At 30.5% G+C, this 72,089-nt stretch overlaps 1 protein-coding gene across 1 annotated transcript; it reads right to left on the reverse strand.

Annotated features, from left to right (window-relative positions):
• Window positions 1-16,213: 16,213 nt before the first annotated feature.
• On the reverse strand, window positions 16,214-17,685 carry LOC143084245 (uncharacterized). Its single transcript, XM_076260654.1, has 2 exons — window positions 17,566-17,685; window positions 16,214-16,423 (listed from the first exon to the last, which is right to left on the reverse strand). The coding sequence occupies exons 1-2, from the start codon at window positions 17,626-17,628 to the stop codon at window positions 16,214-16,216; spliced, it is 273 nt and encodes a 90-aa protein (XP_076116769.1). The 5' UTR covers window positions 17,629-17,685.
• Between the last annotated feature and the right edge of the window lie 54,404 nt (window positions 17,686-72,089).

Below are 72,089 nucleotides of genomic sequence, written 5' to 3' on the forward strand. Positions count from 1 at the left end.
TGAAGTTTATTTTTTCACATAACAGAAATGGCAATGTCTCAACTTTGGTATATTGGGTTTTCGGAAAGCGGTCATATTGTTTGATAGTTTGATGATATTATTGATGTAAAACAATTGTTCTGCATTGTGTGTTTTAAATAAAAACATCTTAACATAATACATATTGTCTTATTAATCATGTATACAATGCCCATTTTGATGTTCAGTAAAGCTTAAATGTAAAAGTGTTGCTTTAATTCTGATCCCTTGGGGAAAAACTTAAATATTAGGACAACGGAAGTAGACGGGGTCTTCTTTTACAACTTTTAACAACTGCTGGTCTTATCGAAACAATGTACTTTATTCCATGATTAGCACATTCAAAATTGATTAGTTTACGAGCAAATGACTTCACGGCAAACAAGCAATTATTTTAATTTATTAATTCAGAACCTAATATTGAATTTGTCCCACGTGTTTTGATGTCATTTTGCATAATTTTTATTCTATCATTGCAACCCGGGAAAGAAGGATGATTATAAACTGTATTGTTTTGTTGTCATTTGCTGAAATTGTGAATTCAATTAAGGTAACTCTTTATTTATCAATCAAAACATATTTAGATATTATTATTATTATTCAATTGTTAACTTTAAAACACCATCTTTTTTCAGGAAAAAGTATTAAATAACAATTTTATGTCATTACATATCAAGGGTGAAATTGCATGGTGTGGTGTGCATGCAAAGTAGGAGACACCCTTTACTTTTCGAGTTCATGTGACCGAATCTCTCATTTTTTGTTGGTGAATTAGATAAGATTTCCTAATGGAGTGATGAGACTTTCATATCTGGGGAAAAAAATCACCAAACGAAACGAGGCTGTACAAATAGAAAAATTTTTTGATTGGTTTTATTTGTATAGTTTGTTGATCATTTGTTTTTGCGTTTTTATGAACAATAGCATCTTGCCGAGAACGTGTCACAACAGTACATGACTTAATTACTAAGTTTTTTAAGAGGGTAATTATTGCTACTACCACACAAAAACCTTATCTGTATCTTTTACATGTAAAATCAATCTAAGATAAACTTAACAGCTTTTTCTTCAATGTGAGGCTATTCCACGATAAACCAACACTAACAGTGGCGAGTTTAAAATCGGGTGCTTTTAAACTGAGGCAACACATTTTTTTGGCCAATGTAACAGACGTTATGTTTTAACTTCCGACTATGAACATATATAGATAAAAACACAACAAGTTGCCTGTTAAAATTATGATAATGATTATCATACTGTAAGATATTTGGGCAAAATGATTTTCGACGGTTTTAATAAAGACACAGTCAGGAGACAGAAGTGGTTCAAGATTGGTGTGTAAAATTAGGGGACCTTGAATTGATTACGATTTTAATTTTGTCATATGGAATTTATTGTTAAAGTATATAATAATGTATATAAGAAAGATATAGTTTTTACATCATAATAAACAAAATTAAAGCTTCAGACAAAAGCAATAACATTGTGAAAAGTGTTTCAATTAAAATACAAAATGTATCATATACAGTTGGATGCAGACCAAGCATTACATAAAGTAAACGCCCGTTAACGCCGCGTGCACATATTCCGTTAGTTCACGTTAATTTTCGCGTTTACTATTATTACGTTAACTTGGTCAAAATGGAAATTTCTAATGTCTACCCGAGTAAACGCGCGTTTACTCTGTGTCCGTTTAGTCAGTAGTAAACAGGCGTTTACTTCAGATTTCACAGGTTGATTTTTACGTGCACTTAAAAGTAAACGGGGGTTTACTACAGATTTCACAACTATATTATTACGTGCACTTGAATGTAAACACACGTTTACTTTTCGCGTTTACTGATTGTGTAAATTAAAAAAATAAAGTTCGTGTTTGTACATTTCTTTTATGAACACGACTTTTATCTTAAGATTTTACGTATATGTGTTTCGAACCAGAACAATTTAAAATCAATTTTTAATTCGAAATATTAAATTTTATTAATTACAAAAAATCAGTTCCAATATTTTTACTGAGTTGCAGACTTGCTATGTTTCCACTTTTAAAAAGTTACATATTCAAAAATCAAGGCGGATAGATGCCTCCATAGATAGGTTATCCAACACTTCGGAAAAATATTTTCATATGATGGGATATAAACATCACGGTTTTCGTTGCTTCGTTCCCTATTTTAAATAGTCTCTTCACCTTGTTTGCATTGGATTCATATGATGTACAGTTCTGTTTTGCCAAATGTTCAATCGAAAATTGTACATTGTATAAAAAAGGATACTGATATGGTTTTGTATAAGTACAAACATTTGTACCATATCTCGTCAATTAAAACTGACTTATCCGTAACGATTATCAATGATATCGGGGACGTCCGAAAAAAATACTCGTTGTGAACATGAATACAAAATTAAACAAAGAACGCTAAGCTACAAACGAAATCAATCAACCGACATAATAAATCAACAGTACACTATTTCAAGAAGAGAACTTCTAAAACTTTTCATTATAAGACAATAACAATCAAAACCAAGGAGTAAACAAAGACTCACAAAACCAAAGGACATTTACATCAACAGTTATAAATAATAATTGAGAAACAACACGAACTCCACTAAAAACCAGGAGTGAAATCAATTTGAATAATTTTGTTATACCATTCAGTCTGAGGTATGAAAACTTCTAATATTTTGTTTACGATTCAATATTTTGAATACAAAGCGGACATGCTGGCAATATAAATTGGTGCAAACCAAAACTGTAAGTCATTTTTTTCCAATATTTCTGTTATTTGTTTTCTACAACCCATCCTGATATAAAAATATAACTGATTTACTATGTGGCTTTTAAGATTCACATAATAAAGTGCAAATATGGTCAGTTTTGGTTGACCTAGACAACTAATTTTGTTATACCAGTCAGTCTGAGGTATTAAAACTTCTGATATTTGCTTACGATTCAATATTTTGAATAAAAAAAGTACAAGCTGGCTCTATTAATTGATGCGAACCAAAATTTTAGGTCATTTTTTACCAATATTGCTGTTATTTGTATTATACAACCCATCAAGATATAAAAATATAACTGATTTACTATGCGGCTATTAAGATTTATATCATAAAGTCCAAATATGGTCAGTTTTGGTTGATATGGACAATTAATTGTGTTATACCAGTCAGTCTGAGGTATGAAAACTTCTGATATTTGTAGACAGTTTAATATTTTGAATAAAATGAGGACATGCTGGGACTATAAATTGATGCAAACCACAATTTTTAGGTTTTTTTGCCAATATTGCTGTCAATTGTATTATACAACCCCTCCTGATAAATAAAAAAATATAACTGATTTACTATGCGGTTATTAAAATTTACATAATAAAGTGTAAATATGGTCAGTTTTGGTTGATCCGAACAAATAATATTGTCATACCAGTCAGTCTGAGGTATGAAAACGTCTGATATTTGTTGACAGTTTAATATTTTGAATAAAAATGGGACATGTTGGCACTATAAATTGTTGTTAACCAAAATTTTAAGTCATTTTCTTCCAATATTGCTGTTATTTGTATTATACAACCCATTCTGTTATAAAAATATAACTTATTTACTGTGCAGAATTTACCATTTACATAATAAAGTGCAAATATGGTCAGTTTTGGTTGATGCGGACAAATAATTTTGTTATACCAGTCAGTCTGAGGTATAAAAACTTCTGATATTTGTTTACGATTCAATATTTTGAATAAAAATGAGACATGCTGGCATTATAAATTGATATGAACCAAAATTTTAAGTCATTTTTTCCAAATATTTATGTAATTAGTATTATACAACCCATTCTGATATAAAAAATATTACTGAATTACTATGCGGCTTTTAAAATTAACATAATAAAGTGGAAATCTGGTCAGTTTTGGTTGATGTGGACAAATAAATTTGTTATACTAGTTAGTCTGAGGTATGAAAACTTCTGATTTTTGTTGACGATTCAACATTTTGAAAAAAATAGGAAATGCTGGCACTATAAATTGATATGAACCAAAATTTTGAGTCATTTTTTTCCAATATTGATGAAATTAGTATAATACAACCCATCCTGATATAAAAATATAACAGATTTACTATGCGGTATTAAGATTTACATAATAAAGTGCAAATATGGTCAGTTTTGGTTGATGTGGACAAATAATTTTGTTATACCAGTCCGTCTGAGATTTGAAAACTTCTGATATTTGTTGACGATTCAATATTTTGAATAAAAATAGGACATGCTGGCACTATAAATTGATGCGAACCAAAACTTAAAGTCATTTTTTTCCAATTTTTCTGTTATTTGTATTATACAACCCATCTTGATATAAAAATATAACTGATTTGCTATGCGGCTTTTAAGATTCACATAATGAAGTGCAAATATGGTCAGTTTTGGTTGATGTGGACAAATTTTGTTATACCAGTCAGTCTGAGGTATGAAAACTTCTGATATTTGTTGACGATTCAATATTTTGAAAAAAAGGACATGCTGGCACTATAAATTGATGCGAACCAAAGTTTTAAGTCATTTTTTTCAATATTGCTGTTATTTGTATGATACAGTTCCTCCTGATCTATAAATATAACTGATTTACTGTGCGGCTATATAAATTTACTTGATGAAGGGGCAAATATGGTCAGTTTTGGTTAATGAGGTCAAAGAATTTTGTTATACGAGTCATACTGATTCAAACAGTCTGAGATGTGAAAACTGCTTGATTTTGATTATGATTTAATTATGGTGGCTTTATTTTTTTGAATAAAAAAAAGACATGCTAGAACTGATTATTTTTTTCAGATAGAGAAATTTACTATGATTAATTTCAAGTAATAAAAGAGGTGTAATATCATTCTAAATAACTTGTAATCGTCAATATGTCAATCGCAAATGAACAGTTGGTCCTTTAATTTTGCTGCACTTTATCATTTGATATCTAAGGTCAGTGTATCCAAGATACGATGACATTTTTCGTTAACGAGCGTTTACTAAAAACAGTAAACATGCGTTTACTTTTGACGAAATAAGAAGACCCGTTTTTTTTTACGTTAACGCAGAAGTGAACGCGAAAGTAAACGCCCGTTTACTCTTCACAAAATTAGAAGATGCACCGATTTTGTGTTAACGCGGAGGTAAACGTGAAAGTAAAAGCACGTTACTTTTTATGTCTACTGAAATATCGGAGTTAACGCACAGTTAACGCACAGTTAAGGCGACGTTTACTTGAAGCGCACGCGAGTAAACGCCGCGTTTACTTTTTTTGGCCCGTCTACATGGAATGATTGGTCTGCACCCAACTGTAAATATGATAATTTGTTTGACATCTGAAATGGAGCAAACCACTGACGCACCAGAACGTAACACCATTATGATAAAAATTTGAATAAATCATTCTACATTTTTGTAGTTAACTGCAATAGATAGACATACAATACTGAGAGTTTATTTTTTTTAAGTTATATTATATTAATTAAAGTGTAATTAGTTAAAAATGTCATACTGGTAATCGAAATCAATAATAAGACTTCCAGCAATTTGATGCGTTGATCCCACTAACTATACATTTAATTCATTTTTTTCACTTATTCTGTTGTACAAAATGCATATATTTAGGTTTTTCTGACAGTTCGCTCTACCTGACATAAATCTTTAAAAGTATTATTGTCTGCAAAGATTTGCACGAAATAGTATATAAACTTATCGAAGATAGCAGGATTAAATTTTGTATTACGCCAATGCGCCAAACACGCGTTTTGTCTACAAAATTAAGGCTCGTATTTAAAAAAAGTAAAAAAAAAGGCCAAATAAAGTACGAATTTGAAGAACATCGACCAAAATTCCTAAAAGTTTTGCCTAAGGTTATCTATTTCTGAGATAGAAAAGCCTTAGTATACTAATAATTCACAAGCTTGTAAACAGTTAATTTATATATATATATATATATATATATATATATGACCATATCAATGATAATTCATGTCAGAACAGAAGTGTTGACTACTGGGCAGGTGATACCCTCGGGGAATTAAAACTTCACCAGCTATGCATCGATCCATTTTTATCACTGGTCAATCTTTTAAATGACACATCGATGTCCCTTGAGTTCTATCAACTTGCATCTTACATTTATTTAGTTATACTACATGTGATAGGACAGTTCACGTCGAATTTCATTGTCAACCGCTGCTGCTTAAGCATCTATAGTTTGTGCACACTACGCTTTACAACATCCTAGAATTCAGAGAATTCGACAGAAAAGGTATTTTCAAAATAAGCTGCGATGATTCCCAAAAGGGCAATACTATATTATTTCATTTTTTGTAATTCATTTGATATTTCCCCTGTATTGGTCCGTTTTTTCTGTTAAAATTATCCGTTTTCAGTCAGACATTTTGTCTCTGTTATAGTATCAAAAGCCACTCGATTAAAGACAGCATTAACAAACTTAATACTTGTCATTAAGGTCAATTACAATTGTATACCAGTAGTTACCTTCAGACGAGAATCAATACATTCTTAACTATTTCACAACGTAGTTAATATATACGGTATACATTTTGAGAAATTTTGGGGTTTTAAAATATATGTTTTAGTCATTATATTCTGCCAAGAAAAAAAGTGTAGCTCCATTGTTTTTGGTGTCACCACATTTTTATGAGGAAATGTGATAAAATGTATACAAACAGACATTTATTTTGAGAAGATGAGAACAAACGTGATAGAACATAATATACACGATCATGCCTTGTGAATAAGTATTCGTGATAAAAAATTCTTGTTTATTACCCAAATATCAAAATGTATACACACATTTTTCATTGAGGATGCAAGTGTATATCACTACAACAAATAACAAACGCTGATTTAAGTTTGCTAATGAATAGGCACGGAAACATTCAATCAAAATTATTTAAGCAACAACAACAACTGTTTCATCAATAGTACAAAACGTTTTTGATTAAAATTAGACTGTGGAAAGTTTCTCTTTTTATTAAAAAATAAACCTGAACATGCATTATATATAACAAAATGTTCGCCAACAACATTTAATACTAATAATATTGTGCTATCATGGAAATTATATACCTGGGTTGTAACAGAGGATTGATTGTATAATATAAAACCTAAACAATATTAGTAAACAAGGATAGGACATGTTACACTGCTTTAAATTATAGATACAACATTACATCGTTTTTATTCAAAACACTTAGCTGGCACTAAAGTCAATAGTTTTGACACCACAGGATAATATTATAACATATTTATTTTCCTGCATCAATCAACACTGGTAATAAGGGATACCAGAAGTACTGGTTTTAGAGCCAAAAAGATGAAATTTTAAAATCTATCAATGTATGACCTTGGTGTATAATTGTCGTTATAGCACAATATTGCTAGTGTTAAATGATGCTGGAGAACATTTTTTTTAATGTAGGTTCAGTTTTTTTTTCATGAAAAGAGAACAACGTCGGCTGTCTATATTTTATTTTTTAAATTGACACCTATATGTCATTCGATTAGAATTAAGATTTTGTGTTGGTATGAAATCATTTGATGTAGATAATTGTTAAAAAGGACAAACGGTGTCAATATAAATTTTCTATTATTTAACTTATAACAAAACATAACATTATTACATTACAAAAATACTTGTATGTTGGCAAATTTAAAAAAAAACAAAAACTCATTCTATTAAATTAGACAAAACCAAGTTCACTTGCTGTTTGTTAATGTTTGTGATAGTAACTCGAACTGCTAATAATAATGAAATATTACTTATTTAAAACTTATAAAATTAAATATTCTTTTTGTTAGCTTGCACGTCCTTATGTAATAATTACAAATCAATACACTTTTCTATATTCATTATTTTCCAGACAAATAATCAGTATATTGCTTTTAAACATGTCTCCCCAGATACTGTATGCATAATATTATAATTCATTATTCCCAAAACCATCTCGTGAGATATATTAACTTCGATTTCATAACATGAGTTAATTAGATAGCGACCATGTTTATAATTGTATATTTACACATTTCTAAAGCATATTCTTTTGGCAGCACCTTGGAGTAATTCATACGTATCCTTAACTGATGTAGAAATATTACACTTTTTGTACAATAGTGCAGATAACTATTTCTTTATACCAACATATCAAACGCAATGTTGGTTAGAAATTGCAAATTTTTTTTCGATAAGGAGTTATTGGAAATACCGAATTTTTAAAAAGTGAAAACAGTATTAAATCAATTCGATTTTACTATTCAAAAGAGTCTAAAATAACTTAAAAGCAAAAAGAGTCCTATGTAGGCATAGTTTAAGCATGAGACATAAAAAATATAAAAGATAACATAAACAGCCATCTGCAGTTATTACAAATCAATTAATTTGGTTGTGTTCTTCTATAGTCTGTCATCGCATTTTTTATTTTTATTGTTCTATCTTTTCGTACGTGCTTTGTTCTTCAATTAAGTAGAGTTTGAAATGGAATATCATGTGTACATTATATAATAACAACTTTTTATTTAGTTGTGGTTTAAAAATTACGTTAAGACAGTATTGACATAGATAATTATACTGTTATAAAAGGAATGAAATAACTATTGTCAAATTGAAAAAGTTGGTTTACAACTGTCCCAACTGTAAAAAAATTGTAACAGTAAAAAAACTGTTTAAACGCCGAAAAAGTGGTCAGGTTTATTACAACTGACGTAGGTGTAATACCACTAAATTGTACGTCACATCCAGTTGCATAAGAAAACAATTTAAAAATATTCCTATTAATTTGACAGTTGTAGGTAATTTATGTTACATTTTATTGCAGTAAAACTTTTTTTAGTCATAAACATATATCTTGAGTATTCCAAAGAACCATTATTTTTTTTAATTGGGTGTTTCTATAGAATATTTTGGAAACTTGAGGTTACATGGCTACTAAAGCTTGTGCACAGTTTAAATTAAAGGGAAATTTGTGGGTTAACTGCCAGTGATGGTCATTTTCTTATATGACTTGAATTGATATGTGAAATTTGTTCTATAGTACTGGACAGGATAACACTTTACTCATGTGTCAAGTATTTCTTGATTTGAAACAAAGTAAAACTATGCACAATTCTTTGAAAAGATCGAATTTAACAAAGACTAATTGGGAAAATCAACGGTGGAATTACACATACCTCCAACCATTGGAAAGTTGTAACATTTATATAAAAGCTGTCCTTACACGAAAAAAGTCGGAACAGTAAAAAAACAAACGGTTTAAAGCCAATAGATTTTAACAGTTAAAAACTTAATAGCCACAACCAATATTCATTCATAGCTATTGCATAAGTGTCGCAACTTTCAAACATTGAGTCATTGCAAAGACGTAAAAGGCACGGAATCAAAATTTCTGACAGTCCGGGAAATGTTAAATGATTTGAAATTCAATATAAGAAGGTTGTTATAACAAAAAGACAAAACTGAAACTCGGTCACACCCGTTTAAAGCATTTTAAACAGAAACTGATTGTAAACAATTCAATAAAATATTTGCCGTTCATCATTTTGGTAAATTTGGTAATTTATTAACTTATTTAATATTCCCTTTTTTCTCATCGCTATGAAAAAAATCTGTCCTACCACTAGATACCTGCTATTTCGAACTGGACTTTTTGTAGGCATCTACTACTTAACTACATGTCCACACACCTGTCAAATAAATCGTAAAAAAAGTTTCCCGATGACATCTTTTCAATTTTTATAAGTTAGTTTACGAAAAGGAGCCGAATTATTAAAAAGTTCAAATGTACGATAATTTTACTATTCATAAGAGTCTTATATAACTTAAATACAAAACGAGTAGAATGTAGGAATAGATTTAAACATAAATGTATTCTTAGAACTGTGAATGAAGATAGCACTTTGTAAAATTGAATTGTATTGAAACTCTTCATTGCTGTTCTATTAATGAATTTAATTTCAGCTACTTTGATATATATTTAATACATATTATGTGACAAAAAGTCCATTACCATATTTAACAATATATACTACTCTGATACATTGTGACAGTTTTAAATTACTGATACATGGTCACAGTTTAAAATTACTGATACATTGCGACAGTTTTAAATTACTGATGCATTGTGACAGTTTTAAAATACTGATACACTGTGACAGTTTTAAATATCGATATATTGTGACAGTTTTAAATTACTGATACATTGTGAGAGTTTTAAATTAAAAGAAAATGACGATACTAAAAGTGTAAAAGTCAGGTACATGGATAAAACCAGAGTATTCCGGATATCTGACATTAGGTTAAAACATCCAGCAAATATTTGTAATTAAACTCATTATAGATACCATGATTGAAAATTTATATTTACACCAGACGCGCGTTTCGTCTACAAAAGACTCATCAGTGACAATCGAATAAAAAATATTAAGAAGGCCAAATAAAGTACGAAGTTATAGAGCATTGAGGACCATAAATTTCTAAATTTTGGCCAAATACAGCTACATGTAAGATAATCTTCTCCTGTAGAAAAGCTTTAGTATTTCAAAAATTCGAAGTTTGTTGACATTTACTATATAATTATGAACATATAAATGATAACTCATTTCAACACAGAAGTTCTGACTACTGGGATGGTGATGCCCTCGGGGAAGTAAAACTCCATCAGCAGTGACATCGACCCACTGGTTGTAAATAAACCCATCATAGATACCAGGATTAAAATTTTATATTTACGCCAGACGAGCGTTTCGTTTATAAAAGACTCATTAGTGGCACTCGAATCAAAAACAGTAGAGAAAAAAAATGTCAAATTGATGTAGCTGTTATTGCTTTAACGATATGTTTAACAATGAACTGGTTTAAACGAGACTTCACTGGGTTGGTTACCTAGGTTGGCGGCACGACACGTGGGCGAAAACACTTCCAGTATTTACACCATCTATAAAATATACTTCACTAGTATTTATTACAACCATGCAAAAAGACTTCGTGAATAATGATTAAACTGTAGATGACACACTAACATTAACATGATAGTTAAATTGTGCGTTTATTAAATTCTGGTACGATTGAGTATACATTTATCATGTATAAGTTTCACTGTTCATTAAACTATGGAATAGTTCAATAAACGTTTAAGTTATAGATAATGCATATTTTAAGGTTTTTCTTGTCGTAGAACACACTGAGAGGTGTCAGGATTGATCAAATGAAAGACCGACCGGAGGGAGGTCTTTCTTTGAACAATTCTGACACCCCGAGGTGTGTTCTACGTCAAGAAAAACCTTAAAATATGCATTATCTGACTTATATACCGTCAACAAATATTAATTTTATAAAGATTTGTAAAATTTAGTATCCTATTTTACCGACAACACTAAAGTGGGATATTCCTTTCTAATGCGTTCAGGTTTTAATACGCCCTGCGGCTCATTTAGAATGTGAAATGAAACTCACTAAATAATTTAGATATAAACCTTTTAAAAATTATTATCCATACAAGATAAAAATATTACTGTAACTGCATGAAGTAAGACACAAGTGTATTGTTACCATCCGATAGCGGTGTATGACAAATACAAGACACATTGTAAGTAATTTATTGTACCACTTAGCTTATGGAAATGGGGGGGGGGGGTGTTTTTTTCTATTTGTTATGTTATTTCTATCGCGGAAAAGTTGGTTTTTTTTAACAATTTTACTTGAATCGAAAGAAAAATTCAGAAAGATTGTCTTTTGAATAACAACACATTTTATTAAAAGATAATCAGGATATAATTATATACCCTCCGCGCACCCGACCCTTTCCTGAGTTGCGTTAATGTTATTCAATAGAATACAATATTATCTTATTAGTTGATCATTTGATAGAGTAAAAGGTATACATAAATTTTAAAAAGTTAAGAACTGACACGAAGACGAATATAAATACATGTAGGTCACAGCCAATATTAACCAAACAAAATGGTCGGAGGCGTGGTGGATTTTCATTAACTCAGTAACTTCTGTAATTATGTTATGAGTAACAATCAAAGCAATTGTAAGTTTAGTAATACTGAAATCAGGTGATCATTATTTTGTAATATAATTACAATAAAATACTAAAAGTATGTATACGGAGTCTTTCAAATACAATTTGTTGCTTTCTGAATTCGAATTAATGTTAGGTGTCGCTTTTATACAAAGTCAATTATCTCAAAGCACAAACACGGTCTTATCTAAACCATATTCAAATATGAAATTTCAAAAACAAGTGTGGTTTTTAACTGTTTATTCACGTGTTACTCTTTTACGCGATTTTTCATCTGTAGAATTAGAATTTATCAAGGTCAATATACAAACTTAAATAATAAATGATCATTACTGATTTGTTCTGTAAGTCATATAATGTATGTTAAAACATTTTGTGCCCAAAGTTGCATTCATGACACGTCTTACTAATAAGAATTTACTGGTATCATATAAAATACATAATGTTCAAAGTATAAACAAATCCGAAACATAAATAATAGAACTGTATTGTTTCTGATAATTGTTTCTATATGTAATGGCATTGTTTGAAAACAATACAGTTTTCAAGGACATCTTCCTATATCTATTCAAGCAGGAAACGTATCAAAATAGACTTAATTTGAAAGGGTATACTGGTAAAGTTTTGATGCCTGATGTTATTTACACACCTGGCTGATCAATACACGCAATCGATTGCCCTCTGTTCTATAGAAAAGAAGGAACTACTAACTTCCCCATTTCCATTTTCAATCTTACTTATTAGTCTAATGTTTTCGATTCATTGAAGAAATAAGTTTACATTGCTTCTTTGCTACATTGTCCACATTTGTGTCAACTTGTTTTAATCCTCCTATCCGTGTTGTTATTTTCTTTGTATAGCTTTTGAAGAATTTGAGTTATTGACAACACGATAACAGTATTTGTATGAAAATGTACCAATGAAAATGTTATTTAGAGGGATCTAATTATATTTATCTTATTACCTGATACGTTGGTTGATTTAGTGTAGAAATATATTGTAATATATTGTGTCGTTTTTAATTTACATTCGAGTTTGGTCATTTTCTTAACCTACTTGTTTTATTCTCACACTCAACAAAAAAAAACCCAACATAATGATTCGATAGCGTACAATGACAGACGGTACAAATTAATAGATTAGAATATAAGTAATGTTGCCCCTCCTCACTAGATATGCTACAACACATTTGACAAAAAATATAATCATTGTAATAATAATAAACAGCATTCATTTTCTCTACTTTGCAGAAAAGAAAATTTAACGTAAGACATGTCATTAGCTGCATTTTTTTTTAAACTGTAAAGTATTGTTGTGAAATAATGTATGTAATACAGGCGTTAAAAAGTACTCTTTGTTTGTCAAGTTCCATTTGAGTTTTGAACATTTTGAGTTCAGTTGATATAGTTTGATTCTATTTGTTTTGGCGTTTGTGTTTGTTGCACTTGCGTGTTCCTGTTGTTTCTTTGTTTTCTCCTTATAGTTGATGTGTTTTCTTCAGCTTTGGTTTGCAACCCGGATTTTTTTCTCTCTATTGATTTATGACTTTTCAGCACAGGTATATTATTGTTGTCTTTATTTTGCACCATAAACATGGTATGGCTGTCATATATATAGATGATTGACCAAATATTGCTTTTATTGCTGGAAACTATACAATTTATATTTTCAAAATTAGTCATAGTCAATAGACACACATGAGGTGGAATCGAAAGACATCATAGCGCCATATTACCGTTAATAATGGTTTTTTTTTACAATCGTCAATAAATTCTATCAATTATTTATTGAACAGAACAAAATGTGGCGGGTTTAACTATGTTAGCGAGATCCCAACCATCCTCTAACATGGGACCGTGGGGTAACAGTACAACATAAGAACAAATTAACAAAATCAGTTGAAAAAGGCTTAACACTTCAGATGGATACAAATAGAAATACATCTAACAAAAACACAGAGTGGACGTGGTTGAGTACTTGTATATCCCAACAACAAAAAATGACAAAATTCTTATCTGAGAGTACTCGCAGTTACTGACAGCTAGTTCAATGCCACTAACAACTACTAAAAGAATCATGTATCTAAAACTAAAATATAAATCAGTACACATCCAACATCCAAGTGATTTAGTGTAAAGACGTCATAAACAGTCATAGACAAACACGACCTTGTGCATTCAAAGATACAGGTATAGACAGATTGTAGATCCATACATGTATATATGTATGTAACAATAGTATTCAGTTTAATCTTAATTTACTGGTAACAAAATCAATATCAATACCAATAAATACAATACTTCATAATCTAATTACAGTGTTGAATTGGTAACCTTTTAGAATAAGTTAATTTAAAGGATCGATAAGTTTACCAGAATCGGTTTTTTTATTTTCGGGAACGGTAAACGACATTTCCGTAAAAATGAGAATGTGCTATCCCGTTTGAAATAAGTTTTCTACAGGTAAAACCAAACTTGAAAACCTAATCTGTATATCTATAGAAGATTGAAGTAAAGGTGTTAAGTAATTTTTGGTTACAAAATCCCTGGGTTAATAATTTACCAGTAATACACAGATGACGTTGAGTAGAATGTGTGCATGCATGTTTCATTATAATACGCAATTTGATTGGCTGTCTGCAATTTCGCGTTATTCTGAAATAGACCTTAATTCTAACTTGAAATGTAACATTAATGATGACACTTTACACTGTTTTAATTTTTTTTTATTAAGGTATATTTCTAACTTATTTTATCATATAAACATGGAATCCCTGTACGTACGGAACTCCCTCACACATAACGGTGTAGCTGTTATACAAACTGCACTCTCCGGTTTCTGTGGACATCACGAACACTTTACAGTCGTCAGATAATTTGCAGTACCGTGCACATTCAATTTTACTTCTTGCTGTGATGACTTGGTTAGGCGGTCCTGTAAGCATCGTGTTATTTGAGACTAACTTAAGCTGAACGTGTCCTTGTTTTATTTGTACATATCCTGTGAAACCACATTTACATAGGTTATTCAATACATTTTTAATGAATATGAGCAATTTAACATAATGTCCTTTCTAATATGCAGGATACATTTAACTTGTTTATGCCTCCAAATGTTTTTGAAAAGTTATCTTAAAATCAATTGGGGTTTTTTGTTGGTTTGACATGTTTGATTTGTATGTGTAAAATGGATACATGTAAAACATTTTAAAGGTACATTTAAACTTATAAGTCAACACTAACCTTACATCGCCATGGTTGAAAACAAACAAGAGCAACAATTAATAGTACAAAAAAAACCATCAAATGTAAAACTAAAACACTGCGTATCACGGGCCCTATCAAAAACTTTGGATAAACTCAGGAGTTCTGATTGAATAATCAGATCCTGTTCGATATTTCGCATTAGTCGTCTTATGTTAAACATTGGCAAATGATTTATATTTCCATTTCACCGAATTATTAGAATTTTAATGTATTCATGTTTCTGTTTATACGATGAACTGGAATAATTTTTAATGACTATGCGTTATTCAATTATATGATATTCAACAGAAATGGGGAAAAAAGAACAAAATCGAAATGTAATACTAAAATTTAATATAAATCTGATCACAATATATCAGGATATAACTGGAAAGATAACAGCCACAGTGTTTTGATTGAAACAGGTATTTGCTTTTACCTCGAGTAACCAAATAAAGTTGAGTTTGTATAGTATATATAAGGATGATAATTTAAAAAGGAATATAACATTTTTTTGTTTTAATGATTTGTACGAAATAGAATCATGTAACGGCGATAATTAAAGAAAGAAAAACTTCCAAACTTTATAAAATGTGATTGTTATTTCCCTTATTTTTAACAAAAAATTATTTTACAAATTCAGGTAAATGTTTTTTCTGATGAATACAATAACACTTATTTCAGTTTCGCCTTGACATTAGAATAAAATTAAACTTTAAGATTTTACATATAAATCAGCTGTTTCAATGTATGTTGGCGCTTGTTTTTGTTCCGTTGTAATGTCTCTTATAGTTGATGTGTTTCCCTTGGTTTATATCGTCACCCAGAATTCTTTCCCCCAATCGATTTATGACTTTTGGTCAACGGTATACTACTGTTGCCTTTATTTACATCCTTTTCTTAAAAATGTTCATGCATATTCCCGAATCAGTTAATGTACCTGTCTCATACACTGATAATCTCCATCCACCCCCACACATCTGTTTTGAATCGCCAGTACACTCCCGATCACAATCAAAATCCTGTATGTAATAATCTCTAACATCTGCAGGGCCGTACTGATAAGGGTCATCACCACAATGACATTCATCTCTGTTCTAAAAATAAATAAAACTGTTTTTTTTCTGGTCAACAGTATAACGTGTCAATTGAACAAGACTGATGATGAAAACGAAGAATGGGACTGAAATATCAATGTGAAATTTTAACATTAGTACTACCCAAATGAAGGTGTCATGATTGAGGTTTGTAAATCGAAACTTCAAATCTTAAATGGATAAACATGTATAATTGATGTTGTCATTTTGAACAAAGACATTTATATAAGGTTTTCGATGTATTCCAACTTCAAATCATTAAAGTGTCTAAATTTACGGCATGTAGAGGGCTATGTTTGTCTTTGTTTTACATTAAAATGGGGAATTGTTTCAAAAAAGGATTTCAAGTACAATGGGGTATATAAAAAAGGGGGGTTTAAAGTGTCTTTCATTGTTATTTTTTATCGTCTTTTTATCGACAATTCTTGATATCTCCTGTTATGTTTGTGTTTTTTAGGCATGTTCTTGTTAGGCCAAGTGTCATTTGAGCACACAAAATCTGCAAACATGCAAATTAATTAACCATCCGATGAAGTACGCGGAATTTTTTAATTCATTTAACCGTATCAGGTGTAAAATAAACTTCGAATATTACACTTCTTTGTCCAACTAAATATTTTCAATCTCCTGTGTGCTTAAATTATCGGACTACATTATGTTTTTTCTGAAATCTTAGATATATTTATATATAAAACAACATTATGTACATAGGATGTGTCAGGCATACATTTAATACAAAAATGAGCCAAGGACTTGTATGCGCGCAATAACTAAATACGGTTTGGGGAGGGTTAACAACATCTATTTCTATTGACATATGTTTTAAATATTTCAATCTATTTGTACATGAAACTCAAACTTTTCAACGCATTATTTGTTTGTTACTGTTATATATTTGAGTATAATATATAATATGTAAACGAACTATGTTGAAATTGACAAGCTGTTTGCCATAACCGCAGAAGGACGGACAAAACCAGATTTTTTTCTTTTGTCAAATGTAATTTTGCTTTAATTGAATTGTTTTAAAAATTATCCTAATCTTATTATTTTCCACGTGGCTGAATTACATATTTTAATCAACTTGTGGTTACGGTAGTAATTGAAAATTTAACATATCTTTTGTACAATGACAATATTACCTGTGTTCCACAGTACTTGTAACCTTGTTCTTTACAATAAAGAAAACACAAGTTGTTTTCCATATCGAGGGGATTAATTGTTCCAATATCCAACACATAGGCATGTGGCAACAGTCTTGTGTGTAGTGTATCAACGAAACATCCAACGTAATTATGGCTACCTGTTCAAAAGACAATTGAGTTCATGACTGAAGTTAACATGAACATATCGTTAATCAATTAATATCAATGTAGGTTACATTTTTTTTGTATAAATAAGGCCGTTAGTTTTCTTGTTTGAAATGTTTTACATTGTCATTTAAAGGCCTTTTGTGGCTGACTATGCGGTATTGGCTTTGCTCATTGTTGAAGGCCGTACGGTGACCTACAGTTGCTAATTTCTGTGTCATTTTAGTCTCTTGTAGAGAGTTGTCTCATTGGCAATCATACCATATCTTCTTTTTTTATACTATGCAATTGTTCACAAGCGTAGAAAGTTAATGTTGATCAAACCTTTGATTCATTATGTGTGTTATAGAAAATAAGGAAACAAAATTGGATGTATTGATTTTACATATTGGCAAAATGGAAAATGTATACGATAATAAATTCAAACCTTTCATCGTGCCTGTAATTTCGTGAATACTATCTTGCCGGTAAGAGAATATGAAATAAATATAAGCTTATGATTTTATGCAATGAATATACATCAAGTTAAAAAAGGAACTTACCAATAAGTTGAACTTGACACTAAAAAATAAACACTTTTATTACGACAAATTATATATTTACATCTTTTCATTGCATATGTTTGAGATTAAATGTCTAGAAAAATAGATAAATTTAAGTCATGGTTACATAAAAATATTAGAAAAAAGTCAGAGCAGGCAAGACTGAATAGTATGAAGTATCCTAGATACACATTTGTTCAGCCTTAGTACAACAATATGATTCAGTTAATTCAATTCAATTCGCCGTTTCAGAATCTAATGCATTCTGGGTAATTTCATTGTTCGTACCCCAAAATGAAAACAACGTCAAGTCATTGGTTGAATTTCAATTGTTTGGGACGTTGATAGCCAGTCACAGCATTTTGGTGTACGCTTATGAAAATATTACCCAGAATGCTTTAGATTCTGAAACGGCGAATTAAAAGACAATCTTGAATTCATGCTTGTAACAAAAACAAAAGGATCAACTAAACGATGGAAACTAATGGGCGTAATTGTCGGCATTATACTGTCGTTTTTAAATTCATTAACAAGTATATAATTAAATTGATAAAAATGATATTACCTTTAAAGATTCCGCAGAATACACACACATTAAAAGGCCAAACATCTTTATAACCATCATTATGATACTTATCATGTATTGAAACGGCAGAATCTACTTTAGATTTAAAGGGCTCTTTCAAACTAAATAAAGGTTAAGTCACATCTGATATACACTTGTCTCACAGCGTTAAATGTTACTGACTGTATATATACTAGTATCCGAACATAAATTCCACTCTTTCTAAAAGGCGTTAGTATGATTTTGTCAATGGAAATTAAAAAAAAAAAACGCTTATAAACGAACAAAATGTTTTAACCTCAAGTTATATTAAAAGGATAAATGTCTATATTGATCATGTTGATGCTCTATTTATGGGCTGATTTTCTAAAAGAATATATAAAAATAAAATGAAAACACGTTTACATTTCCGACGAAACTTCAGAAGTTTTAAATCTACTTAAAATCAGAACATTGTTCAGTTATTTGAACAAATAATTGTATAAATAAAGTGTAAAAGCTTTCTATTATATTAAAAATCCCGATAGAATTGAATAACAAAACTTTAAATTTAAATTACTAGCAATGCCTCATTTGAGATAAATCTTCATACTTAATTATGTGTTATAGTGTTTTATTTATTTGTCTTTGTGAATTTTAACATTTAATGTTTATTTAGTTTTTAGTTATATCCTTTTTACGTGGCTAAGTCTATAAAATTGAGAATGGAAATGGGAAATGTGCCAAAGAGACAACAATCCGACCATAGAGCAGACAACAGCAGAAGGTCACCAACAGGTCTTCAATGCAACGAGAAATTTCAGCACCCGGAGGCGTCCTTCAGCTTGCAACTAAACAAATATATACTAATTCAGTGAAAGTGATATATACATTTTGTCATTATATCAATGTGCTATAGTAACTTTTGTAATTCCTGTCTGTCAGTTTTCTTATGTGCTTTGTATATGGAGGGTCTGAAAGCCGTTTAGTTTCTTTGATGACCTAGTTTTTAAAGTGATTAAGATTATAATATTATATTGACTACTATACCCCAATTATTGGCATACATATCTTTTATGTCTATTTGGTTTGCTTACACATTGTTGACAATATCATTGAATGCTATGCGACCGTCATACAAGTTAGAGAAGAATTCGGCAATTTTCTGCATAAGGCAATGTCTGTACCAAATCAGGAATATGACAGATGTTTTCTATTTGTTGGGTGTTTTAGCTTTCAATTATGCGATTTGACAATGGACTTTCCATTTTGAACTTTTTTAAAGTTTGAGATTTTTGTAAATTTATTTTTTGCATAATATATGGTTCTGATAATATTATTTTAACTATTGCTAAATATCTTTTATGAAAATAAAATGGTATAAAAACACGGCAGGTCAACTTTACTTTTTTAAAAATTGCCGTTGTTTGACTTTTGAATCTGATTCTGATTGAAAACATAAACTTACTAAACCTCAGGGTATTTTATCTATTTTTATTATGAATGGGTAAATATTGAGAAGAGATCTGTTTTATAGATCTGTGCATCCTTCATTTTTCTTATGTCCGATACTTTCAAACCTTCTTGCATTTTTTTTTGTCACATTTACAGCATTGCTGTTTCTGGTGTTTACTGTGAGATTGTCGGTTTTCAAAATATGTTTTCTAATTGAAATTTCCTTTTGTTGGAAAAATTGTTGGGAAAGTATATATCTTTACGAATCAACAATAAATGTATTTTATTTTGTTGGTGTAATTCAATGGTGTTTGCTGGACGTATAAAGTTGGTGGTTCGCACCAGTTACCCTGGTTACCAGGTTGGTGGTTCAGCGCTTGATTCGAGCCGTGTAAAAAAAAACCCAGCAGATATTGACAGACACATAACAGTTATTCCTTTTATCCTGCATATGATTTTGTATATTGTTTGTGCTTTAAAAGACAGAAAAATTCCTATTTACTGCATTTATTTTCGATTCAAAAGCCATTGAGACCCGCGTAGTAATATTTAAATCATATATTCAGTTGAAGACCGGTTTGCAGAAAAGAATCTCGAAATTTGAACAATAACGCATTGCTGGTAGATATTTTTTTAACATACCAACTAATTTCAACAGTTAAAAATAATTACAAAACATTGTCCAATTTGAATCAAAAGTGTATGAGTTGTCCTATGCTTCAGAATTTTGAACTGAACTTGACATTAACATGCTGGAATTGACATAATATGCAAGGTTCATGTTGTGTAAAACATATACATCATTCTAGTTTTAAACTCGATGAGTGGCGCCATAGTAAATCTTGCTGTTCATGTTTGCTTGTAAGCAGACAATGTGTTTCGTTAAAATACTAAATCCCTGTGATGTGTTTTAGTTGATTTTAGTCTGCGATGCATTGTTTTTTTTTATTATTAATTGTTTTGGCTTTAAACTAGCTGTCAGAAACTGTAAGTACCCTCAAATCGTACTTTCTTGTTAATTTGACTTGTTAATACTATTTGTAGTGCTTTTTGTTATTTACTGTTAACAATGATCTTTTCTATATACAAGGTTTCATTGTTTGGAATTATTACAAATTTTCACTTCTCCGTACAATAAACATCAAAATTAATTTTGTTCTCCTCAAATACTGTTCTGGCACTATGAAAAACACGAAGTTTTATCGAGCCACAATTGTATAGTTTTATTGTTGATATTCACCCACTATGTACCAAGTTTTAGATTATTTTTATTGATATACAGGAGATTTCTTGGTATTCCTAAACGGTCGATTTACACACAGAAGAAGAAGTATACTTAACAACAAACTTATTTTCGTTTACCTGTGTATAATATGACGTAATTTTTTTTCGAAGTTGATGTTTTTCTAATATTGTTTAACATTTCACTGTGCTTTTATACTTTTACCTTAGTTTAAACTTATTTATTTATATTCTGCCTTAATTATTCATTCCTTATGTTTATAACTATGTATGTAAATTCATCATATATATATAATTTTATATATACACCAGATGCGCATTTCGTCTACAAAAGACTCATCAGTGACGCTCGAATCACAAAATGTTTTAAAAGGCCAAATAAAGTGCGAAGTTGAAGGGCATTAAGGACCAATAGTTCCTAAAAGTTTTGCATTTTATTACAGATAAGATTTATTCGTTCGTTGTCTGTTAATTTGTATTACTACCTTTTTTGATTGAGTTAATCTTCCAATTGCTATTTTATAGTGTTTATAAAAATACGGGAAATATTAGATTTATTGACGATCGTAAGTTTATTGACGTGCTGTTATGTTGGTTTTTTTTCTTGGTGTTTTTTTTGCAGACAAAGCAGGAAAAAACTGCATTTCTTAACGATACATCCCGGTTCTCCTGTGTATATATCAACCTATTTAAACATGTAAAAAGAGGTCAAATGTGATATGCAATGATTTTTTATTTCATTAACAGCTTAATTTCTTAAACAATATTCTGGTGTGTTCAAAGACTTTTGTTCACATAATTTACTTAACATATAACGTGTGTAGTACTTTATCTTCAAAAATAATTACTTTAAATTTATATCAAAAGTCATTTATTATGATCTATGTGCTAATTGGTTTATATATAAGTAGGAAACTTAATAACCTGCGAACATTCGACATTACAATAGACGGATTTTTTAAATTAATTAAACCATAGCATGTGCACAATAATACACTACTTTATATAGATCCGCTATAAAGTAAACATAAGCAGACGTTTCACAAATGATATCGGATATGTTCCTTACGTCGTAACTACAATCCCCTTCCCTTTCATGAATGTGACCTACCGAATTAGACTATTTACCGGATTTGTAATCACATAAGCAACACGACGGGTGCCACATGTGGAGCAGGATCTGCTTACCTTTCCGGAGCACCTGAGATCACCCCTAGTTTTTGGTGGGGTTCGTGTTGTTTATTCTTTAGTTTTCTATGTTGTGTCATGTGTACTATTGTTTTTCTGTTTGTCTTTTTTCATTTTTAGCCATGGCGTTGTCAGTTTGTTTTAGATTTATGAGTTTGTCCCTTTGGTACAGTTGGGTGCAGACCAAGCATTACATGTAGACGGGCCGAAAAAGTTAACGCGGCGTTTACTCGCGTGCACTTCATGTAAACGCCGCGTTAACTGTGCGTTAACTCCGAAATTGCAGTAGACATTAAAAGTAAACGGGCGTTTACTTTCGCGTTTACCTCCGCGTTAACGCAAAAACGGCGCGTCTTCTAATTTTGTAAAGAGTAAACGGGCGTTTACTTTCCCGTTTACCTCCTCGTTAACGTGGAAAAACGCGCGTCTTCTATTTTCGTAATAAGTAAACGCGCGTTTACTGTTTGTAGTAAACGCCCGTTAACGCAGATTGTCATCGTAACCTGGATACACTGACCTAAAATATGAAATGATAAGGAACATCAAAATTAATTGACCAACTGGTCATTTCTGCTTGACATATTGACAATTAAAGTTATTTAAAAATGTCACACATTTGTATTTAATTGAACAATAATTATAGTAAATTTCTTGTTCTTCGAAAATAATAGTTTAAGTATGTTTATTCAAATACATGTAATTTAATCATCACCAATATCAAACAGTTTTCTCATCTTAGACAAACTGAATCGTAAAACAAAATTATTTGATATCATTAACCAAAACTGACAATATTTACCTCTTAACAAGTTATCTTATTCTATATAGAAGTAATTCAGTTATATTTTTATGCCATAATTGACCAAATAATACAATTGACAGCAATTTTTGTACCAGCCTGACGGCCATGACCTCCTTTTATTTAAAATATTGAATAGTAAACAAAATTCAGTAGTTTTCATACATCAGACTAACTCGTAATATATAATTATTTGTTCGCAACAACCAAAACTGACCATATAAGCAATTTATTATGTAAATCTATATAGCCCGCATAGTAAATGAGTTATATTTTGATATAAAGATTGATTGTATCATAAAAAAGGAAGCAATATTTGAATATTATGACATAAAAATTTTGTTTGCATCAATTTAGAGTGACAGCATGTCCTTTTTTATTCAAAATATTGAATCGCAAACAAAATTCAATAGTTTTCTTACCTTAGACTGACTCATATAATAAAATTATTTATCCGCAACACTCAAAACTGACCATATAAGCATTTCATTATGTAAATCTATATAGCCGCATAGTAAATGGGTTATATTTTCATGTAAGAATTGATTGTATAATGAAAAAGATAGCAGTATTTGAATATTATGACTAAAAAATTTTACTCGCATCCATTTAGAGTGTTAGCATGTCTTTTTTTTATTCAATATATTGAATCGTAAACAAATTTCAGTAGTTTCCATACCTCAGACTGACTCGTATTATAAAATTATTTGTCCGCAACACTCAAAACTGACCATATAAGCATTTTATTATGTAAATCTATATAGCTGCATAGTAAATGAGTTATATTTTCATGTAAGGATTGATTGTATAATAAGAAACGTACTAATATTTGAATAGTATGACTAAAAAATTTTGTTCGCATCAATTTAGAGTGCCAGCATGTCCTTTTTTTATTCAAAATATTGAATCGTAAACAAAATTCAGTAGCTTTCATATCTCAGACTGACTCATATAATAAAATTATTTATCCGCAACACTCAAAACTGACCATATAAGCATTTCATTATGTAAATCTATATAGCCGCATAGTAAATGGGTTATATTTTCATGTAAGAATTGATTGTATAATGAAAAAGATAGCAGTATTTGAATATTATGACTAAAAAATTTTACTCGCATCCATTTAGAGTGTTAGCATGTCTTTTTTTTATTCAATATATTGAATCGTAAACAAATTTCAGTAGTTTCCATACCTCAGACTGACTCGTATTATAAAATTATTTATCCGCAACACTCAAAACTGACCATATAAGCATTTCATTATGTAAATCTATATAGCCGCATAGTAAATGGGTTATATTTTCATGTAAGAATTGATTGTATAATGAAAAAGATAGCAGTATTTGAATATTATGACTAAAAAATTTTACTCGCATCCATTTAGAGTGTTAGCATGTCTTTTTTTTATTCAAAATATTGAATCGTAAACAAAATTCAATAGTTTTCATATCTCAGACTGACTCATATAATAAAATTATTTGTCCGCAACAACCAAAACTGACCATATAAGCATTCTAGTATGTAAATCTATATAGCCGCATAGTAAATGAGTTATATTTTCATGTAAGGGTTGATTGTATAATAAAATAGGTAGCAATATTTGAATATTATGACTAAAAAATTTTGTTCGCATCAATTTAGAGTGCCAGCATGTCCTTTTTTTATTCAAAATATTGAATCGTAAACAAAATTCAGTGGTTTTCATACCTCAGACTGACTCATATAATAAAATTATTTGTCCGCAACAACCAAAACTGACCATATAAGCATTTTATTATGTAAATCTATATAGCCGCATAGTAAATGAGTTATATTTTCATGTAAGGATTGATTGTATAAGAAAATAGGTAGCAATATTTGAATATTATGACTAAAAAATTTTGTTCGCATCAATTTAGAGTGCCAGCATGTCCTTTTTTTATTCAAAATATTGAATCGTAAACAAAATTCAGTAGCTTTCATATCTCAGACTGACTCATATAATAAAATTATTTGTCCGCAACACTCAAAACTCACCATATAAGCATTTTATTATGTAAATCTATATAGCAGCATAGTAAATGAGTTATATTTTCATGTAAGGATTGATTGTATAATGAAAAAGGTAGAAATATTTGAATATTATGACTAAAAATTTTGTTCGCATCAATTAAGAGTGCCAGCATGTCCTTTTTTTATTCAAAATATTGAATCGTAAACAAAATTCAATAGTTTTCATATCTCAGACTGACTCATATAATAAAATTATTTGTCCGCAACAACCAAAACGGACCATATAAGCATTCTAGTATGTAAATCTATATAGCCGCATAGTAAATGAGTTATATTTTCATGTAAGGGTTGATTGTATAATAAAATAGGTAGCAATATTTGAATATTATGACTAAAAAATTTTGTTCGCATCAATTTAGAGTGCCAGCATGTCCTTTTTTTATTCAAAATATTGAATCGTAAACAAAATTCAGTAGTTTTCATATCTCAGACTGACTCATATAATAAAATTATTTGTCCGCAAAACCAAAACTGACCATATAAGCATTTTATTATGTAAATCTATATAGCAGCATAGTAAATGAGTTATATTTTCATGTAAGGATTGATTGTATAATAAAAAAGGTAGAACTATTTGAATATTATGACTAAAAATTTTGTTCGTATCAATTAAGAGTGCCAGCATGTCCTTTTTTTATTCAAAATATTGAATCGTAAACAAAATTCAATAGTTTTTATATCTCAGACTGACTCATATAATAAAATTATTTGTCCGCAACAACCAAAACTGACCATATAAGCATTCTAGTATGTAAATCTATATAGCCGCATAGTAAATGAGTTTTTATATTTTCATGTAAGGGTTGATTGTATAATAAAATATATAGGTAGCAATATTTGAATATTATGACTAAAAAATTTTGTTCGCATCAATTTAGAGTGCCAGCTTGTGCTTTTTTTATTCAAAATATTGAATCGTAAACAAAATTCAGTAGTTTTCATACCTCAGACTGACTCATATAATAAAATTATTTGTCCGCAACAACCAAAACTGACCATATAAGCATTTTATTATGTAAATCTATATAGCGGCATAGTAAATGAGTTATATTTTCATTTAAGGGTTGATTGTATAATAAAATATATAGGTAGCAATATTTGAATATTATGACTAAAAAATTTTGTTCGCATCAATTTAGAGTGCCAGCATGTCCTTTTTTTATTCAAAATATTGAATCGTAAACAAAATTCAGTAGTTTTCATACCTCAGACTGACTCATATAATAAAATTATTTGTCCGCAACAACCAAAACTGACCATATAAGCATTTTATTATGTAAATCTATATAGCAGCATAGTAAATGAGTTATATTTTCATGTAAGGATTCATTGTATAATGAAAAAGGTAGCAATATTTGAAATTTATGACTAAAAAATTTTGTTTGCATCAATTGAGAGTGCCAGCTTTTTTTATTCAAAATATTGAATATTGAAACAAATTTCAGTAGTTTTCTAACCTCAGACTGACTTGAATTATAACCAAAACAGACCATAATAGCGCTATATATAGCTGCATAGTAAATTAGTTAAATATCCATGTAAAGATAGCAATATTTTAACATTTAAATTGACGAGATGGTACAAATGTACATATATCATGTATATATTACACTTTATTGATATCCCTTTCAATACACTGTACAATTTACGTTTTCTTTATCATTTGTCAAAACAGAATCTTATCATGTTAATCCAAGGCAAACAAGGTGAATTTCGATTAAAAATAATGTATTAAATGCACCGAGTTATAGTTAGGAATTCGAAGAGACAATTATGAATGGGGAACGAAAGAACGTAAACCATGATGTTTATATCCCATCATATAAAAATATTCTCCCGATGTCTCGGATAACCTTTCTTTCCGTATCGATATTTGCACATGTAACTTTTGAAAGGAAAATATAGAAAATCTGCCAATCAGTAAAGTTAATGGACTTAATGAAAGTGATTTTGTGTAATTTAATATTTCGAATTAAAAGAGTTTTTGAATTGTTCTGGTTTGAAACACATATACGTAAAGTATTAAGACTAAAGGTCGTTTTTATAAAATAAATGTGCAAATGAACTTGAAGTTTATTTCTAAATTTACCCAATCAGTTAACGCGAAAAGTAAACGTGCGTTTACTTTCAAGTGCACGTAAAAATACACTTGTAAAATCTGTACTAAACGCCCGTTTACTTTTAAGTGCACGTAAAAATAAATTTGAAGAATTCTGAAGTAAACGCTCGTTTACTACTGACTAAACGGGCACATAGTAAACGCCCGTTTACTAGGGTAGACATTAGAAATTTCCATTTCGACCACGTTAACGTAATTATAGTAAACGTGCGTTTACTAGTAAACGGGAGATTTAAAGTTAACTAACGAAATATGTGCACGCGGCGTTAACTTGCGTTTACTTTATGTAATGCTTGGTCTGCACCCAACTGTATCTTTCGTCCCTCTTCTACTAGTCCATGCATTTAATATTTTAATATATTGTATCTGTGGATAAATAAAATAACCCTTATTATTTTTTATGTTTTTATTCATAAAATGAAAAAAGATTTTTTAAATAGGTTGTTAAAATAACAATCTGTTTTGAAAAGCAACTGTGTTGAATAGATTTCTGAACGCACTACCAATACAATGTAGTTTGGGCGTCAACATTTTGAATCATATATAGATATAGGAAGATGTGGTATGAGTGCCAATGAGACAACTCTCCATCCAAATACCAATTTATAAAAGTAAACCATTATAGCTCAATGTACGGCCTTCAACACGGAGCCTTGGCTCACACCGAAATACAAACTATTAAGGGCCCAACATTACTAGTGTAAAACCATTCAAACGGGAAGACCGACGGTCTAATCTATATAGAAAAACGAGAAACGTGAAACACGTATAAATAACATAAACAAACGACAACTACTGTACATCAGATTCATTAAGACTTTTTTCAAGATTTGAAAAATTGTTGAATATTTTTGTTTGACAAATTATCATAAAACAGCACAATTGGTAGATGTTGCAACCGCAGAATGAAAGACATTACTGACAATATATGTTAATTCGGTTATATATTGGATATAATCCTTGTGTTGCCGAACCTGAAGTACTTTTCCAAAACGTTATGTTGTTTTCAAAGGAATCCATATTGGTTTATTACTTTCTTCACGGCCGATTAGCATCTTAAGAATCAGTTATCTTTGGGCAATACCGCTTGCAATGTGTTGAGTGTTTTCTGTTGCCTTATTACAACATTACCTTTCTTCCAGAGTACATTTAAACCTGTTCTTTACAGTAAAGCAAACACAAGTTGTGTTCCATATCTGGGGGAAAAGTTTCGTCATTCAACACATGCATGTGATAAGAGTCGTGTTTTTGTATCAATGAAACATCCAACGGTAATCATTGCTACAGTCCTTGGATGGTGTAAACTTCCCACTATCACCATACACCATTACACCATACACCATACACCATTACACCATACACCTTGTACCATTACATCCTACACGTTACACCTTTGCACCATACACCTTACACATTACACCATACACCATTCCCCATTCTATCTACACGATCCGAAATTACCCATAAAGCAATTAAATTTCAAATATTAAGATTATTATTATTGTTTACGTTTTCAATTCGAAAAAATAAAATAAAAAGAACTTCGTTTTCAACCAATGAAATGTCGTACACCATCATTCACACCATTCCCGATCGCACGTTACACAATCACACCATTCCTCAAACACCATTACACCATTCCCCATACACCATACACCATAGCACCATACACCTAACACCATTGACACCATATGCCATACACCATTACACCATACACGTTTTTTTTGGGGAAGTTTACACCATCCAAGGGCTGTAACTGTTTAAAAGAACACATGGATGAAGTTAACTGGTTAACAGAGACTATTGGTAAACCTTGAAATATCAAGACAAATATGCAATTGTTGCCTACCCCTTGTAGTATAATATTTTTTCAAACATAAAATTTACTTTTCAATTTCATGGAAAAGGACAAATTTATTTAGCGTTATGGATATTTGAAATCGGCAAAAAATAAGAAAAATGTATACGATAAAGTTATTTAACGACCTCCATAGTTCTTTTTTTCATAAATATCTTGCTGATGAAAAAAGACGAATGCCATTGTATGACACTAAAGAAAATCGAGACAAAACATTGAAATAGACAGGTATCATTTGAGATCAATATACATACAATATTTGAAAAAAGAAGAACTCACCAATAACTTGTATCTGACACTGAAAAAACCCTGTAACGATACAAAAGTTAATACATCTTTTACAAAACGTTTTTCTTCGGACACGTAAGACAAGATTATAATATATAAACCCACAACATACAAAGTCTTATGAATTATTCTAAAATATGTTGATGACCAGCCTTATTTTCAGTTTATTAAATATTTCAGTTGCTTTGATTTCAATTAAAATACAATCATAGTGGTAACAAAAGTAACGGTTTATGCCATATTGGTATCTTACCGTATCTGATACTTCAGCAGCAGCTTTGTCGTCATTGTAAATTTCATTTATATGAATCGACTTAAACAAACGAACCATGTCTCTTACTATGTTTACATATTGTAACATTGTTATATTAAGGAGCAGAAATTTGAAAAAATACTTTCTTTAAAGTTGTAAGGGATTGGAAGGCGATAAAACTTCTACATGTTCAACAGTAGAAAATAATTATATATACTTTTTTTTAACAGTATTTTACTTGTTTTGTATTTTATTAATTTAATAGGGAAGTTAAGGCTTAGTTGGAAACACGTTTTGTATTTTTTTTATAATGATGTTTCTTTATTTAACCGAAATATTATAATGCAAATAAACTCAACATATATACCAGGACTAAAATTTTACACTAAGAAAGACGAGATAAATCACATCTATTATACTGTCGTGTAATCAATTACATATCATTACATAAACGATACCTATACCTCTGCACCAGATGCGCATTCCGACAATCCATGTATATTGAGTGATGCTAGGGACCAGACTATATAGATTCCATAACTTATTCGAAAGGTGAAAATCACAAAGGACAAACCCGTACAGCTGGACATGGAACAAGAACTTTGCAAGAGGGAGATACATTCCTGAATGTAAGATAATTTATAATTTTGCAGCAGCAACTTTTAAAACTCAAAATTTTCTAAGCAGTACCGAATTCTTGACACTTGAACTGGTGATACTTTCTTCGATTGTTAGTCAACCAGTAGTGGCATATAACCAGTAGAAATAATAACATCTAACACTTTTGTCATCGGAAAAATATCTCAAGAATTTTAACCTTGTGCAGCAAACAAGATATACATACTATCAATATAAAATACGCGTATTGTGTCAATACTGGAGTGTGTTCACCCATGTTTTTGTCTCACTGAGTTAAATACGCAACCAGGTAAACATTGTTTCAGACCAGTTCATAAAACATAGATTATATTTTAAGCAATACCGGCAGCTGTGATATTTCTTAAATATAAATGTACTTTTGATGATGTTCACTAGTTTTCTTTTTGACTTATTATCAGATATTCTGATTTTATAGATGTAGTGTCATTTAAAACAACTTTTGATATTTTATTCCATATAAATAAATAAATCATTGTTCAAAATATCATAAAATTGTTACTATTTGTTTTATAGTATTTTAAATCTAGATTATATCCTGCCAAATTTCAAAGCACCTTTATTTCAACAGCAGGGACACCGATATTTCTAAATGTTAATCTTCATTGAAAGACTGTTTGTGTTTTTAAACCGAACAATGACCTCACTAGGTCTCATACGACGAACCTATGATATTATTAATCTTCAAATATGCAAATTAATAAGCATAACAATCGGTGATATACTCTCGTAACTGAATATAATAATAAGTACACATTAACTAGACTAACATTATATTAACTTTAATGCAACTGCAGAATAAGCACACATCAACAAGCAAAACAGATTCATAGCCATTATTCTTTTCACGAATTTAAACAGCAGAATGAACGTTAGATTTTAGGAGCTTCTTTTATCAAAATGATTGTTACGTCATATCTGAAATATTATAGTCTCAAAACAATATAAACTACTAATTTGAAAACCGAATAATGATTCCTCTCTAGCTGAATGCCCTCAATATGAATTGTTTCTTAGGAAGTTATCGATGCAAATTAATAACACTTATAACGGAAAAAAGTACTTAACTGCAAGTTATATTAGAAGGACCAATGTCTATATTGATGATCTGTTTTACGGATAAGTATCTAAAAACATACATGCTTAATAATAAGTAATACACGTTAACGTTTCCGATTTCGCACAAAAAAAGACGTCAATTGCAAAATTGAAATTAAAATATTTGTTCACTTATTTAAACAAATATTTGATTAAATATAATGTAAAAGCTTCTTTAATTGTATACCAAAGAACTCTGATAGAATTTTAAAATTCCAGGAAGTCCCACGCAGTCTATCAGTTGGGATCAAATATAACCTTAATAACGTGTTCTAGTTTGCTCTTTATTTTTGTTTGTAAAAATTGTATCATGTTTTTTTAGTATGTCTTTGGTTATATGCTTTGGGCATGGCTCGGTATTTATACAACCCGCCATATTGTATTGTGCTATAGTAACTTTTTGCATTGTTGTTTTCATTTTTGCTAATGTAATCTAAAGAGATTATATATGCCATTTTGTTTAACTTTACTCTCCGCTATAAAGATGGGGTCCTCTCACCAAATAATTCTAAATGTGGTGACTTGAGATAGTGGATACAACAGATACAGTTAAGGATGCATCATATCTTGACTTACATCAAGCCATTGACAAAGCGGGTCGATTGAAAACAAAACGTTACCATAAAAGAAAAGGTGTCAGCTTCCTTATTATGAACTATCAATACGATATAAAAGGTCTTGTATTTCCTATCATAATTTCTTGCTGCTCATGCTGAAGCTATCAAACCAGCAGTTCCAAGTGGTGAGGTTAAAAGCATTCCTTTGCCATATTTACGAAACCCACCAAGAGTTGGTTGATCGTTATGGAATAACCTGTTCATAACTACAATCTCGCTCCCTTGTCCTGAATGTGTCCTATAGAATTAGACATATTACCGGATTTGTACTAAAATGAGCAACTTAACAGGTGAAAAATCTTTCGTCCCTCTTTTTCGAGCAGGATCTGCCGGATCACCTTGAATCACTTTTACCTTTTAAAGTTGTTCGTGTTGTATTATTTTTTGTGTTCTTTTGTTTGTCTGTTGATCCTTTTTTTAGCCATGGCATTGTCTTTGTTTTAGTTTGAATGCCTTTCTTGCATATTTAGCCTCTCTTCTACATAAGGCAATGACTTTACGAAGTTATAGTTTTGAGATTTGGTTTTCCATTCATTGAATTTTGTTTGAGCTTTTTAATTAGTTCTTTGAAAGGGAACTTTGCGTTTTGAATTTTCCTTGGAATTCTGTATTTTAGCTGCATTTGTAATTTCAGGGTTTCGTATAGCTGACTATTCGGTTTTGGGTTTTTTCTTTGTTAAATCCCGATATGTTACCTATAGCCGTTAATGTATGTTTTTTTTTTTGTCTCTTGTGGAGATTTTCAGAGAAGTCATACATATGGTTTAAGAGATTAACTTAAGCAAAAGAAAGATATAACGAAAGAAGTACATCAGATCGATGACACTTTATTTATATAAAATTTCGCATTATTCATTTGAAGATTTTTTTGACAATCAAATATCAAAGATTTTAAATGTTCATCTTGATTTTGTATGTCTTCTTTGAAAGCTTTGATATCGAGATTTTCTATCGAAATTTCATATATGAAAAAAAACCACTACTAGACATGAATAAAAATATATGTGAAGTAGACACAACTCATATATCAAAAGAGCGAGTATTTTCTAATAATAACCCATCATAGCGTTTTCTTTTTCTGCAAATACAATATAGACTATCTTTAATGAACATAAATTATGTTATTGATTCATTAAACTTTCAACATAAATTCGTAGATTTGCGTGGCTGGCGGCATTTTAGAATTAAAAATATACCAATAGGACATTCAGATTCGAAAACAAACTGACAATAATGTAAAGAAAACTCCTCTGATTATATTGTGCGTTATATAACTGGAGCGATTGGTTATCAATTGGTAAGTTTCTTTGGATATTAATTTGTTGTAATACAACTTTAAACAAATCATTAAACTGCACCACATACGTATTTCGACATAACACGTTTATTCGTTGATGCAAAAAAAAAAACCTAACCAAACGCTGGCAAGCTTATTAAAGAGAAAAGAACCGCATGTGTAGACAGTTGGGGAAAAAAAGTCATAAAATTGTAAATATTATTTCAACCTAAGTATAAAGTATTTTTTTTTAAAGATTAACCTCCGATTCATGAAGGTTTTTTTTTTTTTTATATCAGACCCAATATTATTTCCCATTGTAAGGTTTGATATGTTGGACCTCATGGGACTAAAGTCTTTTATTTGATGGCATTTTGATATGTAGATTTATTTTTGTGTAGATCCAGTTGTATAGTCTATACATCGCCTTCACGCATATATTCCACTACTTAACCGTATATTCTTCTTAGGAATACGCATGGTACAATAAAAACAACTTGATAACAAATTGTTTAAATAAGGCATTTGAAAATAGTGGACTAAATTGATGTTGAAGTGTGATAAATTACATGCTTAAACTGGTGATTCTGAATCTGTTCAAGTTTACATTTTTCTACTTTATATACCTCTTTGCCTCATATTCTTATTAAGAAAAAAAATCTCACACCTCATTAAATGGGTATTAACAATTCAGAATACAAATAATATATGTTCAAACTGTCAGATCATTTGATGGTAAAATTAAACAAAAGCACTATGTGAACTAGACATGCTTTGATACTATAACTGCCCCGAATTTTTTACTAGATAGCATTTTTGATTTGGAGATTCCGTATGTCGTCAAATTATCGGAATTTTCATTGGAACTAACTGTGCGACTCTTATAGCGGGATTGTTTCTGTGTTGTTATGCGTTACAATGTATGACTAACATCAGCAAAGTCGACGCATCGAGAAAACATCTCATTCAAAAATTTAATAATACGTTTACATATTCGAATGCTATATTGGCTTTCAATAATGACGACTTCAGTATGTACACTAAAGGATTATCCTGTTGGGAAAACTTCAAATATAGCATATACTAACAATGGACACTGTCCTGTTCTGGATCTTGATATATATATATCATTAACTTGAAGTTTAATACCAACATTTATGATAAAACCGATGATTTTTCATTTCCTATTGCTAATAATCCAATTTAGATAGTAAAACGTATTATTGCTAATAATGTTTTCAGTTGAAGTGGTACTTCCAAATGCCATTCTTGTATTAAATTGAAGTTTCTCTAGTCTAATGGCTTAATTTGTAAATTTTCTTGAGATAATGTATGTGCACAGATCTTACAGAAACTTTCATGTCCATAAGTTACAGTCTTAAAAACTGTCTCTGGATCAATGTCATCAAATATTGTCCTATAAACTAGCACTGTCTTGTCTACTTATTTCTGCATATAAAAATCATCACGCATTTGGAACTTATGCAAGTTTTGAGGCTCACAGTTTTTGCATTAATAGTCTTTAAATAACCCTGGTTTTAAGAATATAACATAAGTAACTCTGATTCCATGTATTCTGGTAACGGTATTACACATCACCAAAGACAAATCATGAAGTTCCTCATCTGTATTTTCAAGCTTTGAAAGTTCAATATAAATATTGACTCCTGTAAATACACGAGCATAGCTTTCAGGACTACATTCAACACACACTATTTCTTCAATATTATTAAAAAATCCTGATACTCATTAAGAATGCAGGATTTCAATGCAGTGTATATATGAAAAGTTTCATTAACGACAGAATTATCATCGAACAAGATGTTCGAAAATTCCCGTGTTCTCTGGCTTCATAAAGTGTGTTCATTGGTATATTTTGATAAATGGCTTCCAATTACATATGCCTTTTTGATTTCAGCAAAAAAGTTAAACTTTCGTGTAAGTGTTTCAGAGTAGTTTGCAAAATCTGGATATTGTTGGTGAAAATGGTATTCAAACTGACAAATAAATTTCCATTCAGTATCGGTAAAAAAGTGTTTGTAATTGCTATTTAAAGTGTAGATTTGACTTTCATTGAATCCAATATTTCAATTGCATTGATGTGCGTATTGCATGATGAAAAAACAGCTATGTCATCATAAAGTTTCTTGGTGTATAAATCATCTGAGTAATTTTTTCCGCAATAATCAATTTCAAAATATCTTTATATATATATATCTTTACATATTGCAACACTTGCTGTTTTTGATATGACATATGAAATAAGCATTTCTTTGGTGATGTACACTTTATCGCTTAGCTTCCGTATTCCTCTTTTTTTCAAAATCTCTCTGAATGTTGTCGGTCCTTGATGGAGTGTCATCTGGCTGTCTGTTTTCTTTAAGGAATTTAACAAAATCCACTAATGGAAGGAGAATCTCATTTTTTTCCTTTATAATGACTAAATCTTTAAAATGTGGAATGGTCTTCAAAAACATCTATAATGAATTTATATAATTCAATAGATAATTATTACTCTACAGTGACAAATATTTTCAAAAATGAATAAATATTGCAATGCATTTTTATCCAATGTTATGGTAGTTCAATGAGTTGTTTAGCAAATGATATGATAAGTTTCATTATTATGAATTATGAATATGATGCGTTTCAATCATTTGTTTGAGCTGAATATATATATATATATTACTGAAAAAGTCTTACACTAGGGTTTTCGATATCCAAAAACTGGTCAAAACATTTACTAAATTTTATTATGGGCACAAGGACATCATTTGTAAATGTAAATCAACATGCAGGCATCTTATACGTTCAGGTATTACACATCCAACTTTTTATGATAATATTCTTTTCAAAGCATAGAAATGTCGGCATTCAACTAACACATTAACAATACTTTTAAACAGACTGATTAAGGAGGAAGATAGTTACAATACTGTCGTCAGGTCATTTCATATGGTATAGTTTGGCTTAAATAATTATTCAGTTATACGGTATTTTTATCGGAAATAAACACATGTTTTATAACCAGTTACTGTCACTATACGTGATATGTTCATCTCATGTATGTCATGATAGTATGATAATAAACCCCATATGATGAAGACATAATCTTTAAATCAGTTGAATTGAGCTCAGGAGCTGGCATCTCGGTAACTGCTAGTAGTCTTTTGTTAATTTATGTATCATTGTCATTGTCATTTTGTTTAGTTTCTTTTGTGAGTTATTCTGACATCGGACTTCTCTTACACTGAGTTTTACTGTGCGTATTGCTGAGTGTTTGTTTTTTTATACATTGGCTTGAGGTATTGAGGGTGAGATTTCAAACACATTGTTAACCCCGCGATATTTGTGCATCTGTCCCAAGTCAAGAGCGTCTGGCCTTTATTAGATTTGTATGATTTTTAATTTTAGTTTCTTTCATTTATTTCGGAGTTGAGTATAACGTCAATTATCACTGAACTAGTACAGAACTTTTTTGTCACATTCTACACTTACATTCTAAGTATTATTTATTTGCATTGATAGGTAGAACTGTAATTGATTTTTATTCAATTTGGCACGAATTGCGTTTTTATATGTTTTCTATTGTATTTCTGGATAGTACAAAAGATGTTAACACTTATCTAAACGTTTGTAAAAAACATCCGATAATTTGTCTGTGATTTCAATCTTTATCATTTGGGCTTGTCTTCTTTTTAACTATACAATGACAACAAAATAAACTCAACAATTAAGGAATAAAAGCCATCAAGAAACATAGAATAACTCAGTTAAAAAAAGTACGTCGCCTTTGATGGTATAAGAGTCCATAAAAACAGAACGGCATACCTAATAGGACAGGTATAATATATCAGTGATGCCCAATGATGATAAACGTTTGATATATTGACATTGTCTATGTGTCTTTATGATGTTGTTTTTTTTATACATATGACGTGGTTCTGTACTTATACATCCTGTCATTGTGGTTTTGTGCCAATCTTTGTTTACATATTTGGCCATAGAATTCAAATAGAGAAAACCGGAATTAGCTATCTGTACACATATCGAAACACAGATATTTTATTGAATACAAGTTAAGGCAATATAATGATGAGACATTTCTTCAACAAATTTAAAGTGTAATAATTTTTCTTTTATTATAAAGATTGGTACATACAAATTTGAACAAGCAATTAGTTGCTATAGAGTACCTGTTAGAAGAAACATTATATACTTTTTGTAAACATAACCTGACATGCAATATAAAAAGTAACACTAAAATTATTTATTTGAAACATTGTGTACTCTTTTAATAATATACATCTTGTGGCTGATACATATTGGATAATATGTACCAAATATATGTAGGCTCCTAAATTGGGACAGGAAAAAAACATGGTTTTACAATGAGCGCGCAACTCTCCTCTAACCTAATCTATAATTAAACAAAACATATAACTTGGTATTAATATGCTTATATCGAACGATCGGTTCAAGACATCATAAGCAGCTTACATACAAACAATATACAACAAACAGCCAACATAAGTGTACTCTCAGCAAGTGAAATCTAATTAACAGTCAGCTGAAACTAATAGACAGATCATAATCTCCTTAACATATGTATCTATCATTACACGTCCAACGGATTGAGTGTAATAACGTCAAAAGCAAACCAAAAATCGTACGATCTTGTGCAATCACAAAATATGAGTAAGAAACATCGACAATATGTCGGATAATAAGCTACCGTTACTTAAAATATATATAGCAATATATATTTAGTTTGGTTTTAATTCTCTAACAAAAATCGACTCTGATAGTACTTTTATTCGTGGGTTACTAATTTTCGTGGTTTTCAAGATTTGCTTTATCCACAAAAATAAGTGTTTATTGAAATATTATAACTGTTGTTTAGATCAAAACATAGATGGAAAGATCCCAATGCAGGTTTGACTACATCGATACGGTCATTGTTCAAATTAATCTAGAAATTACATCAAATACAAGGAAAAACACTATATGAACTTTATTTCAAACTTCAGAGCAAATTTTACCGATCTAATTCTAAACGCAACCTGAATTGACCGACTTTGTACCATTAAATCCTGACCAAAGTTATAGTTTTGATCAATGAGAGTCGGATTTCCGATGTTGATATACCGGATAATATATGTGCTTAAAACTCTCACAGGAAAAAAAAAACATGTTGGGTTTGCTCTTTCAAGTTAAAATTTAAAGCTTTAAATTGAACCATTCAAAGTATATTTGTAGGATTTTTGATGCAACCGTTTTCTTTAAGTGACATGTGTTTGGCCCAATTAAAACCTCTATTGATCTCAGGTTTACTAGTGTTATCACTTCTGGGTTTACGTATACAACATGTAAAAGGTTTACCGACAATATGTGATCTTAGCTTATATCCGAAAGCAATTATTTTATCAAATATTTAATTAATGTTGTCATTTATGAAAGACGAACCAGTTAGTGAAAATGAACATCCTATTTTGCAATGTCCCTAAAATCATTGTAAAACAAAAGTTGTTCATTTTCAAGAAACTGTTTTCTTTCAGTAACGTGTTTATGGTCCAATAAACAACTTTCATAATCGTTGATCTGTTGATCTTAAGGTAAACATTGTAATCACTTCTGATTTTACGAATGCAACATTTAAAGTGTTTACTTTGTACTTTGCAATATCCCCTAACCGGGACAATTGGTAAGCATACCTTATATTCGAAAGAATTATTCTATTAGATATTTAATGACTATTGTCATTAATTATCTGTATCGCAAAATTAATAAAAAGTAAAATCACAAAAATACTGAACTTAGGGGAAAATCATTTCGGAAATTCTATAATCACATGGCAAAATCAAATAACAAAACGCATCAAAAACGAATGGACAAGTACTATGATATTCCTTAAGACTAATAAGTAAGTAAAACTGAACACCTTATTTTGCAATGTCACATAAATCAATATAAAAAAATCATATTTAATCATTTTCAAGAACATCATTTCTGTTGGCTTCAAATTCTATGCCCGAAATTTTTTCTTTCGACAAGGAAATTTAACGAACTTAGAAGAACCCACGAACATATTCCTTTTGCTCAAATCATGAAAATTGGTACCAACGAATAAAATTAGTTTCACAGTATATAAAGACCTTTGAAAAAATTGTTTGAAGATTTCTTTTCCAAATGGAGTGTTTGTACATTAACAGGCTATGTAAATAACATCACCGTAAACAGTAGGATATGAAATCACGTATTTTAACTGTAACTGTTACAGACACATTTTCTAACAAAAACCAGGATAGAATTTTTGTTAAGCCTTTAATTAATTCCTGGCTTAATCAATTATATGTAATATATAAATGACGTTCATGAAAATATGTAAAGCAGATACAAAACCGGGTATGGCGAATAAGTTGTGAAATAAACACATCGTAAAAACAGTCCAAAATGATAAAATAAAATTGCTAATGAAACATTAAATCTTTCGTCGAACTTTTTTTATATAGTTTCCTAATGTAATAAATGTACGATACATTTGATTATTTGTATACTGTCAAAAAAAATTGCGTTATCACCATAAAACATCAACCATGTTTGCCATATTAACATAATTAACAAAATGATATATTTTTGATTGCTGAATATGTACGATTGGCCTTTTTAAACTGATCCAAAATCAATTAACACACAAGAGTAGGGATTAAAGGGACAACGTAGCAGTTTTATTCCCACTGGAATAACTATTAAAGACAACATACAATAATTTCAATCAATATTTTTTTAAACAAACAAAATATACAGTTTGATCCATGTCTTTGTTTTAAAATTAGTACCGGAAGAGCTGTCACTGATGTTTTGTAGTTTGATCAATGTAAATGAACTACAATTTAACGTGCCGATATTTTATGGAAATGTTCAGTTATTTCTTCACTGAGTGTTATTATAAATTGATTAACCCTATGGGTACACCAACGCTAATTTCCCTATCTTTCAAGCTTCGAAAAAGGTCTTTTATAAAAACCAAACATAATTTCTGGTTTACTACTACTTTAAATAAATTGTTTTATATCTCAGTCAACATTAAAAGGTAGATTTTTTTTGTCACTTGTATATTAAAAACTTATTTCATCATATAGACTTGGAATCCTTGTACGTGCTGAACTCCCTCACACATAACGGTGTAGCTTTCATACATGTTATACAAACTGCACTTTCCTGTTTCTGTGGAAACTACGAACACTTTACAGTCGTCAGATAATTTGCAATACCGTGCACATTCAATTTTACTTCTTGCTGTGATGACTTGGTTGGCAGGTGCTGTTAGTATCGTGTTATTGGAGACTAATTTGAGCTGAATTTGCCCTGGTTTTAACGGTAGGTATCCTGTGAAAACAACATTTACAAAAAACAATTCAATACTTCTATAATGTTTTCACATGTCAAATATAAGAGAGTTAACTAGGTAAATTGTTTTGCTACACAAACCTTTAATTTTTCATCAACTAATGGAATTACAAAATTTAGCTCTTTTTTAAATTCTTGCTTCTTTTGTTGGAATTAGAACTAATTGTTGTCATCAATATAGAAAAGAAAGGAAAAATGTGTTTGCCAATTTACAATCACTGAATATAATAAAAAGCCTCTTTTGCATTTCGTAGTGATAAACGGATGAACATCGTACTGAGTATTAGCATATTTGTTAACGTAATTTTCTTGTCAGATTAGCATGACATCTTCAACTTGTTGACACCTCCAATTGGAGTGGTCGGACAACTGACTGATTGAAAGATGGTTGTACACAACACTGTTCCAGTGACAAGTTCACTATATTGACGATGAAGGCAGTCAAACTGTTTAAACATGGTTAAAATATCTTTGTCAGAATTAAATCTAATTCGCATGATTTTGTTGGAGCTTTTAAAATAATTTTACGTACTTCCTCTACAGATGCAGGTGTAAAGAAGGTGAGTGGTTGGTGAGTGATCGTCGTTTCCTAAATTTCTAAGAGGAATTATTGTTGCAAATGCAGGTTAACATTAGCAGGTAAACACAATAACACATTTTTTCAATTTCACATCTACATTTGTAAAAACAAGAATAATTGATTATGTTTACACTGTCATTTGTCATATCAGTCTGCAGTTTGTCATCAAATTGTTCGTTTTCATGTACGTTGATGTGTTTGGTTTTTTTGTTGTTGCATGGTTTTCCTCTTATGGTCAATTTGTTTTCCTCGGTTTTAGTTTGAAACCCGAATTTATTTCCTTTCAATTGATGTTTTAGTTGAACAGCGGTATGATACTGATGCTTTTATTAAAATATGCATGTATATACACAAATCAGTAAACAAACCTGTTTCATACACTGATAACCTAAATCCACCGCCACACATTTGTTTAAAATCACCTAGACACACACGATTACAATCAAAGTCCTGGATGTACCAGTCATGTACATCTTCTGGGCCGAATTGATAAGGGTCATCACCACACCAACATTCCGTATAACTCTAAAAATAATCAAAATCAATATTTTCGGTTCTGGTGAACAGCATGACGTCTATATAAAACAAGTAAGTTAAAAATAACAAAGATCTTGATTGTTAGCCCAATGTTGATTTTGAACAGAAATACACATCTGATTCTATTACCAAATATATAATTTAAATTTTGAACGGATGTCTAATTGTCATACATGTACAAGTTTGCCACATCTTCTATTGTGTATTCGTAAAGAGGCTGTTAACTTGATAACACATATGGTCCGAGTACACAGATATTTCGTAATGCATTTCTTTTAGACAATAAATGGAAATTAAGAAAAATCCCACCTTTCTCAATAATATTTTTACAGTGTGTTGTACTATTTTTGGGACAAATTATATAAAAATTGTACAATTTTTATCGGCTCTCACTCCAAATTTGGACAATATTATGTTAAGGTCTTGAAATCTTTCGACAGCTACCGAAATGCTAATCTTTAATCTTTTTCAGCTGAATCAAATCACTACTTTACTTTAAAATTCATGAAACTAATTCTTTCACAGTTTAATGTTATCCCCCTACTTGATATTTGAGGCATTCAACATTAAGAAATGAATTTGGAAGGGGTATAATGTTTTTTGACAGGTAACACAATGTCCACACTAGGGACTATATTCGTGGACAACATAAATCAACGGACGATAACTGTGTACTCAGAGCATTTAGACAGGTACAGATATTGACGCGAGGACTCAACTGAATAACATACCGATACATTCTGATTCTCTTTTTTTCAAAATCAACTGTATGTGTTGAGTGTGCCCAATTTAACAGACGAAACATGTATATGGAATATATTTCATAAATAGCTTTTCTTTATAAATTGTTTTAGACAAATCAGTTAAAGGATTATGTACGCAAAAGTTAATTCATTGTTCATGTCAATTTTTTTTATAGACAATACACACATGACACAGCCTTTCCCCTTGAACTCTCATATTTGGTAACTCGGTGCTTGACAGATATAGGGTTATTGCGTACAGTGCTAGCAATGATTTACTTAAAACAAATCTATACATTTAGATAATTGTTAAAACAAATATAAATATGGACAATTACAAGTACATCTGTTAGGTTGTGCAAGACTTTAGTGACTCATCACAAGGTTTTTAGAATTTAAAAGCTGTAAAGACTTTGTAAAAAATAAAAGCTAGCATCTATAATACTAAAATTACGAGTTCCAATTTGTCAGCCGTCATCACGTAAAAACGACGAATCAAAGAATTCAACTTTATATATAACTAATATAGTACAAAGGTGTAGATTAAAAATTACACCACTCCAGGCCCTTTTGTTTTCCACGTAATTAATATTGCCAATAATTATGAAGTTCCGGGTTGAGTCCGATACTGATACCAATAGTATATTCACCTGTTACCTATTACCTTATTTGTACATTCCGCATCTGACAGTCGCACCACCAAACGGTGTATTCAGAATTAATATGCTATATACACGGGTCATATTCACAGGGTTGACACTACTAGATTGTCAAATTGTTACCTATTGTATCATTTTAATCAGTAAAACTTTCTAAGATAACAATACGAATACTAAAAATCTGGACTAAAATAAGGTGTATAGGTACAGTTTTCAATTTGTTAGCGGGCATGACGTAAAACAGCGAATCAAAGAATTCAACTTTATAACTAATATAGGACAATGATGTTGATTAAAAAATATTCCATTCCAGGACCTTTCGTTTTCCAACTAATTATTACTACCAATAATTGATAAGTTCCAGTTCGACGGATTCAAACAGAAAGATTTGAAAGCAGAGAAAACTGTGTATCTTATAATCGGCATGACTTTATCAGATGACAATACTAATATCAAAATAAGGCTTGTGCATAGTTATATACTTTAATTCAGTCATGGACCCGCGATATCACGGGTGTGTTCTAGTATCATACTAAATCTAGTGAGTAATCTATGTTTAATAGTTTATTATTAAACTCTCTACATCAAAGTCTGTGGATTTCTGCAACAATTTAGGTTTAATTTGCCACACAATCCTCTTTTTCTCTCAAATGCAATGAAATTATATACAAATATATCATGCTTACAAGTGGTATTTGCCAAAAATACCGCTTGAGAGGTCGACAAATTTCCAGAGCCGTAAGGCGAGATAATTTTGTTTACCTCGAAACCGGGGTTTTTTGGCAACTACCCCTTATATGCATGATACAATTATTTAATTGAACCGAATGTTATTTGTATACATCCATCTTGACATAAAAAGATCTATTTCAATAAGGTATCGTATAGAGTTTCTGCTTGAATATTTATTTTTGTATATTTTGCAGCTTTTCTATTTGCACAGTCATTGTATTGGTCGTATAATCATTTCTAATATACAGTCACTGACCGCACATCTCTTTATTTGTGATGCATTTCCATTAAGTTTATTGATTGCGACGTTTAAAGGACAGGTTCGCATACATTTGTCCTTCTAAAATAGAAATAATTCATCCGGGTTTTTTTTACATGGTATGCCACATCTCCCATGGTCTTTCCTAACAAATACTTCGGTACATGTATTTCTCTAATGGCAAATGCACTGGCTGAGAAAAGAAATCCCAAAACATAGAAATTGATAAAAAAAAATACCATAATAAAGCTGAAGACGAAGTTCCCCCTTGTACTTTTATAAAATGGCCCATCTTTAGTATTCATTATCTTTGTTTTCTTTACACCATTGCTGTTTATATGGCTACAGAAGGGGTCATTTAACCTTAACTAACATTCAATTTATTTCGTACTTTATCTTCAAAAACTATGAGAACAAATGAGCAAAAGTTATATATTATTGAAAGTTTGACTGATTCTTTTGGCAATATATAAGTAAGAACCGACGAACGTAATATGGTATTAACTATAATATGACGTACGCGAAAATTATATATTCAATACCATATAAGGCACACCATAAGCTTCAAATATTATACTTCTAAATGCAGGTGAATCCTTTTGAATCTTCTTAAAATAGAACATTATCAGACTTTATTAAAATAAATATTGCTTTTGTGTATATATTAACCAATCACTTGTTGAATCTGACGTTTAAACTCAAAGCACGAAAAATGAAGCCCAATCTTTGGCTGTTTCAAACATACAATGCAAAAACATTTTGAATGCAACTGTTTTAAAATACTTTAATGGTCGTGCTTATTGGATGTATGTCCTTAGTTATGAAAAACACATTTTTTTAAAATTATATTTCTGTTTATATTTGTTTTGAATAGCCTTAACCTACATTTACTACTTAATAACATCAATTGGACAATTTTCAACAAATCATATTAAAAATTCAACCAACCGAGACAGAAAGAAAAAAAAAATCAGAAATGTGTTGATGATTTGTGCAAGCCGTGACAAAGTTCTTGACCTTTATTAGTTAAATACATTTCTCAAAAGTATTTTTGCTTTATCTAAATTGTTTTCCTATCAAGTAATTATTTTTGACTGTGGCTGCAAGTCATTTATGGAATGTAAATGTCATCATTAGTTGCTACTGTTGTCATTATATAATACCGTTTGCATGGTGTTAAATGCATAATTACAACATTACCTGTGTTCCAGAGTACAGGTAACCCTGTTCTTTGCAGTAAAGGAAACACAAGTTGTTTTCCATGTCTGGTGGATTAGTTCCGTCATTCATCACATATTTATGTGGTAACAGTCTTGTATATGTATCAACGAAACATCCAACATACTCATTGCTACCTGTTCAAAACACATGTGAGTACCTTAACATATAGATTTTGGTAAATAATGTAGGAAAATATAAATAACAGCATATGTTGCATACCGTAGAGATAAACTGCTGATCAAACATGCAATATACTTTTCCAGGTCATGGAAAAATGTATTGTTAGATTTTAGAAATTTTCAAAAAACGAAATGAATACAATACAACTCAACCCTCTAGATTTTGTGATGTTGTTAAAAATATCTTGCAGCTGTTTTCATGTTGAAAATAATATAAAAAAGGGTTTCAAATATTATCGTTATACATTAAATGTTTAAGAAAAAGGAACTCACCAATAACTTGTACTTGACACTGAAAAAGAAACAGTTTTAATACAAAGGAATGTACTTTCGTTTTAACATCTATCAATTGGATAGGCTTAAGATTGAATACGTATGAATCTGATTGAATTAGAATATATAAAAAAATAAGGAGTCTGCAAAGCCTGAGAAAGCAATCTAAGATTCAAAAACGACAAGCCTTATTTTCATTTTATTATATGATTCAGTACCTTTAACTGTAAGTAAAATACAATCTGAAACCATGCTGGTAGCAAAAAACTATATTGTATGGGGTTTCGGCTAACTGTTGAAGGACGTGCGGTGTCATAAGTTTGTTGAATTCTACATCATGTGGTCTCTGGTAGATAGTTGTCTCATTGGTAATCATACCAAATTTGATTCCTTTTTATTGATCCCAAAATGTTCACAAAACTATAAAACCTCGTCGTTAGGGTTTACTTAAATGAAAGAAATATAAGATTTATTCATAGATAAATAACAAATAAAAATGCACGATATTTAACTGATCATGTAAATGTTTTCCGGAGTTGGAGAGGGGGAAGGTACTCCCTCTCTTTTTTTAATCCGGGTTTTGTGGTCTTTTACGCTGAGCCAATATATTCTGTTTGCTTTTTTAATATTTGTAAGTAAGTAAATTTGCTTTGAATTAGACCGTCTTAGGGGTATTCTTTGACTATGTTCAGAGAAAGGCAAGGGCGAGTAAAGAATTGTTCTGGGGAAATTATTATTAGATTCTGGTCGCACTCTTTGTGCTATCGTAAACTATGAATTACGAGAACTTCGTGTTACTGGCCCCAAGTCTCTCACTATGTTCGTACATGACTATTGATCATGTCCTTTAACATTCCTGCAAAAATACATCTAAACTACTCTGCCGAATACATACAACCAATGAATGCTTTAGAATGTCAAATACACAATGTGATTTATAAAAGAGGACGTAAATCACACTGTATATGCGCGTTCGAACCACTTTTTAGGATACAAGTACATCGTCATCAGAAAATGTGAAAAGTCTTTAACTGTATTGAAAGTTGGGAGAAAATGTCATTGGATTAACCTTAAATCATGACAACATGTTCAACTCTAGCAAAGAGTAAAAATAAATTCAAACAGTATGCTATTCTTTTGTGAAACTCAAAGTTTAGACGGGTAAAATAATAGGGAGGTAAGGTTTAGCTGGTAACATATTTGGTATATTTTTAAATCTGTTGTTATGATGAAAATATTATACATTAATCACATCATATATAGATTTAAGCAATTGATCATTTACATGTTTCTTAAACTGTAATAGTAGTCGTCGAACAAACTTAAAATTGATATCAGAACTGTCTAACAAAAAGTTGAAACGCACATTTTTTGTGTAACGTGTAATCAATTTAGTTTCATAGCATACATGGTAGCAATAGTTCTGCACCACTTGCTCATTCCAATAATCAATATATCTTCGATATATTTCAAGAATAATATTGATAACCAAAAGCACATTCAAAGTATGATGATATATAAAGCACACGAAGAGCTATACACCTCAATGGACAAAAAAGGAATAGCCACTGTCGGACATTGAACCCGAGCTTTGCATGAAAATATATATTCCTTAATCTAATATAATTTTCAAACTTTCGTTAAAGCAATTTTACAACACTTAATCTGTATATTTATGCCAGGCTCATGATACCTTTGAGGACTATCATTACACTGACAGAGGCATATCAATAATACCATACTGCCCTTTTCACACCATTCACGACATGTTGCATATTTTACATATTAAATACGATTTAAAATATTTGTGTATATTGTGTCAATACCGAGAGTGTTTTCATTTATTCGTTTTGTTCAACTGCCTTAATTCAAAAGTGAAAGCAAGCCATGTTTCAGGCAACATCATAAGAAATAAATCCTGTAATTAACAACTGCAGCTGTAATATTCATGTTCTATTGATCAGGTTCGCTTGTTTTGTTTTGTTAAAAAAATAATCTTTTATTTAGTTTAAAACTTTTATAACATATAGATTAAAAGACCATTCTATAAAATCTGGTGATATCATTGATATTTTCTCATAGCTTTTTGAATGTATATGTAATTATTAATTTACGCCAAATTTTACTTTAAATGTATAAAGAAAACAAAAATTTATAGACTTTCAAACTTTATCTCTATGCTGAATGCTATAAAGTATTTCAAAGTTAACTTTTTAATATTGCATGAAATACGTTTTGTGTTTTTAAACCTAAAGATAATCGGTTGTGTGCACTCGTTATTAAATATATTATAAGGTATACATTAATTAGATTAAAATACTATTACCTTTAATGATGCCACAGAATAAACAGCACACATCAACAAGCCAAACAGCTTCATAACGATGATACTTTTGACGAATTCAAACGAATTCCCTACTTTAGACTTAAAGAGCTCATTTAAACAGAATAAAGGTTATGTTATATATTATTAAAACCGTATGTCCCAAAGTGTCAAAAGCTACTGGTGTATAGCTGCATAACGTTTCTCCTAATCTAAATTGCGTAAAATTCGATTCACCACGCTTAAAAAAACAAAACATTTATCTAACCACGAGATAAATTAAAAGACCAATGTCTGTATTGATGATCTATTTTGGGGATAAGCATCCAAAAGAATACATTTTGAACAATGATTTATAGAAGTTCACGTTTCCTATTTCGCACAATTAAAGCGGAAACTTTAAAAATTTTATTTAAATTTTAATGTAAGAGCATACAACTGTTCGATCATTTGAACAAATATTTGAAAAGATACAATATAAAAGTTTATTTAATACTAACGAAATCTGATAGAATTGTTAAAACAAAATTTGTACCGGAAATTGATTCAATGCATCATTTTATATCAATTTCATATCATAATGACGTATTTTAATGTTCCTTATTTTTGTGTTTATGAATTGTTAACTTTATTGTTTGTGAAATTTTTTGGTTATATCCTTTTGACGTAGATTGGTATTTGTGAATCAAACCATCGTGTTATTGTGCTGCATTTTGATTCATGCATATGTGTTTTGTCTATAGAAGTTTTTAATCCATTTTGTTTGTGTTTTTTTTCTTTTGACACAGTGTTTATAGTGGTTAAGATTATGATTTTATATTGAGAGCTGTACTCCAATTCTGGATATTTTGACCAAAAAAAAATGAAATTATAAATGGGGAAAATATCAAAGAGACAACAACCCGACCAAAAAGTAGATAACAGGTGACGGCCACCAATGAATCTTCAACCAGCCAGGAATCCCTCACCCGGAGGTGGTCCTCAGCTGGTCCCTTAAATAAAAATGTGTACTATAACCTTGAAAATGGACGTAACACTAAACTCCGAACATGTATGTTTGTTTTGCTAATATATTGTTGTCAATATGAGGAATTGTATGTGTCTGCCATACAATTAAGTGCATGAGCGATCTCTAAAATCAAGTTTAATCAACCATGTTCTACATAAAGAAAGCCAGTTCCATGAAAGTAATATGTTCTCCATTTGTAATATCTCTTGAGAGCTTTTGATTTTGCCATTGGAACTTTCCTTGTTGGACTTTCCTTGGATTTCAATATTTTTTGTTGATTTACTTTTTGCGTAATAACTGGTTCTTATAATATTATTGTAACTATTGTTCTATCTCCATCAGAAAATATAGAATCGTGTAAAAAGCCGGTAGGTCAATTTTTTTTCCTAACAAACTTTTATTGTCTGTCCCTTAAAACTACTTTTAAGCATGGATTTACCAAACTACAAGGTATTTATATTTCAATTATGAATGGTTAATCATTTAGACAAGTTTTCTTTAAAGTGTAAGACAATGTTCTATTTCTTATTTCAGATATTTTCAAACGATCTTGTAATTTGTAATATACATACAGTATTGTTGATTTAGATGAATATTGTGCAATTGTCGCTTTCGAAGTATGTATTTTAATTTCAATGCTCTGAAATGTTTTATTTAAAATACTTTGAAAAATATTAAATTAAAGAATTTTTTTTAATTAATGGACTAATAAAAGCAACATCAGTATATAACTGTTCAAAAGTCATCATTCAATTGAGAGAAAACAAACACGAGTTAAACTTAAATAAAGGCAACAGTAGTATACCGCTGTTCAAAACTCATAAATCCATGGACAAAAAGCAAAATCGGGATAACAAACTAAAACCGAGGGAAACGCATTAAATATAAGAGGAGAACAACGACATAACACTAAAATGTAACACATATAGACAAAATCCCACGAGAATAACAAATATAACATATATATATAACATCAAAACCAAATACATGAATTTGGGATAGACAAGTACCGTGACACGTCTTATCGCAATGTGAATTTACACTCAAAAATAAGAGAAAACAAACGACACAACGTTATAATGTAATACACACAGAAACGAACTATAATATAACAATGACCATATTCCTGACTTGGTACAGGGCATTTTTAAAGGAACAAATGGTGGGTTGAACCTGGTTTTGTGGCATGCCAAACCTCGCACTGTTATGGCCATGTGAAATATAACATCAAAATGACAACCACAGGACTACAATATAAATAAATTGGAGAACACAATTGACAAAGAATCACACGAACAACAACCAACAAAAGGCAACAAGTTCAAAATTTTAATACGCCAGAAGTGTATTTTGTCCACACAAGACCTATGTGTGACGCACAGATACAAAAGTTTGAAAGCCGAAACGAGTACAAAGTTGAACAGCATCGAGGACCAAAAGATCAAAAAGGTTGTGCCAAAAACGGCAAGGGTTTTCTGTTAAGTTACCAGAAAATCCCTATAATTTGGAGTAATTTATACTTTTGCAAACAGTAAATTTAATAAAATGAATATTCAAAAGATGTACATGATAAAGCTGAAGTATTAACTAATTACAGGAAACAACTGAAATACATTTACATAACCAGACATTTGAAACACAAAAGTAGACACATCCGAATACGTTTAAACCTCTACGCCAAGTGACGTCCTATTTGAAACTGAAAAATGACGAAAAAATGACGTCATTTGAATTAGTAAAACAGAGCATCAAAAAATGAAAAATGACGTCACATAAGAATGAATAAGATAGAATTAGGATTAATTTAAGATTATATATTTGAACTAAATACTGATATTGCATTTAATAACAAAGCACATTTTAATTCTTATTAATATAAAACTGAGGTAGCAATAAAATCGATTGAAGCCCATCAAATATAAGAGGAAAACAACGGAAAAACAGAAACACTGACGTGCAAACAAAATCAAATACCAACATACATAGACAATGACTATTTGATAACAACTGTAATTGTTTAATTGATCAGATTATGTTATCTACTATTTAGCAGTGTTGTCCCTTTATATACACAAAATACAATGAAATTAGTCATATCTCTTTAAATTAAAGAACTAGATCAATATATTCAAACTTCAACGTTTTTAAAACGTAACGTAATTTGAGGAAATATACGTTTAAGAAGACAAGGATTGAATGTTTCCTAAAATTATAAACAGATTTTCAAATCAATCTTTTTTACATACATGTTGTTGGTACATTACATATGAAAAAGAAGTTCGGTGAAATACAGTTTTACCAAAACATGCAAAATGTTTCTCTGTTTAGTTGAAAAAAAAGTAAAATCACAAAAATCGATTGTCAATCAAGAAAATTGTTAACGAGTCATGATAGCTATGCATAACCGCTAATGTTGTTATTTTCTTTTTCATTTTTATCTATGATACCTTTCTAGATAAAAATTTGGAAATACAAATGTTTCATCAAACGGAAACACACATTTCAAGATAGTTCGAGTATGTAAACTAAAAAAGATCAGGATAGTTTTCAGCTCAAAATTTCGAATGTACAACAAACTACAGAAAACAAACTTAAACAAGTGAGAAACAAGTTGATTTAAACTAGCTGTTAATAACTTCGATTACTCTTGAAACGTACCAGTGTCTCATTCTTGTGGTGATGCGTAACAACCCTGCAACATGTGCAATGTCCACTAGTTTTGTTTTTTGAATGTGCTCTTGTAATATCCATTGAGTGACGCCTTTTCATTGATAGTTATAGTTTGTTCCTATATTTCATTGTATAACACTGTCCCAGGATAGGGAACGATTGGCGCCTTCAAAGTAGTTAAATCAACATTATGTATGTGCCTGTTTTAAGGCAGGAGTCTGTCATTTGTCGTTTGTTGCTATGTTTCATGTTTTATTTCGTTCATTATTCTGGCTTGATATGTGTTAAATTTGTTATTTCGGGGTCTTCATTTCTCACTATGTGGTGTAGGTTTTGATTTTTGTAGAAAAACATACTCTAACTTTTAATTGTTTATTCTTATTTTCTGTGGTCTCTTGTGTAGAGTTGTCTGATCATATCATATCTTATATTAAGTGTCACTTTTCATCTTTAAGTAGTTTCAAACGTTTTGATATTGGTAATTAAATGAGTACGTTATTATTTTTTCAGAGTTGTCACACATTTGGAGTTAAAAAAAACTTACGGAAGATATCAATACCAAGCGTGCCAAGTATATGAGAGTGATCCCCTTTTTTTCACATGGAATTCATATTCACACTTTGGTTTGTTTGAAGATTTATTGAAACATTCATACAGGAAAAGTACATTCTCACATCATAGAATGTTTATTTCCAGTAAAGTTATCCCAATGCCGTTCACTTCATTTCCGGCATGTTGACACCGCAAAGGGAAATAACTTGGATCCTGATAATTTAATTTTTTTAATGTCGCCACAAAAGATTTTGTTTAGTCATTTATAAAAATAAAATTGACGCAACATAATGTGCATTGATCTTTTTAAAACTTCGCTTATGTATTCTATGAATGATTATGAATATCCAGATTCTGTTTTGACAATGAATTTTGTGTATGGTATAGAAAAGGTTGTATTATGTGTCAAATAAGGTATTTTTTAATAGATAAGGATATATTTGAAAAAGAAACAGCTACTATATGAAAGTTTATGTCTTTACCAACAAAAAAGAAATGTATTTTATTTTGTTGGTGTACGTCGTTTTTGGGTGTTTAAAGTTGAAAATTCGCAAACAATATTTGAATGTCTCACGTTACCATGGCAACCCTGTGTGGTTCAGAGCCTGTTTTAAACCAAGTACAAATACAGCTTATATTGAAATACCCTTAAAAGTTATTGTTTTCATCCTGCAATTAATTCTGTTAATTGTTTGTGCTTTAAAAGACAGATTACTTACTTTTAATGCATTTATTGTTTTTATTTAAAATCCCTTGAGGCCTGCGAAACAATATTTAAGTCAAACAATCAGTTCGCAGACAATAATCTATACTGGTCGAGGACCAGTTACCGTAACTTTTTGTCAGTATAATCATTTATCTCCTGTACGTGAGAACATTTGAACCTATCCGTTGACAAGGAAAGTGGTAACCAAAAATACTCTAATATTTCAATTGGTCAGTATTTAATATTGGCAAAATTTTCGAGAAAATGACTTTTTACGGCGTCCGATTTCGTACGAGATTTGACGATACCGAGGACAAGTTACCGTCAGCACCGAAATTGTTACAAATCTCTTATCAAAGGTTGTCAGATAACTTTAAACAGGGTCTCAAACTATTTTAATAAAATGTATAGCATTGATTTTTTACATTTAATGTTATGACTCATTTTGGAGATAAGCAGATATTTTTGATCGTTAAAGCGTCGTCTTCGTTACGCAGGAGTTGTTTCTCTTTGTTTACCTCGTAGAAATGCCTCATTTTAATTAACCGCCCTTTGTGATGCTTGTCCGTTAAAAAAAAAAACCGATGACGTCATCGGATTGACCATGACGTTGCGCGGAAAAATACAAATGACGGTAACTGGTAACTGTTGGTAACTGGTCGTCGATCAGTAGTTGTCAACAATACCTACATAGCTCAAAGTAATTATTAATCTATTCTAACATAAAAAATAATTTCAACAGTAAAATTCGCTTACACAAAATTGTCCAATTTGAAACAAAATGCATGAGTTGTCCTATGCTTCAGAATTTTTTACCATGATGAAATTAAGATTATCTGTACGGTTCATTTTGTGTTACAAAAGTATTCATTCAAGTTTTAATCTCGACTATTGGCGCCATAGAAAAAGGAGTAAATCCTGCTGTTCATGTTTGTTTGTTAGCAGAAAATAGGATTATTTCTTAATGCTCTAAATGAATGCTTGGAAACAAACAGAACGTAAATTAATCTATAGTTCATTGAAATATGACTGTAAAACACATTATGAGGTCACATAGGTTCTTAAACGTAGTCCGGCAATGGTACAAGATTTACTGTACAGATACAGCCTAGCGATATATGTTTGGCTGTGTAAGTATGACAAGACACATAATTGCAGGATGAAATAACATAAACAGTACCAGCATTTCTGCACCAGATGCGCAATTCGATATATCTACTTTTTGATCATCAAAGAATTTTTGGGAATAACAGACTGCATATTTTACCTGTGCTTGTGAAGATACATGTTTTCAGATACAGAGACTGTTTATTCTATCTATATGAGAATGATGTAAACTATTACACATTTCTTCTTTCTTCGTTTTTGAAAAAAAGTACTAACTAATGTGTATGTATAAACATGTGTTACGTTTTAACATTATTATGTTTAATATACAGAAGAAGACATATTCATTGAGCACTTCTGACATCTTTATTTTCATAACACTTGACATTTAATAGAACCAATCTTGTAGGTGTCGAATAAACTAATCGAACACAAATACTAAGCATTTGCAAAACCTCAACAAATATGTCAAAACATGTCTCGACCTTTTCCTAAATAAGATCACCAGAAGGTACAAGACCTTGCTAATAAATACTCTGTATCAACTTCCAAAAGAAAACACGATGATAAAATTTTGTATTGTCGTCTCTAATTTTTGCTGATGTGCGTTGTCTATATAGCTTTTTGTGCTTCCTTGTTACATATTTGTTTATTTTTATAGTGATTAAGATTATAACACAATGTTGACGGCTCTATTCCTAGTTATGACATCTTTACCTTTTATGTCAGTTTGTTTTCTTGACACATCGATTACAATGTCATGAAATTTTAGGTTGAGTTAGCTATTACACCAGGTTCAATCAACCATTTTCTCAAAGAGAAATGTATGTACCAAGCCAATACTATCACAGTTGTTATCCAATCGTTTGATTTCGTGAGCTTTTGATTCTGCCCTTTGATTAGGAACTTTCCATCTTTAATTTCCCATGAAGTTTAGTATTTTTTTTATTTTACTTTTTACCAACAACAGGGAATTTAAAGGCTTTGACATGAATGACACACTTATTGAGACATTTATTTATTTAATTCGATAGCTAATTAAATTGACCACACTGAATTTGAAGAAAAAAACTGGAACTAACTATCCATAAAAATATTCAAATACAGAAAAGAATGTGTTTATTGAATTAAAGTTGATGCAATAAAATGAAGAGAATTTTCTTCAAACAATTATTACTTATTATAAATATTGGAACATTAAAAAGTTGACAAATATAAACAAGCACTTAGATGTGATAAAGTACCTGTCAAAAGAAGTTATATACTTTTTGTAAATCTTACTTGACATGCAATATTAAAGTGACACGGAGTCATTTATTGAAAATATGTTGTTCTCTTTCAATTCAAATACTATTATGGATAACATAGAATAATATATATATCAAATGTCTACATGGTCCTGATATGTGACAGGCACATTAATACAACCTTCCCTAACCAAAAGGACAACATAAGAACAACATATAGAACTGAGTAGTCATTTGATTACATTGAAATAGAAAGATACAATAATTACAGCTTACATTAAAAATAATATACATCAAACACCAAACTATCAGTATTATGAATAACGGAAAGCCAATTCAGAGTCATTTCAATATAATTAATAGATCATTACCTATGGAACGCCGGAACTGTCTTTTAGTGTAAATATTTAATGTGTTTTGTCGATTTGCCTTTACGTCCTGTCATTTCTTCTTTATGTTATGTGCAGATGCCTTTATTTCCTGACACGGCATCTCTTTGTTATGTAAAATTAGTAATTTGTTTGGTCAAACAATTGTATGATATGTCATTGCTAAACTTTGTTGTGTAAAATATGCATTACATTATGCTGTAACTACTAAATATTCTGTGAATACTTCTAAACTTTACGATCAACCACCTTTACATTCTCTCATATTCTATCTATGCTGTGTCTATTCTTCTTTTACGTAAGTCAGTTAATAATAGAGTCCTGTCTCAAGTGTTATTGTTATGTCAAATGTTCTAAAGGTTTTGTTTTGATACACCTTTGTTCTATGTAAACCTCATGATATTATAGTCTTTTGGCGTTATGTTGTGTTTATACATATGTATCTCCAGTGAAAAACACAATACATCATGATATAATTCATAATTATGCGTTTTGCCGAACAATTGATACTCTCTGTGAGCATTCATTACGTCATGTGCAAATGCCTTTTACATTATGCAAACAACTAATACGTTTTGTGCAAACCTCGTTTACCTTATGTGCAAACACCTATTACGTTATGTGCAAATACTTATTAAGTTATGTATAAAAACTGCTTCATTGTGTGCAAACACTATAACGTTATGTGCAAATACCGCTTACATTATGTGCAAACACCATGTAAGTTATGTGCAAATGCCTGTTACATTATGTCCAAACATCTATTACGTTATGTGCAAACACCTATTACGTCATGTCCAAACACCTATTACGTTATGTGCAAACACCTATTACGTTCTGGTAAACGCTTTTTTGACACAGATTTAAACAAAACGCATCAATGATATGCATTTTGAAAATGAAGAAAATTAAAAGTTTGACCTTTCTAACAAACTGTGGATTTTTATATTAATTATATTGATTGGTGTAAAAATGCTATATACATACAATGTATCTAGTTTTATGGGAAATTATTTTGCTCTACTTTAAGAGTGTGCGTTATGCATCCATGCTTTGAAAATTTGTTCACTTTACTTGTTGAAAATTGTAACAAATATACAGACACGACTTTAGTTTGCAAGTGGTGCAACCGAAAGGAACAATACGATATAAAAAGGAAGATGTGGTACGAATGACAATGTGACAACTCTTCACAAGAGACCAGAATGATTTGTTATTATCCTCCCAGTAGGGTTTTCTTATAGCGAGAAACGTGTACTAGATTAATGCTACAAATGTAATGACGTCTCATACGATTCATGTAGCAGCTAAGGAATCCTACAAAATGTTTAAGATTTTATTTTCGTTCATTTCCTTTAACAGGTCGAGAACTCTAGATTTTCTGACGTCAGAATATATTTGCATAGTAATTTCCAAAACACAAGGCCAATATGGCCTTGAAATACTGACCAATCGACTCAATGAACTACAATGCATTGTGGGCTACTACGAGTAAACTACTACTTAAAACACGTGGAATTAGTGGGAAAACAGTCAACTAATATATTGTCTGGGACTCTAATTACCAATGTTTTTATTCTGCAAATATATTTAATGTAAAATATATAACGTAATCCTCAATTTGCATGCTCAGATTAAAAAAATATTGTTTACTGGCTTCACGATTCGACTTTTTGTTTGCCTTGCAATAGTAGTTGAACCGGTTTTGTTCATTGTTATGAATTGAACCTGCATTAATTTCACGACATGAAACAGTGAAATATCTAATGAAGTGACCACTGTCCAATAAGAAAATCATTTGAGCTCTTTTAAACCGGTATAATGTCATTCCAAAATCATTTCTGCCTAGAAAAACACGAATACTTTCATTGAAACTCTTCTTTCTGTACTGAATGTGTAAATTTTTTTTATCAGGATATGAACTAAAAGTAAGAACATCATAATATTCAGTATGCTAAAAATAAGTGTAATGAAAGCGGCAGGGGCGGATCCAGCCATTTTTCAAGGGGGGTCCTAACACTGAACAAAAGGGGAGGGGGTTCCAACTACATGTCCCCATCCGAATGCACTGATCGTCCAAAAAAAGGGGGTTCATCCCCCGGATTCCCCGCCCCCTGGATCCGCCACTGAGCGGGTACGGTATATACAAATGTAGCTCAATACATTTTTTTATAGTTTCATCAATCGATAATATCCGTTTGTTGCTAATTTTATCTCAAAATATACCTCAGAGGTTTTTTATCGTTCGGTTGCTGTCCTGTTGACATATATAAAATATCTCCAATATTAAAAGTCTCTGGATCATAGTGGGTGCCATATTACCTATTATTTTTTTTTTCTAAAACGTGCTTTGTATATATAAATAAGAAGATGAGGTATGGGTGCCAAATGAGACATCTTTTCAACAAAGACATAATTTAGTCAAGTAAGAAGTCATAGGTTCAATGCTGAAAAGTAAGCTATAAATGACCCAAACATTACTTGTGTAAAACAATAAAAAAAAACAAAAAAAAAAACCGCCCAATTAAATATATAAAAGGAGAAGAAATCTATTCCATAACAAAAAATATATTGTATAGGAGCCTGTATTTCAGTGGTTGTCGTTTGTTTATTTGTAACATATTTGTTTTTCGTTCATTTTTTTTTTATATAATTAAGGCCGTTAGTTTTCTCGTTTGAATTGTTTTACATTGTCATATCGGGGCCTTTTATAGCTGACTATGCGGTATGGGCTTTGCTCATTGTTGAAGGCCGCACGGTGATCTATAAATGTTAATTTCTGTGTCATTTTGGTCTCTTGTGGACAGCTGTCTCATTGGCAATCATACCACATCTTCTTTTTTATTATCATGATTATAGATCCAACGCTGCAATTTTCACAAACCATGTCAAATTTTCCACCTTGTCGCACATACATATGGATAACATCATTACAGCTTATTTCCTAATGCATATAGAGCAAAACTTTGGTTAACTTGCTTGCTTTGTTTGTATATTGTACAAAATATAAAATATACAAGTTAAACTATGCCTCTATATATATATATATATATATATATATATATATATATATATATATATTGTTTAAATATGTCAATTTTATTTTCAAAACTTGTATAAACAACTATACAAACAAAGCAAGCAAACCAACCAAAGTTTTCCTTTGCAGTTATAAGGAATCAGCTGTAATGATTTTATTCAGTTTGGCAAATGTCCAAGCCCGTTAAAAAACGAACAAAATGAAACTACAGTTGCTGACTTCACTACCTTCAATACAAAGGGAAAAGTTTGGAAGTCCAATATACTGAAATGTGACAAAAATAAATACTTATAGATTTTGTTAACACTGCCATGTATGTAAATATTTCTTCGCCTTTTTTACGAACACAAAATTCAAGGATCACACATTTGCCTTTAATTATCTATACGAATATTGCTGTACTCGTGAATATCAGCATCGGCTGTTTTTGACGGCTTACTTTACACTAGTAAGTTTGTCTCGTGGGTAATTGTGTTTTTTCGCTGTTGTTTCGTTGCTGCGTGGTGGACAAATACATGAAATATATGTGCCTTCACCAAACATGTTAATGGCTATATATCGGGTAATTCAAACCCTTTTTTCTTCGCATAGAAACAACTCTTCGTTAATCTGAGCATGGAAGTAATACTTTATATCACGAACTATAAATGAGGATACATAAAATGAAAAACTAAGCGAAATTGTGAATCCCGCATTGCACGAAAAAATGTGTTATATTTCAGTAAATAACACGTGTTCTTGGTTGATTGTAAACACGTAGTAGTCCATCATGCATTGTGACTCATTTAGTGGATTGGTCAAAAACCTAGGTAAAAATAAATTGCGTCACATGTAAATAAACAATTACATGTGCGAGAACATAAGTATGCTAATTTATGCATTTCCATATAAGGTAGTGGTCCCGACCTGTTTAACAGTTGTGAATATTATTCTGAATAACCTTCCGAAGACTTATTATTTCCTCCGTCCCTGACAAGGCGTGTTGAGACGGGTGGGTGTCCTGAAAAGGGACGGTCAGGTGACCAGCCCCTCTTATCTGACGATTTTTTAAAAACTAACAGGGATTTTGGGAAAATTTGATCCGATTTTGGTTCAGATAGGTAGAAGGGTGTAACAAAAAGCTGCAATTTCTAAAAAAAAAAAATATTTTTTTTTCATTTTAAAAACTGCATTATCCTGTAATCCACAAAAATGACGCATACACATATTTTTTTCTGAATGAAAGGGTTATCAGCCTTGTTTTACCTTCACTGGCCATACTCGAAATTAAAGTCCGCAACTTGAAACTCCAGAGAATGACTTTCATCTATCCGTATATGGTCCGGTAACTTTTCGAACCGTGTCATCAAGAACGATACAAAAAAATACATTTTCCAGTAAATTGTAATTGTTTTCTTCTATTATATTTTTTATAAGTGATATGCATATCGTTTATTTTGTTGTCTATAAGAATAAATAAATAATTTCGTTGCTAAAATGGTCATCATAACATAATTTTCCCTTTGAATTTCAGAAAAAAAATGGCTATCTATAAAAAAGATGTGGTATGAATGCTTTGTTTGAACATGTACAAATACATTGTCCTGTTGCCAGCTTCCATGTTGGTCAATCGGTAATATGGATATTTCTTTCTGGGTAATAGTTCATTTTGGTGTTTTCTCCGAGTCCGTGTTTCAATAATTGTAAAAATCAGAGACAAAGGTTAAGATTTAAACAACTTATGCTCAAATACTAGGTGTAAATTGTAAACAGTATATGTACATTGTCAGAAATATAAAATGTATTAGTTCAGTAACAGTAGAACATTCGGTAAGCCTCGCTTTTCGTCCTGTTTCTAAAGCCCGTACAAATAAATTTCACGTTTACCGACAAAGTACATTTATAATCAATACATTATTCCACAGTTGTTGATATGAATTTATCTTTTTGTTCAATATTTCAAAGAATATCGTCGTATAAATTAGAAACATCAACATATTTTCCGAACGGAGAGTCATAAATTCAATGAATATTATTGCGGGATATACGATATAAACGGTCAGCTTCGATGCGTTTAGTTATGAACGCGAATGGTTCGATAAATATAGATAAATACACAATTAAGCCAAATGTTCATAAAAGGGATTTGCTGCACATCATTATTTTGAATAATCTTATTTTAAAAAATATAAAATTTCATACAAATATAAAATTTTGGATCTAAATTTTATCATTCTAAAATGTGTTTTGACAGTTTCCGTTAAATATTGCCATTTTTAGATATATCGGTCCCCCTTTTCTCGGTTACTGTTAAAGCAAGATGGGTTTTTTTATTATTAATAGCTAGTGAGGCATGAAGTTCATATGATTCAATCCAAATTATCCTCAAAGTGTGGAAACAATCTTGAATTGATGCAATCTTGTTCGCCTTGAAATCGACGTAAAATATTTAGTCAAAATTCTTTCAAAATAAAATCACCTATATAACGAAAATAAAGCTGTGATAGACTTTAACACGAAAGGGAAGGCTTAAATTCTTCTGTATTTTTCCTGCTACGGATTATAAATTAAGAAAGTTCACTTGTCAAGTTTTGTATTGTTGGAATTTCGGAACCCTCTTGTTCATCCGTTTAAAGCACCATGAAATAATTGCCAGCTAACTCACAGTTTTCAAAAATCTTTAAATGTGCAGTATGTCATTGATACAATTTGAGTTCTCAAAATGAATCAAGATAAAATAAGGATAATAAGACATTTGTAAAAAATATAAAACCCTTGTTATGTTTTATTAATTTTTGAGAACATCTTTAAGTTAAAGATATTAATCAAAGTACTGAAGTACTGAACATCGGATGACCGCAAGTTCTTGTGGACGGTCACAAGCACTTGTCTCAGAAAACCAAATCACATCTCTTTACCTGAAAGTGACGTTAAAGTACAGATATATATTTTTTCTGTGCGTGGATGATAAATTCAACCTCATCGTAGAAGTAATACAAATCAGTAAACTCTGTTTTTTTTTTTTTTTTGTTATACATTATTTTAATATTTGTAAATTACAGTTACATGTATATATAATTTTTATCCATTTGTATATTATTCTATTGCACTATATTAATTATAGTGCTGTGCAAGTGCATGGTGGACACTCTTCTGTAATAATTCGATTTATCTGATAGATTGAATTTGAGTGGGCATTTATATTTTCCAGCAAAACATTCAATGTCCCACGCAGAGAGAGGGAGCAAAGACAGATAACTCTGCATGGGAGATTGCAAACGTTCTTGAGATATTCTTCCGCATGCGGTAACACTCTTGTTCTGTACGTGTGTATAAATATTAAAGATTTTTTACTTTATTTATTTTTCTAACGAGTTTAACGACATTTTCAAATAATTAATTTATGTTCAAAAAAATATATTTTGGTCTCTTGTGGAGAGTTGTCTCATTGGCAATAATACCACTTCTTCTTTTTTTATATCAACTTTTTTCCCGTTCACATTTTCCGTAACGAAATGAGGTTGCATTTTGTTTGTTACATGTAGCTTTCTATTTGCTTCCAATAACAGGGCAGAGCTTTTAGTTTCAGTCGATATACACGTCATCTTGAAATAATTACTTGTCACATATAAATTCTGTTTGTTTGCTTCATGATGTGGCTGATATTCAGCAACAACTATTGGCTTAAATGAGATAAATAGATTACAGACTGTTCTCTTCTGAGGATATTAAGCCATCAAATGCCGGAAAATTAGCTGTGTGTATTACATTTCAGATCAAATGTTATTAATTCATGGTCGTTTTATTATGCATATATTACACACTGAAATTGAAAATTGGAATATCAATCATTAATACGTCTTTATTTGCATTGCTAATCTGCAATATGCACGATTTCTTTGCTAAAAAATGTTCATGTTCAATGTTTTCAAAATTGCATTAAATGTATTTTATGACTTTTGTCAATCTAGACACACCTCCAGAGAGACACACCCCGAGAATAGTGTTTATATATTTGTAAATATTTTAAATTTCAACAAGTAAAGTGAACAAAATATATATAAAAAAAAAGAATGGATGTATAACGCACACTCTTTAAGTAGAACAAAAAACTAAATATTTATATAACATTTTTATATCAATCAATATATAAAAATACTACATTTCCAATACTAAATACACAACCCGATGCACATATATAACCTTCAGTTCACATTCTGCATCTAATGGATATTACCTTGAAAAAGAATACAGCGAAGTAGTTCAGAACGTTTTAGAAAGCTAAAACTTATAATTTTCTTAATTTTCAAAGTGTATATCACTGATGCGTTTTGTTTTTATCTGTGTCAAAAAAGCGTTTATCAGAACGTTATAGGTGTTTGCACATAACGTAATTGGTGTTTGGACATAACGTAATAGGTGTTTGCACCTAACGTAATAGATGTTTGGACATAATGTAATAGGCATTTGCACAAATCGTTATCGCTGTTTGCACATAATGTAAGCGGTATTTGCACATAACGTAAAATTGTTTGCACATAATGATGTAGTTGTTATACATAACTTAATAGGTGTTTTCACATAAGGTAAACTATGTTTGCACATAGGGGGAACGATGTTTGCACGTTAAGGTAAACGAGGTTTACACAAAACGTATAAGTTGTTTGCACATAATGTAAGAGGCATTTGCACATGACGTAGTGAATGCTCACAGAGAGTATCAATTGTTCGGCAAAACGCATAGGAACTATACCATGATGTGTTGTGTTTTCACTAGATATACATATGTATTAACACAGCATAACGCCAATAGACTATAATATCATGAGGTTTGCATAGAATAAAGGTGTATCAAAACAAAACCTTTAGAACATTCGGCATAACAATCACATTTGAGACAGGACGCATTTTTAAACTGACATACGTAAAAGAAGAATAGACAGAACATAGATAAAATATGAGAGAATGTAAAAATGGTTGATCATAAAGTTTCGAAGTATTCACAGAATATATAGTAGTAAAAGCATGATGTAATGCCTATTGTACACAACAAACTTTAGCAATGAAAAATCAAACTACTATTTGACCAAACACATAACTAATTTGACATAACACAGAGATGCCGTGTCATGAAATACAGACATTTGCACATAACATAAAGAAGAAACGACAGGACGTAAAGACAACGCGACAGACCACATTAAATATTTACACTATAAGACAGTTCCGGCGTTCCATAATTACCTCTCAGACATTACTATCAGTCATTAAACGTCCAACGGATTTATTGTAATGACTTCATAAACAGTCCGCGAATCTTATGGTCTTTTGTAATGTCAAAATGTAAGTCAGCAACATCGACAGTTTGTAAGATAATTAGTTCCTGTAATGTTCGATGTATAGCAATATATATTTACAAAATTTTGTTTTGTTTGATCTTTTTAAAATCTAAATTCATATTAATACAAAAATCATGAATATAACAGTATTTGCAAAAAATGTTATAACTGTGGCTTATCAATAATCTTTAGGAATAAGTTTATTCATATAAACAATTATTTTACCTGGATCGTTCCTTTATTTACGGGCTTAAATAACATAAACGTAAACAACATGATGACACATTCAGTTTGTTTTATTACATTTACCAGTAGAGCCACATTTTTTGAAACTATGACATAATATAGAATGGCTTTAAATTAGTTTCTTGTAACGAAATCCCAAGCTTGATAATTTACCAGTATCACATTACTTAAAATCATTGAAATATAAAACGCAACTACAAACATGGCTAATGCTAGCAAGTTGTTAAATAAGCACATCGTAGGAAAGGTCCACAAGGGGGACAATATATTCGAGAATGGAAAATCGATTCTTTTGTCGAATATTTTTGGATATAGTTTCAGGAGAGAAACTATCATGTCCAATATTATGACAATTTAGAAAAGGACAAGTATTGCAGACTGTGTTGGATTTATCTACAGTTATTTCATTCGGCAAATATATCGGTACAATCAAACTATTCTTGAATATTTACAGCAAAATTGTCATCGGAAGTGATATGTGTTTTTAAATTTTTAATCAAACATCATTCAGACGGAGCTTTTATTCGTTTTCCATTTCTTCCTTTGATATAGTCCAGGAGTGAATATTGTAATATAATGTCGTTTAAGATATACATTTTCTTAAAATACTTGTTTTATTCTGATATTCGACAAGATACACAAAGTTATGCTTGAAAAGTGTAATGATTATTTGCCATTATTGTTGACTATTAAAATGTTAAAATTAAAAAATGTACGATAAATCTGATTATCAACATGAAACATATTTCGATATAAACATAATTTACAAAATTTTATGATTTCTTTTTTTTAAACTACGCCAATATCAATAAACAGATGTCAATATAATGGATTTCCATATGACTGTCATACAAGTGAGATGATTGGCTAGCTTTGAAACCCGATAAAATCACAATTTTCTACAAAGGAAAATGCCTGTACCAAGTCAGGAATATGGCAGTTGTTATCAATTCGTTTGATGTGTTTGATCTTATGATGAGGTATTTGTATCGCAGTTCAGTGTTTTTGTGAATTGACGTTTGTTTTAAATTAAAGGTTTTTATTTACTTTTAAAACAGAAAGAGAAAACAAATTGTTTGCAGACATTTGTTTGTGTCATACTTATAAATTAAGAAAATGTAAACCCGAAAAAATAATGGTTGGCTAATTCTGCACTTAGCGTTAGTCAAAATAGCTGCAAACTAGAATTAATAATTCAATCATTTCAAGGACGCTTATTTTTCTTTTTTTTTTGGATTAAGTTAACCAAATTTGGGTTAATAACAATTTTAAATGAAATAGTTTGATATATTAGTCAAAGATATTTACACGTTAGTGTCAACATGTGCCGGATTACACTTTTACAATATTGAATGGTAAATTAATGTCATTTTTTCATTTATAGTTCTTTTCTTCACCAGCATATTTTAAACTTATTTCATCATATAAACTTGGAATCCCTGTACGTACTGAACTCCCTCACACATAATGGTGTAGCTGTTATACAAACTGCACTGTCCTATTTCTGTGGACATCACGAACACTTTACAGTCGTCATATAATTTGCAATACAGTGCACATTCAATTTGACTTCTTGATGTTAGGACTTGGTTGGTCGGTGCTGTAAGTATCGTGTTATTTAAGACTAATTTGAGCTTGATTTGTCCTTGTGTATCAGGTAAGTATCCTAAAAACAAAATGTTTAAAGAATGAACACTTTATAAATCAATGCACAGACCAAATATTATAGATTAAGCGCCGTTAAACTTTATTAATGGTCAGTTAACGGGTGCTTTTGTTAGTGAACCCTTAATTATGATAGCCGGTTTAGGCCATTTCGCATTTTCGCGTTTTCGCCTTTCACATTCTATAGGACGAAAACGCGTAACGTGAAATTGCGAAATCAAAAACGCAAAAAAAGCGAAAACGCAAAAAGCTGAACGCGAAATATTTTTTACTTTCCGATTCCCTTTTCGCGATTTCGTCTTTCCGCCTTTTTTCGATATACAGGTTATTATAACATAACATTTTAAAGTAATTGTTCAGTCAACAAAGAATGTAAAGGATGAAAATATAGGTACGTCACAGATATGAAATTTACATGACAATCATTTGAATGACTTATACTTTGTAGTCTGGTCTCCAATTATATTTAAAATGTTATGTTATAATAACATGTATATCGCGAAAACGCGAAAAGGTGAAATCGCGAAAACGCAAAAACCCGAAAACGCGAAATCGCCAAAAGGTGACAGTCAAAAAGGCATAAACATGAAATCTCAAAGTCGAAAAGGCGAAAACGAGAAAACGCAAAAACACGAAATCGTAAAGAATTAAAATCGTGTTTTGAGCCTCTTTCAGCTCTCATTACATGTATACAAGGATTAACATTGTTCTGAATATTAAGAATAACCTTAATTTTATTCTTTTCTGAAAACCAAGACACTTTAACCTTGTTGACGCCTCCACTTTTGTTCTTTTCTTTAGTTCATCAGTGTTTTTCTTTGGTATTTTATAAATAAATGCATGCGATTTCAACATCTGTAAACGAACGGTATTTGTATTTTATCGAATGTGTTCTATTTATGCAAATGATTGCAAGTATTTCTGTTTCTATTCACCAAACTAGGTTAAGCAAAAGAAATTGAGTAAAAACCACGTACTTGCAATATCTTATTATGAATTAATCATGTATAAGTGTGTTACACTAATATACAAACTATGGCCACAATATATTAGGACGGAACAAGAAAGAAAACGGATACACAAATTTGATTGAAATATGGATTTTGTTTAAACCTCGAGACGCCTCATTATATAGAGTTTCCAAAGTATATAATCAAGATAAATTGATGAAGGAATTATATTATGTTTTATATAATGATTTGTGATCCAAGTAGGCTACCGATGGTGATAATTGTCGAATGTTAGCAACAAGAAGCACTACCAAATTCCACGTAAAAGGTGATCGTCACTTTTCTTCATTTTAAAAACATGTATTGTCTGCATTCGGTTGTCAAAGCTAGAATCCTTTTTTCTCCATTTTAGAAAAGAATGTATATTATACATGCAGGGTACTAATTTCTGAGAAATACTAAGACTCTTTTTATTTCAGTCTTTTTTTTCAGTTGCACCGTATTTAAAAAACAAATTAAAGGATGTTATACATGTTTTACACAATCATCTTCCAAATTAATCGTTCAAAACTTTTCACCCGTATTCACGATTTTATCGCATTACCTGTTTTATATATTGATAACCTCCATCCACCACCACATATCTGTTCAGAATCACCAAGACACTTCTTATTACAATCATAATCCATGATGTACAAATTTCTTACATCTTCAGGGCCGTACCAATAAGGTTCATCACCACAATGACATGCCTTACCGTTCTAAAATAAAATTGAATCTGTATTTTAGGTTCTGATCAACAGTATATAAATCTATATTCAACAAGAACATTTATTTATGAAAACGACAATTTTATCAGTTAATTCAAAATGAATTTTGAACGGAAATACTGACAAAATGAAATTCCAGATATGTGTTTATCGATTCCTTGATTTCCCTTTACAAATGAAAATTTCAAATGCAAATAGATATATAATTGATGTTTTAATATTAACTCTATGATTCCTATCCAAAGCCGTTTTATATGGTTTTCAATTTATTCCTACTTCAATTTATTAAGCTGTTTCGAGTAAAGTGTCGTTCCAACAAGCCATCCCCTTCATTGATATCGCCAAAATATAAAACTGTTGTACATTTTCCATACTGTTGATATAGTCTACAGATTGCATGTCTAAATGTATATAATTATGTAATAATAATAATAATAATAATAATAATAATAATAATAATAATAATAATAATAATAATAATAATAATAATAATAATAATAATAACAATAATAATAATAATAATTACACACATGTAAACAAAAGACGTATCTAAAGTAATAAAACAACAACAACAAAAACACCTATGGTATACATTGTGGCTTAACTTATAAATTTAACAATTTAAAAAATATAATGACTTGTAAAAGTTTTTGAATGCAGATATACTTTTTGGTATTTTAATTTCACTGAATAGTGAATTTCACACTTTTGGACCACAAAAAGAAAAACTTGATTTGTATAACTTTGTATTTGATTTAGGGACAATAAAGTTATCTGATGATAAAAGTAGAGTATTGTATGATTGTTTACTACTTGTAGGCACAATAAGATTTAATAAATATTTTGGTGCCAGTTAGTGTTTTGATTTATACATTAATAATGACTTGTGGTTAAATATTTATTAAGTAACAGGAATAATTCCAGATTCCTTAAATAGCTGAATATATGGTTTACGAATATCGTGTTCGTTTTAAATAATTGTAGCTGCCTTTTTTGCAATTTAAGTCAGCTGCCAACTAAAAACTTGTTACAGTTTCTCCATACTGAACAACAGTAATCCAAATGTGGAAGAAAATACGCATTGTAAAATAGAATTCGTGCATTGTGATTTCTTGATTTCTTTTAAATAAAGCTAATGAATTTATAACGATTGCCAGGATATTGGTGAACTATGGGATAAGTTGACAGGGCTTTTTCGATACTCTTTTGTCGTCTTTTGTATATACAAAGCTGGATATCTCACTATTGACAAACAAATAAAACAGAAGATGGTATACTTGCCACTGAGACAACTCACCACAATAGCTCAAACAATACAGAAACTAACAACTAAAATTCACCGTGCGGCCTTCGACAATAAACAAAACCCATACCGCATAGTCAGCTATAAATGGCCCCGAAATGAAAAATGTAAAACAATTCAAACTAGAAAACTAAAGGCCTAATTTATGTACAAAAATGAAAGAAAAACAAATATGTAACACATCTATAAACGACAACCACTGAATTACAGGCTCCTGACTTGGCTCATCAGATTCATACAGAATGTAGCGGGGTTTAACATGTTAGCGGGATCCCAACCCTCCCTCTCACCTGGGAGAGTGATGTAAAATTACAACGTAGGAACGAACTATGAAAATCAGTTGAAAAAGGCTTAACTCGTCAGATGGATACAAAGAGAAATACTACACAGATTGGACGCGGCTAAGAACCTGTATATCTCAACAACAAAACAACACTAAGTACAGATCTGCGATTTCTTGCAGTTACTTACAGCTAGTTCAAAGCCACGAACAACTAATAAAATATCGTTCAGTTTAGATTAAATGTTTACCAAATATTTGTAATGGGGTTGTTTATAAGTCCAACGTAAAAGTAAAGCTCTGAATGTAAAGACACCACTGCATGGATAGCAATACATCCAGGTTCTCCTGTCTATATTAGAAGTCTTCGATTCGATGAGTATTCTCAATCTAACAAAGGTAAAATATCTTATGGAAGGAATTTTTATGTTACATTAACAGCATTATTCCTTTACAAAGTCTTATGTGTTTCTTTTACATAATTTATCTTGTAACTTCAAAGATGGTTACAATATGTAACATAAGTAATTTATTATCAAAGTGTCCCTGACCTATGTGCCATTTTGTTCAAATGTCAATAGCTACATAATTAACTTGTGACGTAATTAAATATGAAATGACGTAAAGGGAATTTCTAAATGAATTAAACCATAGCATTTACATCAGTATTTTAAACTATCAAACCGCTATTTGCAGTTGTTCTATCAGTTTAAGATTATCAGAATACTACACTAGTAGCACGATTTTAGTCTTATCATATCTTAAATGACTTGATTTACCGCTAGAGAAAAAGGTAAAGACTTTTAAGACCATTAAGACGATCGATAGTCTCATTAGGTAAATCATTCCATTAAGGCATGTCAAGATTAACAAGACTGAATCTTCTAGCGAGCTGTTTATATCCGTTACGACGGTGTCAGACCAAAACAGATTAAATCTCAAAATTAACATTCAAAATTTTTAGACCATGTTTAGATCCGTTCAGTATGCCGGTATGATACTACGAGTTACGCCCCTCCTGCTTGATACTGCATTTAAGGTTAATGTATATATTTATTGCAATTTGAAGTATAATCTCTCGAATTATTATTAATAAAAAAGGGAAAAATTAAGATTAAATCCTCTGTTGATTCTTAATTTCTGTTGTTGTTTTGAGGAACTAATAAATTATTAGTCTATATATTTTGCTTATTTTTAAATAAATGTAAGTTCATTCATTTATATGCCTTTTTAAATGCAAGGACGTATGCTAATTGTATACACACAAACATGTTTGCCATACATTTAACCTTAACATGTTGTGAACCCTTTGTGAAAATGTTTTTCGTATTTGAAAATCAGTAACGGAAAAATCTTAAACGTAACCTTAAAATATATATACGATGAATTGTTGGTTGCTTTAAGTCCAGTGGCAAATATTTCATGCATGTTCAGGACAAACTGTGGTTTTATGACATTAAACCTTCCGGTGAAGTTTTCATGTGGTATAATATTTAAAAGTAACTTAAATTTCATTAACATGAATTGTAAATAAATCGAAACATAACGGCAGCTAAACGCATGGATTTCCTGGGCCTATCAGTTTTGTCATAAAAAAGTATATTTTTGTTCCATTTCTCTTGTACTTTTATATAATGTAGGATAACTGTGGTTTATACGTTTTGCAAAGCGAAAAATCTATGTATGTCCTCTAGATGTCTTTTTTTTTTTGTGTGTGGATTGCTTGACGTTTAACAGAAAACTTTTATTAACTGTGATCTATGTAGCAATTCAAATGTACTTAAGAATGAAGGGTGAAAATCCAGGCTTCAAATATAAATGGTCATTAAATAGCCTCACAATTAAATGAATAAGAAAAATGTAAGTGTTGGAATAACATATACAATATATATGTGCATTGTCAGAAAATATAATTTTGATTTTACGACCTTTGGTACTGACTGAACAAAAAGAGAGGTGCACTAATCTTTTCTCCTTTTGTTATGCCTGATTTTGAGATATTACGTATCCAGTAGATAGAAAACCAACAACATTTAACTTAAAATGTTCTCATAAATCCTGCTAATGGGTTATTCCGATTACATTTAAATTCAATCAGTGATGAAAACAGTAATACAAGCAGAACTGATTTGGGTGCACCTTAGATTTTACACAAATTTTTGACTCACTACGATCACCCGAAATTCTACCATTTTGGACA

This window comes from Mytilus galloprovincialis, chromosome 7, assembly GCF_965363235.1.
Source record: "Mytilus galloprovincialis chromosome 7, xbMytGall1.hap1.1, whole genome shotgun sequence".
Taxonomy (NCBI): domain Eukaryota; kingdom Metazoa; phylum Mollusca; class Bivalvia; order Mytilida; family Mytilidae; genus Mytilus; species Mytilus galloprovincialis.

What these genes read in the sequence shown, in the direction of transcription:
- LOC143084245 (XM_076260654.1), bottom strand. Translation starts at nt 17,628, where the DNA reads ATGGAAAACAACTTGTGTTTTCTTTATTGTAAAGAACAAGGTTACAAG. An exon ending in ACAAGTACTGTGGAACACAG is followed by an intron (nt 16,424 to 17,565) that starts GTAATATTGTCA and finishes ATTTATTTTTAG; the next exon opens with AACAGAGATGAATGTCATTG.